Source organism: Aegilops tauschii, chromosome 6, assembly GCF_002575655.3.
Source record: "Aegilops tauschii subsp. strangulata cultivar AL8/78 chromosome 6, Aet v6.0, whole genome shotgun sequence".
NCBI classification, from domain to species: Eukaryota; Viridiplantae; Streptophyta; class Magnoliopsida; order Poales; family Poaceae; genus Aegilops; species Aegilops tauschii.
In genome coordinates, this window is record NC_053040.3 from 11,988,768 (window position 1) to 12,057,867 (window position 69,100).

A 69,100-nucleotide genomic window follows, 5' to 3' on the forward strand; every position below is an offset into this window, starting at 1 on the left:
GCTAAGAGTTTTTTTATTGCAGAAAAAGATTTTTTTCCGGCAAAGGATGGCTAAGAGTTTACATGATATAACGATGGGCACAACATGTCCGCACATGGCAGTGCAGTGGGCATGTAAATTTGCGAAACAATATGAAACTCATAAATCATAGTAAAGCATGGGCTCTCTTGAGAAGAACTTGGCTAATTAGAAAAAAAAATGGGAGAACACATATTCAAAGACTAACAAAATTACAAGCGGCTAGCTTGATAAGCCACCAACAAAAAATAGCAAAATAAAACAGAGGAAATTTAAAATGGCAAATATGAAACTAAAATAACACTACTTATGTTCCAAATAAATTGAAATTCTAGATTGGACTTTTTTAAGTTTGAATTTTTGTTATAAAAAGACTCAACATTTATAACATCAAATTAGTTTCATTTCATTAGATCCTCTATATAAAGTGTATTTTTGCACTTTTATAAAATGCCCCGTTTTAGATTAATTGTAGTGAATCATGAAGGCTAGGTGCCAAATGAACTAAGAGAAAGTAGTGGCTGAACCGGTGAACCCCACCTCAGTGCACCCATGCTAGACCCACACAAGAAAACATAGCAAAACATTTCGAAAAAAATCTTAAACTTTGTAAGAGTGATTATGAAAAAGTGTTATAGATGATTGCAACGTTTGGTGATCAAGTGACATCCGAGGAGCTTTTTATAAAAGAAAAATTTATAGACTCTCTGATTTTATTTATTTTGGAGAATTTATATTTAACCATCCATCCAAATGGTGTGCCATTGGTGTATGGTTTATTAGGAGATCTATATATTTATATCTTCAACACTTTGTTATTTCTTCAGACGCAAAATAGGTGATCACCGACATCAAACATGGTAGCAAAGGCAGCTATGGAGCAGTCATTAGTGAAATTAGAAACCGAGCAGATTTACTTCAATGTAATTTTGTCTTTGAACATCGTGCATCCAATCTGAAAGCACATAGTTTAGCCAAGTATTCCTTTTTTTTTTGGGCTGGGGCGTCATGCCTGGTATGGCCAACTCCATGACCCTAGATGTATCCCACAACACGTGGTTTTTGATGAATAAAAACTGGGTTTACCCTAAAAGAAGCAGGTCTATATAATTTAGACGCATATCAGTCTCCGATCAACAAGCGTCAAACTCGCGGAAGAGGCAAGTGCGTCCCCTGCCCGCTCTCCGCCGCACGCAGCCGCGGAAACAGAGGAGGCCGGTGCTCAGCTGAGCAGAGCTCGATCCTCGAACAAAGTCCTGTCTGCTCGAATCTCCTTCCGTTCAGCTGAGCCCGAGCTCCATCCCGGCGACCTTAAATTGTACTTCCTCCGTCCCAAAATTCTTGTCTTACATTTGTCTACATACGAATGTATCTATTCATATTTTAGATACATCCGTATTTAGATAAATCTAAGACAAGAATTTTAAGACAGAGGGAGTAATACTTTATGGTGAGATTCGAAGAGCACGTAACGGTCCCATTAGGAACTCATTTTGCAGCGTGCATGCATGCATGCAAGTGTTTACTGTTTATAGCTTGGAAACAGAGTCATATGGTGAGGCCGAGTGCATGGGACAAACAGCATGCAGCTAGGGGCAGAGCGTACAGTTTTGGTCTTGATTCCCTAAAAAAATACTAGTTATTATCGATCACCTGATAAAATAGCAAAACCGTTCTGATATTTGAGACGAGTATTTGGGCTACAACAAATGAAACCATGCGTGCTCTTCAGGTGTGCATTCTTTGGCAAAAATGAAATAATGACCATATATCGTGGAACCACTCAATAGCATACAAATTGCTCATAAGCTTAATCAATTCGTGTATATCTAGGAGCAGAGAACAATTGATGGCATGACCACGGAGACTTCTCGTCAGCCTGGACGCATAGCGTACATGTAGTTTATGTAGACCGAGTCCTCTCCTCGAGCTAGCGGTGCGGTGCTCCGCCGTCGGTGCATGCCAGCTAGCTGGCTGGCCGGAGACGGACGTCGCGGTCGCGGGGTCACGGCCAGGGGAACGAACGATCGAGTGGCGGTCAGTCGTGGAGTTGCTGCGGGGGGACACGAACGCGGCGAGGTCTGGCCATGGCCGCTCATCTTACGACCGGACCGATTATTACCGACTAGGCACGTAGTTTCTCGCAAACGTACGTACGTACGTACCATAGACCATGTGTACAACTAATGCGCGCGCCCTCGTCAGACTTTTCTTAGTGAATCCATTTAAGAAAATTACAACAATTGTACCCCATTTAACATACTCGTTGACACTTGACACAATGTATCCCATAAAAAAGCTAGTTCTTTATATATAGAGAAAAAAACAACAAGTTGAATCGGCTAGTTCATAGTTCCTCTCCTCACTGACATTCGATCCAAAGCACGTAGAGAAGACTGGCCAGGCACCGGTACGTCCGATGCTTGAGGTCATTCGAAATCGAAACAAGCGGTGTGCGTGTCGGCATGAGTGGTAAGCTATATCAAAGCAAAAGTAGGACGGGTATACTACACGAGACCCCCGGCGACGGGTCATCTGACGAGGAAGGCATGCACACGGTTGGTTTAATTCCAGACGGCGATGGACGGGGCAAGGGAACATCCTTGCAAGCGGACAGAACCGTACCTGTTGGGCTGAGCTCGCTCCATCGATACACCTCCGGGGGCACGTCCAAAACAGTCGTAAGATTCTCTTGGGGTTTATCGAATCCTTGCAAGCGGACAGAACCCGTCCGGAGGTTGCTGTTTGTTGCACTCGACGCGGCTTTTACCAGGAAGATATGATTTCACCGTCGTACGTCGCCTTCGATCGGCCCGTCGCAAGCTACCGCTTACGGGCGCGGATCCCGTGCCGTCCTCTGCCGTTCATCCGTTCGCCGTTCAAGCCAGCTAGCCTTCCTTGCTGGTGGCCGATGCCTGGGCGGAGGAGGACTGACGTCGCTGGCCAAGTGCAGCCCAGGCCCTAGGTGCTCTTCGGGGGTACTGGTGGACACGCGGCGAGGTCAATAGAAAACTAACCAAGAAAATCAATATATCTACACGCATGCACGGGCTGGCCGTCTGACTTGCGGCATCTCCAACGCTGACTCGTAAATTTTCTTCCGCATTGCTACATGGAGAGGGAACCGGTACGCGGACACGGTTGCAGAAGCCGGTCATTCAACGCTATCCGCATATAATTCAAACAAGATTTGAACAAATCGAACAAAGTTCATGGAAACCGGCTAGTTTTCATGTAAACCAGACGAAATTCATTACATTCGGACATATTTTAGCTAACCCGGCTCTACACCTAATCTAAATGATCGCTGACGTCCGTCCAAAAATGTGAGTACCGTGAAATGAAGCTCCAGCTCCGCCTTCGCAGTCTCCAGCTCTCCCTTTGCAGTCTCCAGCTCCGCCTCGACAGTCTCCAGCTCTGCCTCCGCAGCCTGAGCGGCTAGTCGGCCGATGATGAATAGGCTGCCAAGCATAGCTTCAGCAAGAGGGAAGAAGTGATGGCCTTCTTGGGACTAGAGCGGTGGCGGCCTACCATGCACTACTCTTCCTCGCTACTGGCGGCCCCCGCGGATGTGGTAGCGAGGCGCGGCCGTGGCGGAGCTGGCGATATCCTCCTCGCCGTCGCTCTTGCCAAACACCTTATCCGCCGTCTCGTCCATCTCCTTGTAGGCGGCTTGTAAATCCGACTGATACTAGATATACCACCTGCGGTCGCGGCAGATTTCGCGGGAATGTCGACCGGCTAGAGTAGAGATTAGAGATGAGTCGAGACGACGCAATGTCGAATTGTGTGGAAGCGAATAAGAAAGAAGTGTGCAAGTTCGAGAAGGATTTGAGAAAATCAACAATGTTCAAAATGAAGATGTAGAAAAAAAATATTAATTCAACTGGTGGGTGCAGTTATGAAAGTTGGATTCTATTAAAATGTCTAATTGTGGTTCTAGTTTTTTGTTTTATTTTTTTAGCGAAGAATTGGTGAATTATGTACTTTGATGTATCAAGAAATGTCGTGGAGTGCATTTCGGTTAAAAAAAATGAATTTCGCCAAAAATAAATTACTCCACTAAATTTAGGAGATCGACTAGGTCTACTCAAAATTTAGTGAAGTTAAAATAATCCACTAAGCTTTACTCGGCCGGATACTTTATTTTTAGAATCCGCTAGAGATGCTCTTAGTAGACAATGATCCTCCAATAAAAAGAAAAGCAAAAAAGAGGGGATGTCCTAAAGAAGTGTCATCCTAATCGGCTCCTACTGTGCAGGTTAGGGGATCTGGTACCCATGCGCAAGCAAAAATGGGCCGGCCCAGCAGACGGGCGAGCGATGGCTCGTGAGGGCGCATCTGCTTCGCTCAGCCAATGGTTGACCAGTCCATAGTTGACCAGCTCACTGGTCAACAATTGGTTCTTCAGAAAAAATCAATAAGTCCAACAAACCGCAAAAAATGGAAAAAGTTTGCCAATTCAGAAAATTTACGAATTTGAAAAAGTTTGCGATTATGGAAAAATGTTCATGAATTTTTTTTAAAAAGTTCGCGTACTGGGAAAAAGGTTCAAATATTTTAAATAGTTCAATGGTTTTCAAAAAAAGTTCATGAATTTGGAAAAACTCACGAATTTTAAAAATATTAATCACGGATTTGTAAAAACTTCATTGATTTGACAAAACAGTTCACTGATTTGAAAGTTTGAGGATTTGTTTAAAATGTTAGATTATTGAAAAAAGTTCACCAATTTTGAAACAAAGTTCATGAATCTAAAAAAGTTCATGTGGTTTTAAAAAAAGCTCAAAAATTAAAGAAACTTCTTGATTTTGAAAAAAAAACCATACTTATAGAAAACATAAAAAAAAATGAAAAGACAGAAAATGAAAAAAAGGCAGAAGAAAACACACCAGAATTCTTAAATGGGTTGGCCCTCTCGGTCGAAGGGGGTGTGCACCCGTTAGTGAAATACAATAAAACTGGGCCAACTCCTGTTTGGCGCCTTCTGCGCCCTGAGAAAACAAGCAGTTCGGAAAAGCAAGTCAGGAATACGGTGGCGATGCAGCAACGATACGCTGCTTTGTTGGCACAGGGAAAGGTAGAACGACCTTCCGCCATGTCAACCGCTCACTAGGCTTCTTGCTTGCGGTATAGGAACCCTTCCCGTATAGGAACTACTGCCGAGGCGTACCGTTGTTTCCGTAGAGGAAGCCGCATCCCCGAAGTGCACCATTCCTTCGATCAATAGAATAGGTTATTTTCTGGTTGCCGTCGATTCAACCTCTGATCAAAAAGATAGACCTTGGTTCTATTTCATCTCTTCAACAAGTTTAGTAATAAGCATAACGGCCCTATTGTTCCGATGGAGAGAAGAACCTATAATTAGCTTTTCACGAAATTTCCAAACGAACAATTTCAACGAAATCTTTCAATTTCTCATGGGTGGGGTATCTTGAACTACTGGAGCAGCTCCCCCTTGTGGCTGGGGTAGACTCTCAGCAGCTTGCTAAGATGAGCAAGTGTGAGTTTTGACTTTCAAAGGCGGAATATTAGGGGTAAAATGGAAAATAAGGTGGCAGATGCATTTAAGAGGCAGCAGTTGCGGGCTCAGGTGCGGCTAAATCGCAATCAATATTCCCGTCTGGGGGCCCGGATCCCCGGGCGGATCATTCCCTCTAACAAGCTAAACAAGAGTCCAGGAGCGAGAGAGGAAAATCCAAAGTGCATTAGTTACGTTAGCGTAGGTAGGCGGTTCTCATGCCAAAGGGGAAGATCTCGCTCAGCCAAGTGCACAACCTGAGTAAGTACACTTATCGAGGAGTGATAGGGCAGCAGAGTTTGAGGCAAAAAAAAGATTTGGGTGGCTATGGGTGATATGGGGAATCTAACAATTAATTGACAATGATTTCACCGTGATGTGCATTGGTGTTCAGACCCCGATAGTGCTTCTCGTTGTGACTGAAGGAAGGTTCATTCTGTGCAAGATATATGCTAGTTTACAAGCATGAGACCCTCCTTTCGGGCCGGTAGACAGAGGCCTCAGTTCCAACGTCCCGCTACTGACACTTGAAAAAGCTGCTTTCAAGGTCTCGTCGCTTCGGTGAATCACTTGAGCCCTGAGACATTTTCGGTGCCATGGAGCCTTTGGCAAACTCCTTGCAAATCTGTTTTTGCCGGGCACAATAGACATATCTGCTCAGTCACAACATAAGGAACCCCCAATGTTCCTCAAAGCCTACCCGGCCTGACAGCTTTAGTTGAATGATCTGATCCCGAAGCAAGCTTTCTACTTAAATTGCTCTTGGTCCATGATGGCCTTTTTATTGATTTTGACGATTGGATCTCTCTATGAATGGAAAAGGGGTGCTTCGGATCGGGAGTAACCACTTTTGAAAGTCTTCTTAATTCAGACTTGTTTGCGCACACAACCTTCCTATAACTTTCTGACCTGGATCCAACCAAAGAAGGAAGATGTATGGCGGCGTGTAGGTTGCTACAATATCCAGAGACGCTTAACAATTGCTGTTTGAATCGATCCTTTCTTGTATCGGATCTGTGAAGTTCATTTTGGTCATGCCAGAAACCTATTCTCTATATGCCAATTCGTTTCGCAGAAATTCAGCGCGAGGATCTTAATAGTCGGTCGCGACTGTTGTCATAGTCAACGACGGTTTGTACTGACTCGCTTACCCCCGAGAACACCTAAGACATGGGGGTTATTTACGCGAGTAAGCCTAGCAAGGACCAAGATCTCGATCTAGCCTCGTTGGGGCTTTAGAGTCACATGACACAGTACCAAGAACGGGAGAACCAGTAACAATTGATACGGATTTCCAACCAACGGATCTTCTTACCTTTGGACCGGAACCTAGCCTTTTTGGGTTGTATCCGAAGACATGGAAAGGGATGTTTTTATGTCAGCAGACGAAGCCAAAGCTTATGGACTTGTCGATATTGTAGGGGATGAAATGATTGACAAGCACTGCGATACTGATCCAGTGTGGTTTCCAGGACTGTTTCGGTATTATCCCCCAGGTTTATCAGTTGCAGGTGAATCCTGTGAAACATCTCTCTCGAGGCTAGTAACAACACTTGGAAATGAAAAATGAGCTTAGCGGCTGTACCGGGTCAGGACCATAAACACCACGAGCCGGTTAAGCAACAGAAGCTGTGGGCGAAAGCACACTCGTCATTCTCAGACCTACGGTCGATCGCTCAGCAATGATACCGCACCGGACGAAGTACCTATCCCCGGGGACCACGCTTTTTTACTTGTTTCCTTTTTTTTTTCTATACGAAATTCAGACGATTTCGTTTGTGTTCATGTTGGCGATTTCAGATGTGAATGGGTCCACTAGACCTTAGCTACTTAATTTCATGGTATTTAGCACGGACGATAGAAGATTGGAATGATGGTATCAATGTGCCGCATTGAAATGAGAGTGGCTATATCGCTATCAATCAAGGTGGGACAGATCAGCCATCTCCACAGATTGCTAGTTTGCTGAAAACAATCCAGCTTTTGCCAAAAGAAAGCCAAACTCTCATCCAGATGCATCTCGATTGCGAAACGAATTTACATATTTATTGCGAGGGGCTTTGAAAAGAGAAAGCCTCGGAGCGAAGGGATGAACGAATTCTCGAGGTCTGGTTCATTGAGGTCAGCATCACATGAAACCTTTAGCACTTCCGTTCGATATTGGATGGAGTATGGCTGGAAGGTCAGCCTAGCTAGTCTTGTCAATCGGCCCTGACTTGTTTACGAATAATGGGGCATCTGCCTAACCCTATCAAACCTCTCTGCAACTACTTCTCTCTGTTCTCAGCAGCCCGAAGGATTTTTCTAGTCTCAGGATTGGTCGTTGTGTGTCACCACCTCCCACCTATCCTACACATTCGATCAAGGTTGTCACTGCGAAGCTATAGTCAAGGTGCACGGGGGCTTTGTTAACCGGACCGGAAAAGGGGGCATTTTCTGGGTAGGTTTCCCTATTAAGTCAGCACCGGATCAAGATTGGAGACCCACCACAAGCAGAGAACAAAAAGCCTAAGAGCTTGATTTCATGTTGAGCCGACTCCAGTCCGACGTCAATCCCCGGGCGCTGAAGGAGCTCCTGAACAGACTCCAAAACGGATCCTGCTCGTAAAGACTCAGATAGAAGTTTAGCCCTGCTAAATGAGCTAGAGCCTGGGGGTCTTCCAGTCGGATAAAAAGAAAGGAATAGGGATCCATACCTTTTTCTCATGACCTGAGGGCTTCTTGTTGTTGGTTGCATTCCACTAGCTTGCTTTCCGTCTTGCCTTTGGTCTTCCACTCTGTTCACTGGAGGAAAGACAAGAAAGTAAACAATTCTTCAAAGGCAGGATCAGTCACCTGGGCAAACCAAAACCCTCCTCCAAGAAGAATTGTGCTATGCCCCCCCCCCCGACGTGAAGCCGGACCTCTATGAGTGCTCTACATGGCCGGATCAAAGCTCCAAATCGTAATGTCGCGGCATACATAATCAGAAAATAGGATTCGTGAGAGCGTCCCTACGGTCCATTGTAGGATGATTTTCCTAAGGCCTTGAATTCGTTGGCAAGGTGATCAGGGTCCTCTCCCTGGTCCTATCGAACCAGCGCCTGGGTCAAAATTCCGCTTACCAAACAAGATGTCGAGAGGCGAACCCTGTAATTCCCCTCCTGCAAAAGTGATAGCGGCTGTAGCATCCGTGTGGAAGAGGGTAAGCTTTCGGCAACACCTTTTGCAGATTGGAAAGGATGAATACTTGTGTTGGGTCCTGCAGGCCCTTTTCTTTTTCAAAACTAAGAAGGAGATGTGCATAGCGTTGTAAAGATCGGCAGAAGAGGAAGGGTGCAGTTAAGTTACAACATCTTCTGTTTCCAAGTCGATAGGCTTCTTTTGATAAAGGAAACTATTCCTCTGCTCGCTATACTCAAACCCTTGCCATGTGTTATCCGCAAACTGGCGCACACCCCATTCGCGCCGAGCCAGACCATCTTTATCTTTTCTATTAACCTTCAAAAAGAGGTGTGTCTGACGAGATTCCTCACATTCTCAAAAAAGTAAACAAGGACATCTCACATGTTGTGAGTAGTTACTTATTTTTTTTCTTATTTCTTCTTCCTTCTGTTCGCGAAAGCTCCCGGTTTTGGAAATCTTTCCAAACTGTTTTCCCAGTACGCAAAATTGAAGACTATTTTTAAAAAATGATGATCTTTTTTTTTCAAATTCGTGGATATTTTTCCAAAATCGATGAACTTGTGCAAATTCGTGAACTTTTGCAAGGTCTATGAACGTTTTTCGAATTCTGTGAACTTTTTTCCTTACTCGTGAACTTTTTATTGCAAATCTCTGAACTTTTTTTCAAATCCATGTTTTTCATTTTGTTTTCTGAAATATTCAGATTTATTTTTCACAAAGGTAAAACAGTTTTCTGGTCAACAACTGACCGGTTAACGGCTGCCGATCAACCATCGACCTGAGTGATCGAATAAATAAGCTACCAAGTGATTGAAGACAAGCTATTCAAGCAACGCGAGGGACCATTCACCTTTGTTGGGCTAGGCATAGGCGAGCATCATGTGAGGGCTAGGTTTCCTACCTGGCACTAAAGGCACTTAAAAGGAGGTCTGTAAAACTGGCGCTTAAGGTATGGAATTGGATCGGGGCTAAAGGTCTGCGGGTGGTATGTCTTGTCCATTGCGAGATGTAGCACCATCGAGCCCCTGGCTAGCGCAATACTGGTTTTCCATGGACGGGCAAAGACTGTCTTCATGGATATGGATATAGATTTGATATTGTTCAACCCGATTCAAACCCGACCCATTGCCATCCTTACCACCGACCGTCCTTCATATTTCATGGTATCATTCACCCCCATGCTGTCCAAAATAATAATAACTTGTAGTTTGACCCGCACATTTGTGCGGATAGATTTCATACATATTTATATATGTTTTTTAGAAGATATATAGACAACTACTATTTCAGATAGAGCGAGCATATATGCTTTGTGGTAAGATTATTTAGCTTTGGTTGACACATATCTTTCCACTGATTTTACTGTGTTGATGGTAAAGAACATCCACCGATATGATTGGGATCTTTGGCTCACTATGTAGCCCATGGATTTTTTTGGTTTATGTTGGGCTTTTCCTCTTCCACTGTTCCTTGCCATTTAGTGTCTATCTTGCCACCAACAAGATTTAGACATTCGATTTTTTGAAAAGTTCACAAAATTTGGAAAGCTCACAATTTTTTGAAAAGTTCACAATATTTTGAAAAGTTCACAAAATTTGAAAAGTTTATAAATTTGACAAAGTTCATAAAATTTGGAAAAAAGTTTATGGATTTAAAAAATCACAAATGGAAAAAGTTCATGAATTTGAAAAAACGTCACAAAATTTGAAAAGAAGTTCTTGTATTTTACAAAGTTCATGAAATTTGGGAAAAGTTACCAAATTTTTGAAAAGTTTTCTAAGTTCGAAAAAGTTTTTAATTTTGAACTTTCTTCATGCATTTGATAAAAAGAAAAGTAAAATCAAATAACAAGATAAAAAATCAAATTAAAAGAAAAAATAAGAAGAAAAATGAGAAAAACAAGAAAAATCATGCATGCAAAACCAAAAGAAACGTCGCCCAGAAAAATATGTGGAACCTTCATGGAAAGGTTCCTAAACTTCTGGGCTGCTCTTTTCGCTTCGTTTTCAACCAAAACTTCTGAGCTGCTCTTTTCTGTAGATTCTTATTCTAAGAAGTACTCCCTCTACTATGGTACTACCAAGCAATTGGTTTTACATGGTACTTTCTGAGTCGTTCTGCCTTTGTCGAAAATGTTTTACCTTTTTCAGTCGAAACCACCACTTATTCATTCATTGGTACCTGAACATTGATGTGGCCATTCAAATTTATTTGAATTGTCATGGTTGTTCCATAACTTACTACCAGTCCTTCCAAGCAGGGTTACTTATTTTTTGCAGTAACATTTATATTTTGGAACTTATCCATAAATAGCCTATCATACCCATCCATGGTTGCAACCATTCCTTTCCACCCTTAGTCATTTCACTCACGCAGTCCACCTCTGCAAGCCAGTCCACTCCATCACACTTAAGACATATAGGAAGATAAATCCAAGGTGAGAAAAGAAGAAAAGAAGTTCTGGGTGGTTCCATGTTCACTTCTTCGATTCTTCCAAGGCCAAAAACTCCCCTTACTTGCATACCTACATCTCTAGTTCATCTCTTTCATGAAATTCCTATTCTTGTGAGAGTGACCCCTTTGATTCTTGAGAGAATTTTTGATTGAAGATCATTCTGGGAGTTCTTATCAAGTGACTTTTCATTGCTTGTTACTCTTGCTGGTGAGCGCATCCTAGATGGTTAGGGGTCACTTGAGATCCTATTGTTGGGGAACGTAGCAGAAATTCAAAATTTTCTACACATCACCAAGATCAATCTATGGAGTAATCTAGCAACGAGGGGAAGGGGAGTGCATCTACATACCATTGTAGATCGCGATGCAGAAGCGTTGCAAGAACGCGGATGAGGGAGTCGTACTCGTAGCGATTCAGATCGCGGTTGATTCCGATCTAAGCACCGAAGAACGGTGCCTCCGCGTTCAACACACGTGCAACCCGGTGACGTCTCCCACGCCTTGATCCAGCAAGGAGAGAGGGAGAGGTTGGGGAAGACTCCGTCCAGCAGCAGCACGATGGCGTGGTGGTGATGGAGGAGCGTGGCAATCCTGCAGGGCTTCGCCAAGCACCGCGGGAGAGGGGTAGGGCTGCGCTATGAGGGAGGTATTCTCATGTGTATGGCAGCCCCAAAACCTCAAATATATATAGGGGAGGGGGAGGGGCTGCGCCCCCATCTAGGGTTCCCTCCCCAGGGGTGGCGGCAGCCCCCAAAACCCATCTAGGGTGCGGCCAAGTGGAAAGAGAGGGGGGGCGCCACTAGGGTGGGCCTTAAGGCCCATCTGGACCTAGGGTTTGCTCCCTCCCACTCTCCCTGCGCCTTGGGCCTTGGTGGGGGTGGGGGGGCACCAGCCCACCTGGAGCTGGTCCCCTCCCACACTTGGCCCACGCAGCCTTATGGGGCTGGTGGCCCCACCTGGTGGACCCCCGGGACCCTCCCGGTGGTCCCGGTACATTACCGATAGCACCCGAAACTTTTCCGGTGACCAAAACAGGACTTCCCATATATAAATCTTTACCTTCGGACCATTCCGGAACTCCTCGTGACATCCGGGATCTCATCCGGGACTCCGAACAACATTCGGTAACCACGTATATCTATTCCCTATAACCCTAGCGTCATCAAACCTTAAGTGTGTAGACCCTACGGGTTCGGGAACCATGCAGACATGACCGAGACGTTCTCCGGCCAATAACCAACAGCGGGATATGGATACCCATGTTGGCTCCCACATGTTCCACGATGATCTCATCGGATGAACCACGATGTCGGGGATTCAATCAATCCCATATACAATTCCCTTTGTCTATCGGTATGTTACTTGCCCGAGATTCGATCGTCGGTATCCCGATACCTTGTTCAATCTCGTTACCGGCAAGTCCCTTTACTCGTTCCGCAACACATCATCCCGTGATCAACTCCTTGGTCACATTGTGCACATTATGATGATGTCCTACCGAGTGGGCCCAGAGATACCTCTCCGTTTACACGGAGTGACAAATCCCAGTCTCGATTCGTGCCAACCCAACAGACACTTTCGGAGATACCTGTAGTGCACCTTTATAGCCACCCAGTTACGTTGTGACGTTTGGTACACCCAAAGTATTCCTACGGTATCCGGGAGTTGCACCATCTCATGGTCTAAGGAAATGATACTTGACATTAGAAAAGCTCTGAGCAAACGAACTACACGATCTTGTGCTAGGCTTAGGATTGGGTCTTGTCCATCACATCATTCTCCTAATGATGTGATCCCGTTATCAACGACATCCAATGTCCATGGTCAGGAAACCGTAACCATCTATTGATCAACGAGCTAGTCAACTAGAGGCTTACTAGGGACATGGTGTTGTCTATGTATCCACACATGTATCTGAGTTTCCTATCAATACAATTCTAGCATGGATAATAAACGATTATCATGAACAAGGAAATATAATAATAACCAATTTATTATTGCCTCTAGGGCATATTTCCAACAGTCTCCCACTTGCACTAGAGTCAATAATCTAGTCCATATCACCATGTGATTAACACTCACAGGTCACATCACCATGTGACCAACATCCAAAGAGTTTACTAGAGTCAACAATCTAGTTCACATCTCTATGTGATTAACACTCAATGAGTTCTGGTTTGATCATGTTATGCTTGTGAGAGAGGTTATTTAGTCAACGGGTCTGAACCTTTCAGATCCGTGTGTGCTCTATGTCATCTTGTGGATGCTACCACACGCTACTTGGAGCCATTTCAAGTATCTGCTCTACTATACGAATCCGGTTTACTACTCAGAGTCATCCGGATTAGTGTCAAAGTTCGCATCGACGTAACCCTTTACGACGAACTCCTTTTCACCTCCATAATCGAGAAAATCCTTAGTCCACTAGATACTAAGGATAAGTTCGACCGCTGTCATGTGATCCGTTCCCGGATCACTATTGTACCCCTTGACCAACTCATGGCAAGGCACACTTCATGTGCGGTACACAGCGTAGCATACTGTAGAGCCTACGTTTGAAGCATAGGGGACGACCTTCGTCCTTTCTCTCTCTTCTGTTGTGGTCAGGTCTTGAGTCTTACTCAATACTCACACCTTGTAACACAGCCAAGAACTCCTTCTTTGCTGATCTATTTTGAACTCTTTCAAAATCATGTCAAAGTGTGCGTTCTTTTTGAAAGTATCATCAGGCGTCTTGATCTATCTCTATAGATCTTGATGCCCAATATGTAAGCAGCTTTATCCAGGTCTTCCTTTGAAAAACTCCTTTCAAACAACCCTTTATGCTTTCCAGAAATTTTACATCATTTCGGATCAACAATATGTCATTCACATATACTTATCAGAAATGTTGTAGCGCTCCCACTCACTTTATTGTAAATACAAGTTTCTAACAAACTTCGTATAAACCCAAAAACTTTGATCACTCCATCAAAGCGTATATTCTGACTCCGAGATGCTTGCTCTAGTCCATGGAAGGATCGCTGGAGCTAGCATACCTTTTAGCATCCTTAGGATCGACAAAACCTTTCTGATTGTATCACATACAACCTTTCCTTACGAAAACTGGTAAGGAAACTTGTTTTGACATCCATCTGCCAGATTTCATAAATGCAGCAAATGCTAACATGATTCCGACAGACTTAAGCATCGCTACGGATGAGAAAAATCTCATCGTAGTCAACTCCTTGAACTTGTGGAAATACTCTTAGCCACAAGTCGAGCTTCATAGAAGGTAACATTCCCGTCCACGTCCGTCTTCTTCTTAAAGATCCATTTATCTCGGATTTCATGGCTTCTAACCATTTGTCGGAATATGGGCCCACCATCGCTTCTCCATAGCTCGTAGGTTCAGTATTGTCCAACAACATGATATCTCAGACAGGATCACGTACCACTCTGAAGTAGCACGCATCCTCGTCGTCCTACGAGGTTTGGTAGTAACTTGATCCGAAGTTTCATGATCACTATCATAAGCTTCCACTTCAATTGGTGTAGGTGCCACAGGAACAACTTCCAGTGCCCTGCTACACACTAGTTGAAGTGACGGTTCAATAACCCTATCAAGTCTCCACCATCCTCCCACTCAATTCTTTGAGAGAAACTTTTCCTCGAGAAAGGACTCGTTTCTAGAAGCAATTACTTTTGCGTCCAGATCTGAAATAGGAGGTATACCCAACTGTTTTGGGTATTCTTATGAAGATGCATTTATCCGCTTTGGGTTCGAGCTTATCAGCCTGAAACTTTTTCACATAAGCATCGCAGCCCCAAACTTTTAAGAAACGACAACTTAGGTTTCTCTAAACGGTGTCGTCTCAACGGAATTGCGTGGTGCCCCTTTTAAAGTGAATGCGGTTATCTCTAATGCCTAACCCATAAACAATAGTGGTAATTCGATAAGAGACATCATGGTATGCACCATATCCAATAGGGTGCAGTTATGCTGTTCGGACACACCATCACACTATGGTGTTCCAGGCGGTATTAATTGTGAAACACTTTCCACAATGTCTTAATTGTGTGCCAAACTCGTAACTCAGATACTCATCTCTATGATCATATCACAGACATTTTATCCTCTTGTCACGACGATCTTCAACTTCACTCTGAAATTACTTGAACCTTTCAATAATTCAGACTTGTGTTTTATCAAGTAAATACACTCAGCATCTACTCAAATCATCTGTGAAGTAAGAACATAATGATATCCACTGCATGCCTCAGCACTCATTGGACTGCATACATCAAAATGTATTACTTCCAATAAGTTGCTCTCTTGTGCCATCTTACTGAAAACGAGGCCTTTCAGTCATCTTGCCCATGTGGTATGATTTGCACGTCTCAAGTGATTCAAAATCAAGTGAGTCCAAACGATCCATCTGCATGGAGTTTCTTCATGCATATATACCAATAGACATGGTTCGCATGTCTCAATCCTTTTCAAAAACGACTGAGTCCAAAGATCCATCTACATGGAGCTTCTTCATGCGTTCTATACCAATATGACTCAAATGGCAGTGCCACAAGTATGTGGAACTATCATTTCTATTTTATATCTTTTTTGGCACGAACATGTGTATCACTACGATCGAGATTCATTTTAGGTGCAAGACCATTGAAGGTATTATTCAAATAAACAGAGCAACCATTATTCTCCTTAAATGAATAACCGTATTGCGATAAACATAATCCAATCATGCTCAACGCAAACACCAAATCTCGATGGTACAGGGAGCATGCGATGCTTGATCACATCAACCTTGGAAACACTTCCAACACATATCGTCATCTCACCTTTAGCTAGTCTCCGTTCATTCCGCAGCTTTTATTTCGAGTTACTAACACTTAGCAACCGAACCGGTATCTAATACCCTGGTGCTGCTAGGAGTACTAGTAAAGTACACATTCGTATAATGTATATCCAATATACTTCTGTCGACCTTGCCTGCCTTCTCATCTACCAAGTATCTAGGGTAGTACTGCTTCAGTGACCGTTCCCCTCATTACAGAAGCACATAGTCTCGGGTTTGGGTTCAACCTTGGGATTTTTCACTAGAGCAGCAAATGACTTGTTGTTTCATGAAGTATCCCTTTTGCCCTTGCCCTTCTTAAACTAGTGGTTTTACTAACCGTCAACAATTGATGCTCCTTCTTGATTTCTACTTTTGCGGTGTCAAACATCGCGAATAGCTCAAGAATCATCATAACTATCCCTGATATGTTATAGTTCATCACGAAGCTCTACTAGCTTGGTGGCAGTGACTATGGAGAACCATCACTATCTCATCTGGGAGATTAACTCCCACTCGATTCAAGCGATTGTGGTACCCAGACAATCTGAGCACATGCTCAACGATTGAGCTTTTCTCCCTTAGTTTGCAGGCTTAAGAAACTTGTCAGAGGTCTCATACCTCTTGACGTGGGCACTAGTCTGAAATCCCAATTTCAGTCTTCGGAACATCTCATATGTTCTGCGACGTTTCAAAAAAACGTCTTTGGTGCCACAATTCTAAACCGTTAGCATTACGCACTGAACTATCACGTAGTCATCAAAACGTGTATGTCAGATGTTTCGTAACATCTACAGACGACGCTGAGGTTCAGCACACCGAGCGGTGCATTAAGGACATAAGCCTTCTGTGCAGCAATGAGGACAATCCTCAGTTTACGGACCCAGTCCGCATAATTGCTACTACCAACTTTCAACTAAATTTTCTCTAGGAACATATCTTAAACAGTAGAACTAAAGCATATGACATAATTTGCAAAGACCTTTTGACTATGTTCATGATAATTAAGTTCATCTGATTAATGAACTCCCACTCAGATAGACATCCCTCTAGTCATCTAAGTGATACATGATCCGAGTCAAACTAGGCCGTGTCCGATCATCACGTGAGACGGACTAGTCATCATCGGTGAACATCTCCATGTTGATCGTATCTGCTATACGACTCATGTTCGACCTTTCGGTCTCTTGTGTTCCGAGGCCATGTCTGTACATGCTAGGCTCGTCAAGTCAACCTAAGTGTTTCGCATGTGTTCCGAGGCCATGTCTGTACATGCTAGGCTCGTCAACACCCGTTGTATTCGAACGTTAGAATCTATCACACCCGATCATCACGTGGTGCTTCGAAACAACGAACCTTCGCAACGGTGCACAGTTAGGGGGAACACTTCTCTTGAAATTTTAGTGAGGGATCATCTTATTTATGCTACCGTCGTTCTAAGCAAATAAGATGCATAACATGATAAACATCACATGCAATCAAATAGTGACATGATATGGCCAATATCATTTTGCTCCTTTGATCTCCATCTTCGGGGCACCATGATCATCTTCGTCACCGGCATGACACCATGATCTCCATCATCATGATCTCCATCATTGTGTCTTCATGAAGTTGTCACGCCAACGATTACTTCTACTTCTAAGGCTAACGCGTTTAGCAATAAAGTAAAGTAATTTACATGGCGTTATACAATGACACGCAGGTCATACAAAAAATAAAGACAACTCCTATGGCTCCTGCCGGTTGTCATACTCATCGACATGCAAGTCGTGATCCCTATTACAAGAATATGATCAATCTCATACATCACATATATCATTCATCATATCTTCTGGACATATCACATCACATAGCACATGCCGCAAAAACAAGTTAGACGTCCTCTAATTGTTGTTGCAAGTTTTTACGTGGCTTGTATAGGTTTCTAGCAAGAACGTTTCTTACCTACGTAAAACCACAACGTGATATGCCAATTTCTATTTACCCTTCATAAGGACCCTTTTCATCGAATCCGTTCCGACTAAAGTGGGAGAGACAGACACCCGCTAGCCACCTTATGCAACTAGTGCATGTCAGTCGGTGGAACCTGTCTCACGTAAGCGTACGTGTAAGGTCGGTCCGGGCCGCTTCATCCCACAATGCCGCCGAAACAAGATAAGACTAGTAGCGGCAAGAAGAATTGGCAACATCTACGCCCACAACTACTTTGTGTTCTACTCGTGCATAGAAACTACGCATAGACCTAGCTCATGATGCCACTATTGGGGAACGTAGCAGAAATTCAAAATTTTCTACGCATCACCAAGATCAATCTATGGAGTAATCTAGCAACGAGGGGAAGGGGAGTGCATCTACATACCATTGTAGATCGCGATGCGGAAGCGTTGCAAGAACGCGGATGAGGGAGTCGTACTCGTAGCGATTTAGATCGCGGTTGATTCCGATCTAAGCACCGAAGAACGGTGCCTCCGCGTTCAACACACGTGCAACCCGGTGACGTCTCCCACGCCTTGATCCAGCAAGGAGAGAGGGAGAGGTTGGGGAAGACTCCGTCCAGCAGCAGCACGACGGCGTGGTGGTGATGGAGGAGCGTGGCAATCCTACAGGGCTTCGCCAAGCACCGCGGGAGAGGAGGAGACAGAGGGGTAGGGCTGCGCTATGAGGGAGGTATTCTCATGTGTATGGCAGCCCCAAAACCTCAAATATATATAGGGGAGGGGGAGGGGCTGCGCCCCCATCTAGGGTTCCCTCCCCAGGGGTGGTGGCAGCCCCCAAAACCCATCTAGGGTGCGGCCAAGTGGAAAGAGAGGGGGAGCGCCACTAGGGTGGGCCTTAAGGCCCATCTGGACCTAGGGTTTGCCCCCTCCCACTCTCCCTGCGCCTTGGGCCTTGGTGGGGGGGGGGGGCGCACCAGCCCACCTGGAGCTGGTCCCCTCCCACACTTGGCCCACGCAGCCTTCTGGGGCTAGTGGCCCCACCTGGTGGACCCGGGACCCTCCCGGTGGTCCCGGTACATTACCGATAGCACCCGAAACTTTTCCGGTGACCAAAACAGGACTTCCCATATATAAATCTTTACCTCCGGACCATTCCGGAACTCCTTGTGACATCCGGGATCTCATCCGGGACTCCGAAAAACATTCGGTAACCACGTATATCTATTCCCTATAACCCTAGCTGTAGGGTAACGCGACAGAAAACAAAAATTTTCTGACCTACGCACCAGCCCAGGACCACTATGGAGACTGCATACATGGTTTGATCTTTTTCGTTACCGACTCGTAGCGCAGCGGGAAGTAGAATCGATGACGATTGGCGGTGCAGATCCCCGCAGCTAGGATTTACAACCTCCCAACCGCGAGGATGTATACCCTCATCTGCTCCTCAGACAGCCCTCCGGGAGGCGGTCGAACAGCCCCCCCGGACGGTGTCGCGGACAGCCCTTCGGGAGGACCTTCGAAACTCGAACGGTCACTCGGACAGCCCTTCGGGAGGACCTTCGAAACTCGGACGGTCACACGGACAGCCCTTCGGGAGGCACTCACGAACTAAGACCGAAACTACGATCTCTCTACAGAGTTGCACACATACGGTGTCATCTATCCGGCAGGGCTTCGCCGTCCAGAACTAGTTCCTGCCGGAACCCAGACAACCTTACGGCTCTACGAAACTCTTTTCGTGGGAGGGAGAGAAGAAGCCAGATAATGCATGGCATGTGTATGAGAGCAAGGGATGAGTGTGGAGGGCTGCCCCTCCACCTCTATTTATAGGAAATCCCAAGGGGGTAGGGTAGTTTCACAAAAAACCCAAAATGCACATGAATGAAGTCCTTCCACAAGGACCTAGGAGTGAAACCAAGGAACAAGAGGGTCCCCAAGGGGGGATACCCCATGTGGCCGGCCACACCCCCATGAGGGGCCCAAAAAATGGCTCCTATCCATCCATGTCATCCCCAAGATCTTTTGGAGCAAAGCCCCAAAAGGTGGCTTTCCATAAAGTAACCATAAAGCTGATTTTCACTATTCACGACGACATTTTTCAGCGTCTGATCGAACTGAAAATATTTATGTGGGCTAAGAACATTTCCAGTACCCACTAAAATGATTTTCAACGCGTTCCGAAAAAATTCCGGTTTTAGTGATTTTCATCTGCGAAACGCATCTGAAGTGGCTCCGGCAGCTCCGGAACATTTCCGGTTTTTATCTTAGAAAATTCCAAAAAGCTTCCAGAATGATTCTGGCATCCTCCAAGAATTATCAGGCATGTGCCGAAACTAATTTGACTTAATGGTGTATCCCAAAACAACTTTTCGGTATCATCGAAACTTATCCGATGACCTCTCTCTGCGGTACGATTCCGCTGTCCGAAACTTTTCGGTGTCCGAAACTTTTTCGGTGATTTTCTCTCAGACTCCCTGTCTAGTATTCAGCAGATAGATGACCCTTAAGCGTGTGACCCTATAGGTTCGGTGAAGTATAGACATGACCCGGAACCCCTTCCGATCAATGATCAACATCGGAGCCGTGGACACCCATATTGACCCCTATACCCACACGAATAAATATTCGAGTGAACCTCCAGTTGCCGTGTGCTATTCCTGTTGCTTCGCGATATGTTACAAATACCCGAGGTGAGACATGTTGGCATTCCCGTGGATCAACAACTTGTCCACTATGCTAGTTACCTCGTTACCGGTATTGTTCTCTTTTCTCGTTATCGTGTTCCGGCATCCCCGTGATCAAATCACAAAGTGTCTGGCCAGACGATGATGGATACCGTAACACCGAGAGGGCCCAGAGATATCTCTCCATCGTCGGAGGAGCAAATCCCAATCTTGAGCTATCAAGTTACTTGACACACTTTTCCATGAACCCGTAAGCCGCCGTAATAGCCACCCATTTACGGATGACGTTTAACAAACCCCAAAGTTCATGAAGCAAGCATGAAGAAACTTGATACTCTCATGGTCTAAGGAATCATGCAAACGTTAACCATCTCTGTGTTATGTACCAATAAACTTGTGACGAATGAATCTCATAGCATAACATCAATCCGGGTCGATTCAACACAAATGTTCTCTTAACATTGTGCCCTCAAGGTTGCTGACATAGACATGCCCATGATCAGGAAAACATAACCATCATGCAACACTTGAGCTAGTCTTAGAGGCCAGAATAGGAATACATTTTACCGTTTATTATTCCACACGTGCATATGAGTCTTCCTCCGAGCCTCGTGGTTATTGCAGACTCGAGAACCATAGCAGTTATAGCATGGAACATAAACATAATTATGAACTCGGAGATAAATAATATCATTTATTATTGCCTCTAGGGCATATCTCCTACAGACTCCCACTTGCACTAGAGTCAATAATCTAGCTTATGCTAATGCACTTCACACCTGTGGCACACCGGTGTAACTATGCTTCGCTTGTGGTATAGCCTGATGTCCAATGGATCTGATGACTTCAGTTCCGTGTGTATCTTTGCATGTCCTTTCGTTTTCACGTTTTCACAAAATTCATATTTTGTGTGGACTTGGCTTTGTATGTATGTGAATCACAGGTCGAACCTGGATTCCTCAGACTGAGTTATGGAGCAACTACCTGCAGTAGTGTCCCATTGTCAAAAGCCATCTTGGAACTATACTAAGTTCATGAATGAACTATATGATTCAACATCTTCTTTGTCGCTTCTAAAGCGTCAACATACTTAGCCCTTGTTATAGAATTCGCCACAGTAACTAGTTTGAACAAATTCCAACTAACTGTGCCACACATTGTGTGTTACACAAAACCCTTAATTTAAATTGAAAATCGCATGGAGAAAAGATGAAGACTGTATCGATGTAACATTTTACAACGAACTCTTCATGATCTCTGCTTGCGAGAAAACCATGTCATCAGTACTTACGCTAGTACTCTGTGACATCTTTCACTGTTGTCCCATGATCAGTAATTTGATCACTTTGGTATCCATACTCGCAACACCTTGGGAGTATCGGACATATCTGGTTGTTTTACATACCATGGAATACATGATTAATCCAAACACAAAAGTGTGTGGAATCTACATCATGTATTTTACTCATCAGTGTTTTGGGACACTGAGTCTTGCAAAAACTCTTTCCATGTGACTTTGGCAAGAATCACTCCTTGGCATTTTAAATGCTAAAAGGTTTTAGCATCTTGTCAATATGTATTCATTGCTTAGCCCCATAAGGTAAATCTATCTCCATAGATCATCATGCCTAATATTGAGGCTATTTAGCCTAAGCACTTCATCGAAAAACTATTTTCAAATGAAGTCCTAATTCGTGTCAAGAAATTTATTTCCAATTACCAATGTGCCAAGCACATAAGGTTTTTAGAAATATTATTACGCTCCCACTTACTTTCTTGAATTACAAGCATCTTCGTTACCCATTGATGAAGTCAAAACCCCTTTGACCATTTCATCAAAACACGAAGATTCCAACTCCATTTTGCTCTCTTCTGTCCATTGCTGGAACTCTGAAGTTTGCATACCTACTAGCATCCTCTGGATCGACAAATTACTTTGGACTGTATCATATACAAGTCCTAGCTTTCATTTCCATCAGATGGAAATCCTTTTATCATCCATGTTTCATATCTCATGATTGAAATATGTATTAATTGCTAGTTCAACCCGAACCGACTTTAAGCATCGCTACGATGAAAACAACCTCATCGTAGTCAACTCTTGAACTTGTTATTTCAACAGGTCGAGCTTTATGGATAAAACATTTTATCCATATCAGTTTTAAGTTCCATAAATATTCTTTAGACTCTAAGTCTTCCGAAAGGTGTATCAAGGTTTTAATCTTGAATCACTTATATGGAAACTAACTCGGGTTGTATTGGCATTTAGCCAATTCCGGAGTCAGGGCCCATCAACGCTTCCTTGTGTATCGTAGGTATAATGTTGTCTAACAACAATATCTCGTTTGCGCACCTGAGAGGTTTGCACGAGCCTTGCCTACGTGGTTCAGCTGCAAGTTCGACCTAAGTTCATACATTTTATTGTAGAGACTTCCGTATCAGTCGCGGTAGGAAACTCTGGAATTACTTCCAAGGTCTCTTTCCTTTGATCTGATGACGTAGATACTGTTTATCTCGTCGAGTTGCACTATTCTCCCACTCACCTTTTTGAAAGAACCATTCTCTTTAAAAGCACACCGTTTCGCGGCAAAACTATTTGCCTCGGTATAGTGAGGGAGGAATACCCAACATTTTGGTATAACCTACAAAGTAGCACTTGTCTGATTTGGAATAGGTTTGTAACCTTTTACACAAGCCCCATATTCCAAATGTTTAAGAAAAGATATAACATGGTTGGGCGTACCATACCATGGCTTCATTTCAACAGACCCGATGTAGCTCTTTTCAGTGTAAAAGCCGCAATCTCTAAAGCATCACTTTAAAAGGGATAATGGCAAATTTATTTATGTCATCTTTGACCTTACCATGTCATAAATGGTTTGATTACATCTCCACGGACTTTTCACTTGCAGTGGTGTTCCGGGAGGTGCAAGTTTATGAAACCCCTTTCACAACTCATCAGACATTCGCTAAACATGTAACTCAAATATTCCTTTGTGCAATCAAATTGCAGAAACATAATTTTCTTGTTACAATAACTTCTACTTCATTTTTGAGAACCTTTCGAATGATTTCAAAAGATCCAGACTTACGTCTCATCAAGTAAATATCCATATATCTACTTGAGTCATTTCTGAAGATAAATAAATCCACCACTAACAACACTTATCGGACTACACACATCAAATGTATGATCACTAATAAGTTTGTTGTTCGTTCCTTATGGCCTGTGAACGGTATTTTAGTCACTTCACTTTTCGGACGAAAGTTGCAAGTGTCAGATGATTCAAAATCAAAAAGACTTCAAAATCCATCATAATGGAATTTTCCATGCGGGTTTCTCCAATGTGACCAAATGTAGTGCCACACTTGTGTGGTATTCTTTTAGTCTTGCGACATTTAGCGTCAGTGTTATGGATGTATCATATTACCCTCAATATTCATAACATACGTCCCATCGATGATGGAAGTATGACCCTTATGTTATTCATAATACTTAACAACAATTGTTGTTTTTATGAACAACTCTTTTGCAACAAACATTGTGCAATGGGCTAGAGTGTATGAAACTCTAAAATGAATTATGAAAAGTAAACCCAGAGGTATTGTATTATTATAAATATTCATAACATACATCTCATTCATAATGAAAGTATGGCCCTTGTGTTATTCATAACATCGAACATAAAAAGTTCTCTTATGAACAACCTTCTTGCAAGATGCCTTATGCAATGGGATAGAGTTTGTAAAACTCTAAATGAATTATGAAAATAAATACAGACGGCAATACACCGATGGAAGGTATAGTAACATTTACTATGTTCCATGTGTATACCTTAACCTCATTTCTAGCAAGTCTTTCAGGCCATAGTAGTTCTTACATCGAGTTGCAACAGAATGCAATCGAGCGGGCATTTTTGTAATGAACTCACAATACCCAAGAATTAGTGATTAACATGTTTAACCATAATTCGCAAGAACTATATCTTTGACCAGCCTTCTATACATCAAAAACTTGTATGACATTCATACATGAGCTGGATATTCCAGTCTTCTTTCCTTTTGCCTTTATACTTCTAACAGTTTAACTTTTAGTATTTCTCCTACTCTCAGAAGAAGCACCCAACTTAAGAGTGGCATTAGCCCCGGACTTCCTAGGCGTGTAAGTCATACTAACACCCTTTGGACACTTCCTTTCTCTTTAAGTTGTTGTTTTATTCACCTTTCATTATATGACAGGCGTTCTTCTGGATCCCTTTCCCAACAGTCAAATGCATAGTAAACACTTTTACTAATACTTGCAAACAAACATTGCTTTGTTTGTATCTGAAAATAATTTTCAGTTCCATGAATATCATATAACTATCCCAACTTTCGAAGTTTGGGTTTCATGGAAGCAAACATATTCCACTTGACTGTAACAGAATTCTAGCTTTTGGATCGAAGGACGAGAGTCACATGATCCATAGCATTAGCTGGAGGATACGGAAAGCATGCGATAGGACAAAGTCCTTCTCGGCACTTTTGTGGACAATCCTCATATTACGTTACCAATCGTAAAGTTTTAACCAGATATTTAACAGCTATTCAATTTTAATAGGGAAGGTGGAAATGCGAGCCATTATTCTACAACTATTATGCAAGAAACACTTAGACAGTGTTCATAATTAATTGCACTGAGAATTAAACATGTTAATTCAACAGTGCGCTCCCACAAAAATCAATATCTCTCACAATTAATTTTGAGTGATACAAGATCCAGACTTCAATTCATCGCCATAGAATCATCATCTCATAACGGGAATTTTAATCGGTAGGCCAACTTGCCGATCACATCTCTATGTGACTCTTGCTCATCTTTTGATGCGTGTGTTCCGAGCTCAGGACGATCCTGCCATGAACGTCAAGACAACCAAGTGATCTTGCTGCGAGGTCTGACCTCACCCGCCTCACACTTCTCTAATCGTTCGTACCCATGCATCCATGGCGCACCCCGAAAAGATAGGTGCCGTGACGGTGCTACACTTGGGAGAACACTAACTACTTGATATTTTAAGTGAGAGATCACCCTAATAAAAGCGACTACCGCGCAATCAAGAAGGGTGCATCATAAGGGATAAACATCTCAGGCAATTCATAATAGCATGATATGGTATAGCCCTTTCTGACGGAGAAGTATTTCATTTCTTCGTCTTCGGCATTCGCGTCGGTGTTCACCTTCGCGAAGATTGCCACCACCTTGTCGATGCACCAGATAATATTGCTATCTCTATAGCTAACAAAATAATGCATTACAACAAGGTTGACACGCATGTCATTAAAGTGCAATCATATGGCTCCAGCCATCATGCCGAATCATGACACGCAGGTCATGTTAATCAAATTACATCATATAGTCATCTCATACATAATCGAATTAGTATGAGCACTGCTATACCACATCACATGCACATCCTGCAAAACCAAGTTAGACGCCTCTAATAGGTTTATGCAAAATTTTATTTTACGTGGCTTCTAAGGTTTTGACTTAAACCGCAGCTACCAACGTTTTATCATCAAGTATGATTATTCAAGTTGCTACATTAACATCTCGGGGTGTATGAAACACGAGATAATTAAATCTCGAGCCCCATACTAAACTTCGTCATACGCATGACCCCGTGCAGATAATATCTGCAATGCCCTTTCATCTGTGAATTTCATCTTTCTTTTGACTACGGCAGAACCCAAAGAACTGATAGCACTTCCATGATCAATCAGGATCACGGATTGCCAGAACTTTGTCAAATTCCACCATGCTGTCTCGAGATTAAGCAAACGCAAATTCTAGGGAAGCAACAAGAACGTCGGGTAACAGATTTCATCTGTCACCCGCATAAATAATTTTCAGCAATAGATCTCATCTACTACCTAATTATATTATGCAATACCCATACATCTCCATGTATTCTAGATCGAAACCTGCATCTACGCATAGCACGGCTCTTGATGCCACTGTAGGGTAACGCGACAGAAAACAAAAATTTTCCGACCTACGCACCAGCCCAGGACCACTATGGAGACTGCATACATGGTTTGATCTTTTTCGTTACCGACTCTTAGCGCAGCGGGAAGTAGAGTCGATGACGATCGGCGGTGCAGATCCCCGCAGCTAGGATTTACAACCTCCCAACCGCGAGGATGTATACCCTCATCTGCTCCTCAGACAGCCCTCCGGGAGGCGGTCGAACAGCCCCCCCGGACGGTGTCGCGGACAGCCCTTCGGGAGGACCTTCGAAACTCGAACGGTCACTCGGACAGCCCTTCGGGAGGACCTTCGAAACTCGGACGGTCACACGGACAGCCCTTCGGGAGGCACTCACGAACTAAGACCGAAACTACGATCTCTCTACAGAGTTGCACACATATGGTGTCATCTATCCGGCAGGGCTTCGCCGTCCAGAACTAGTTCCTGCCGGAACCCAGACAGCCTTACGGCTCTACGAAACTCTTTTCGTGGGAGGGAGAGAAGAAGCCAGATAATGCATGGCATGTGTATGAGAGCAAGGGATGAGTGTGGAGGGCTGCCCCTCCACCTCTATTTATAGGAAATCCCAAGGGGGTAGGGTAGTTTCACAAAAAACCCAAAATGCACATGAATGAAGTCCTTCCACAAGGACCTAGGAGTGAAACCAAGGAACAAGAGGGTCCCCAAGGGGGGATACCCCATGTGGCCGGCCACACCCCCATGAGGGGCCCAAAAAATGGCTCCTATCCATCCATGTCATCCCCAAGATCTTTTGGAGCAAAGCCCCAAAAGGTGGCTTTCCATAAAGTAACCATAAAGCTGATTTTCACTATTCACGACGACATTTTTCAGCGTCTGATCGAACTGAAAATATTTATGTGGGCTAAGAACATTTCCAGTACCCACTAAAATGATTTTCAACGCGTTCCGAAACAATTCCGGTTTTAGTGATTTTCATCTGCGAAACGCATCTGAAGTGGCTCCGGCAGCTCCGGAACATTTCCGGTTTTTATCTCAGAAAATTCCAAAAAGCTTTCAGAATGATTCTGGCATCCTCCAAGAATTATCAGGCATGTGCCGAAACCAATTTGACTTAATGGTGTATCCCAAAACAACTTTTCGGTATCATCAAAACTTATCCGATGACCTCTCTCTGCGGTACGATTCCGCTGTCCGAAACTTTTCGGTGTCCGAAACTTTTTCGGTGATTTTCTCTCAGACTCCCTGTCTAGTATTCAGCAGATAGATGACCCTTAAGCGTGTGACCCTATAGGTTCGGTGAAGTATAGACATGACCCGGAACCCCTTCCGATCAATGATCAACATCGGAGCCGTGGACACCCATATTGACCCCTATACCCACACGAATAAATATTCGAGTGAACCTCCAGTTGCCGTGTGCTATTCCTGTTGCTTCGCGATATGTTACAAATACCCGAGGTGAGACATGTTGGCATTCCCGTGGATCAACAACTTGTCCACTATGCTAGTTACCTCGTTACCGGTATTGTTCTCTTTTCTCATTATCGTGTTCCGGCATCCCCGTGATCAAATCACAAAGTGTCTGGCCAGACGATGATGGATACCGTAACACCGAGAGGGCCCAGAGATATCTCTCCATCGTCGGAGGAGCAAATCCCAATCTTGAGCTATCAAGTTACTTGACACACTTTTCCATGAACCCGTAAGCCGTCGTAATAGCCACCCATTTACGGATGACGTTTAACAAACCCCAAAGTTCATGAAGCAAGCATGAAGAAACTTGATACTCTCATGGTCTAAGGAATCATGCAAACGTTAACCATCTCTGTGTTATGTACCAATAAACTTGTGACGAATGAATCTCATAGCATAACATCAATCCGGGTCGATTCAACACAAATGTTCTCTTAACATTGTGCCCTCAAGGTTGCTGACATAGACATGCCCATGATCAGGAAAACATAACCATCATGCAACACTTGAGCTAGTCTTAGAGGCCAGACTAGGAATACATTTTACCGTTTATTATTCCACACGTGCATATGAGTCTTCCTCCGAGCCTCGTGGTTATTGCAGACTCGAGAACCATAGCAGTTATAGCATGGAACATAAACATAATTATGAACTCGGAGATAAATAATATCATTTATTATTGCCTCTAGGGCATATCTCCTACACTAGCGTCATCGAACCTTAAGTGTGTAGACCCTACGGGTTCGGGAACCATGCAGACATGACCGAGACGTTCTCCGGCCAATAACCAACAGCGGGAGCTGGATACCCATGTTGGCTCCCACATGTTCCACGATGATCTCATCGGATGAACCACGATGTCGGGGATTCAATCAATCCCGTATACAATTCTCTTTGTCTATCGGTATGTTACTTGCCCGAGATTCGATCGTCTGTATCCCGATACCTTGTTCAATCTCGTTACCGGCAAGTCTCTTTACTCGTTCCGCAACACATCATCCCGTGATCAACTCCTTGGTCACATTGTGCACATTATGATGATGTCCTACCGAGTGGGCCCATAGATACCTCTCCGTTTACACGGAGTGACAAATCCCAGTCTCGATTCGTGCCAACCCAACAGACACTTTCGGAGATACCTATAGTGCACCTTTATAGCCACCCAGTTACGTTGTGACATTTGGTACACCCAAAGCATTCCTACGGTATCCGGGAGTTGCACAATCTCATGGTCTAAGGAAATGATACTTGACATTAGAAAAGCTCTGAGCAAACGAACTACACGATCTTGTGCTAGGCTTAGGATTGGGTCTTGTCCATCACATCATTCTCCTAATGATGTGATCCCGTTATCAACGACATCCAATGTCCATGGTCAGGAAACCGTAACCATCTATTGATCAACGAGCTAGTCAACTAGAGGCTTACTAGGGACATGGTGTTGTCTATGTATCCACACATGTATCTGAGTTTCCTATCAATACAATTCTAGCATGGATAATAAACGATTATCATGAACAAGGAAATATAATAATAACCAATTTATTATTGCCTCTAGGGCATATTTCCAACACCTATCATGTTCTATAACTAGATGCTTGTTTTGTACTTATGCTTGTGTTGTCCTTGTTGTCTTGTGCTAAAAACTTCCTACCCTAAAATCAGGATATAATTATTTTATAGCTGTATTCGCCCTTTCTAGTCCTTAGACCTTAATCCAAACACCGCCCATGTTAGCTGCAAGTGGTGCAAGAGTTGGCTGCCGTCACAAATGCTAGAGTGAGCTCAAAATCGACAATGCTAAGCCGGTGACCGGGGATTTTCATCCCTCTAGCACACGGAAGACGTCGGTGCGCAAGAAGCACCATCTTGATGTCGTGTTCATGGCTTGTTATAGTAATCACCCTATGAATAAGACATCCGAGGCCTTCTTTCAGATGAGGGTGCCTGCTTCTAAGATCAGGGGGCTTCATGGCACCATCTCTTTTTGACTGAAGACCCTCAAGCATGTGGTCAACCTCTTTCATTCTTTTGGGCAAGGCAGAGGATGGCATGGTGGACGATTGCATTGTCATCGCTATCTTGGAGCGCACCGTCATTTCTCTTTGGTGCACTCATGTGCACCATGAGTTAGAGTGGAAGTATCAAATACATGTCTCCTTAATAACTCGATGACAAGTTGTACCAGGGTTGTGTGTGTGTGCGCGCGCCACTACAGGTATCAGGAAATTTGCCAGTTATACACTACACAGGATGGCTATTTATTTCGATTTCCCAGTTATACACTACACGACAAAAAGACACTACACATGGACATACACATGTATGTATGAGGATTTATTTTTTGGAAAATTTATGAATGTGTCAGCAAGACAAGATAGAGTGAGGGCCTTTAGCATCTCGGCTGCTCCATTGTTGTACTCGCTGTTGAGTTGGCCGATCATGTTATCACTACTACACAAAGAAGTATATACATATCAGATATTCATACATTCTGAAGGAATAATTTATATTGATACTTTTTTGTTTTTTGTGGGGTTATGTATTAAATAAAACGCAGGAATTTTTTTCCTATAGAATCCAATCAATAAATACCATTTGTTCAAAAGTGGGCCTCCTATTTATTTTCATCGCGGTTTTCTTTTCTTTTTTGGAAGGGTGGCTAGCTATGAGTTCAGATTATATCAGGCTGGTCATAGTGGGGAGTAACTTATACTAGTGTCATGCATATGACACTAGTCTAAGTTACTATCTTCATAGTGCAAAGTAACATAGTAGTAGTGTCATAGGTGGTTTCATTTAATAGCTTGTAGACTCATCTTGTCTTGGGAAGCGCTATGTTACAGTAACATATTATGTTACCACTTCTCATTAACTACGTGCCACATAAGCAAAAATTCCTCGAAGTGTGCTATGTTACTACCTAAGTTACTCCCACTATGACTAGCCTAACACATCCGCACATGGCAGTGCAGTCTGCATATAAAATTGCAAAATAATATGGAACTCATAAATCATAGTAAAATAGGGGCTCTCTTGGGAAGAACTCGGCTAATTAGAAAACAAAAGTTGAGAAAACATATTCAAAAACTGAGGAAATTTAAAAGGGAAAATCTTAAACTAAAATAAGACTCCTTATGTTCCAAATCAATTGAAATTCTAGATTTGTGCTAAGACAGCCTTTTAAGTTTGACCAAGTTTACCCTACAAAAAAAAGTTTGACCAAGTTTACGAAAAAATAAATCAACATTTATAACGTTAGCGAAGACAAACAGATAAATGTTAAGGCAAGGGGGAGTGCTTCGTATGGGGCCCGCGGGGGTAATACACGTGTGGAGCAGTCGAGGCATCCGATTACACGATTGGAATCCTCTACCTTTGACATACTACATTAATTTGGAAGGTTACTGCATTATATAGAGTTCTAATACATTATATGGAGCATTAATACATTATATTGAGTTTTAGTGCACTACATTAATTAAGCAACTGTTAATGGTACGATTGGAATAATCTGTCTTTAATATACTCTATTAATTGGAAAGGCTACTAGTATTAATACATTATATATAGTTTTAATGTACCGCATTAATTAAGTTATATATGGCAAATCTTAGTGCATTACTCTACTCTGTTTCGTGAGGAAAAAAGAGGCTTGCGGCTGTATCGTCATGCCTTCTCCACTCTCTTTCTATCACCAGCTGTACCTTCTTTTTTTCTCGAAAAGGGGAAAGACCTTCTGAAGAGCGCAAGGTGCGTGCGTGCTATGGAGAACGGCAACGCCTTACCTTCTGGTGTCAGCAGGGACACTTTGCCCCAGGATTTCCCCGCGGGGATGAGGGTCCTCGTGGTGGAGGACGACCCGAACAACCTCGAGGACTTGACGCAAATCCTCGAGAGGTGCGGCTACAAAGGTACCTTGGCGGCCATCTTAGATCTGCTCGCCTCAGTTTTGCATGTCTCTTCTACCTGTTCTTGTGAGATCTGGATCACCTTCTACATACGTGTTTGTGTCATGCAGTGACGGCGAAAGCGTCGCCAAGAGAAGCGCTGAAAGAGGTGGAGGAGAACGGCGAGGGCTTCCACTTCGACATCATCATGACCGTCGTGCATGGTGGCGAAGGAGATGGATTCGATGGCTTCAACCTCCTCGAGCGCGTTCGGGATCGTTACCCGGTCATCAGTGAGTATTCGATATGTCGCACATATATGCATGCATGGTTACTGTGAGGTTAGTAACAGTACATACTGATGTCTTCCCCTCCGAGATTGGATGTCCCTCCCTGTTCTCTTCTGTTTTGCGTTCCCCAGATCTGCCCGAAAACCGTTTCTTAAATATCCGAAGATCCATAACTCCGATTGCGCTGAGATTTTAACACGATTTTTTTTCCGTATATGAGCTTCCTTGCGCCTGAAGTAGAGATCCAACCGCGACGTACGAGGTGAGCACAACCCACCACCGCTTGCCTGGGCCCTGGGGCGCGCCCTGGTGTATCTTGGGGGCCGCGGGCCCCCGTTTGTGTTGATTCCAACTCCCCACAATCACAAATATTCCAAAATAATTCTTCGTAAATTTTTATCGCGTTTGGACATCATGTGATATGGATAATCTGCGAAACAAAAAACATGCAAAAAACAGGAACTGGCACTGGGTCAATAGGTTAGTCCAATAAATCAGATAAAATGTTGCCAAAAGTATGTAAAAGTTGTATACTATTGGCATGAAACAATAAAAAATTATAGATAAGACGGAGACGTATCAGTGGCCGGGGGTGGAGCGCCGGAGGTGGAGGAGGATTAGAAGGCAGGGTCGTGTGGTTTGTTTTAAATCTCGTATGTACCGGTTCGGTTGACTTATTTCAAGGATTGCGGGTTGAATACTAAAAACTATCAGGACTTTTCTATAAAATGGTGCTTTATGGTTAGGTAAAGATAGAGATATTGAGTTTTAGTGCACTACATTAATTAAGCAACTGTTAATGGTGCGATTGAAATCATTTGTCTTTAATATACTCTATTAATTAAAAAAGGCTACTGGTACTAATATGTTATATATAGTTTTAGTGTACTGCATTAATTGAGTTATATACGGCAAATCTTAGTGCATTACTCCACTCTATTTCGTGTGGAAAGAAGAGGCTTCCGGCTGGCTTTATATATCTGAGCTGTATCTTCAGACCTTCTGCACTCTCTTTCTATCACCAGCAGTACCTTCTGAAGAGCGCTAGGTGCGTGCTTGCTATGGAGAACGGCAACGCCTTCCTTTCTGGCGTCGGCAGGGACACTTTGCCCCAGGATTTCCCCGCCGGGATGAGGGTCCTCGTGGTGGAGGACGACCCGAACGACCTCGAGCACTTGACGCAAATCCTCGAGAGGTGCGGCTACAAAGGTAACTAGGCGGTCATCTTAGATCTGCTCGCCTTAGTTTTGCATGTCTCCTTTACCTGTTCTTGTGAGATCTGGATCACCTTGTACGTACGTGTTTGTGTCATGTAGTGACGGCGAAAGCGTCGCCGAGAGAAGCGCTGAAAGAGGTGGAGGAGAATGGAGAGGGCTTCCACTTCGACATCATCATGACCGTCGTGCACGGTGGCGAAGAAGGAGATGGATTCGATGGCTTCGACCTCCTCGAGCGCGTTCGGGATCGTTACCCGGTCATCAGTGAGTATTCGCACACATATGGATGCATGGTTACTGTGAGGTTAGTAACAGTACATACTGATGTGCAATCCTGCATGTGTTTGTGTAGTTTTCTCCGCCGACTATTCCAAGGAGATGGTGATGAGGACAATCAATGAAGGCGCCTGCGACTTCTTGCCAAAGCCTATGTGCTACCAGGAGGTGCGCAATATATGGTTCCATGTCGACATGCAGAGGGGATTAGAAGTGGACGACCCCGACGAGGGGGTAGAAGGTGCGTCACATATGTTTCTAACGGATGGTCAACCATCTTTACTATCTCCACCATGTTTGGCTGTTTGTGGTGGCTCCATCGTACGTGATCCTTTTCTACTCTGTTAATTAGTTTCTGGGTACTTGTTGAAGATTTCACTTGTAACATGCAAGCATTTCCATGTATATGCAAGCATTTCCATGTATATACAAGATATATATAGGTTTGCGAGTGCCTGTCTTAATGTAACGAGGGAGGCGTCGGCGTGGCGGCAAGCAGGCATGCGTCGGTGGGAGTGCCGCCTCGGCATCGGCATCGTCCTGCACGGGCGAGGCATGGGCGTGGCCGTGCCCGGCGTCCGTCGTCCTCGCTGTGCACATGCTTCTAGCCGTTGGCCAAAAATATGTCTAGCAAGACTATGTGCCCTCAAAATTGACATCTCTCTCTTCAAAAATGAAAGAGCAGTGCTGAAGCTGGCTCGAGGTAGCTTTAGGGCACGCTTGGTTCATTAGCTAGCCTTGATAACGCTTGCGTATGTGTTGAAGTACAATATGCAAGTGTGGGGCTGGGCCGCAGCGTGCGTTTTTGCACTGAGCTGGAATGTGCCGAGCCTAGCTTGGCCCATTCACTTGTCAGGCCTGGCGAAGCTCTGGCCGAGCCCAAAACCTCTGTGACCCAGTCACGCCTTAGTTTGGATGGTCATCAGAAAAGCAATTTTACTATGCACGGGATATTCTTTGCATGGATCCATTGTCCATAGTCTTTTTGAGTTTCATGCTATTTGTCGACTGTTTTCAAATTTTGTCTTTGTTTCAAAGCTTTACATTGGGTATGATTAATATATTTCATTAAAGGAATGATTTCAATCGAGCTTGGCCTAGTAAACTAGCCCCGATCGATGTAGTATAATGAAGGTGCGATTCCAATCAGGCAGCTGATTGCGCGCTTGCGTTGATGCCGCAGTGGGCCTTATGTGAAGTGCCCCCCTTGCCTTATCCCTATCTATTCATCTTCCCCTACTCACCCCCCTCCCTCACCCCTCCTACCTCACGCTATACTCCATCATCACCTACCAAATCTCACTTGCCCCGATCACCTCTTCCATCTCTAGGCTATCATACCACCACCGTCCGCTAATCCACATGACACGTGCTACTTCAAGGGCGGTGTCATGTTGCTGCAACCTAGGGCCACCGCGCCGCAAGGGGCTGCCCATTGCTGCAACCCACTAAACCACCGCTTGCTGAATGGAGGCGGGCTACACATTCCAATTGGTTGTTTTACGAGAAAATTGAGATGGCTAATGTAGTAATGTATTGAATGAGTTTATTTCGCGGAGTAGGACTAATTTTCCTATTCAAGTCTTTGGCTAAAGGTGAAGTATCATTCACGACCCCACGAACAACTTTTCTAGTTTTTGTCCTCTTCAAGTTCTTAACATGTATTTTTCTAGGCGTTTACCGAATCGAAGGTTCACATTGAGTGTAGGACAATCGTACTATGAAATGCGACAAGAGCTAAGTACTTTGTTTTAAAACCAAAGAATAGATTATAACACAAAGTCCTCCAAAGTCGAATATCCAATTATGAGCCTAGGCTCATTTGCACCCGGTGAACAGTAAATTAAAAAAAATACTAGGAAAATTAAAAAAATTCCAATTTTTGCATGAAAGATATTGGAATGAGTGAGGTGCATGCCAAATTTCCATGCATTTGGACACCGAGTAGCTCTCAGCAAAAAAAAAAGATTCGAACAGTGCACAAGCAGTAAACTTTTTCACAGACCCGAAATTTGTCCTTGTTGCTGAGAGCTACTCACATATCCAAATGTTCTGAAATTTGGCACATACATCACGCACCCAGGCATCTTTCTCTACAAAAAATCGGAATTTTTTGAATTAATTTAGTATTTTAAATGATTTTTTGTTCACTCACGGGCTCATCTGAGTCTGAGAGCCAAAACACCTCACTCCTCTAAAATCCACTTCCTAGCCATTCCCCTTGTATGGGTTTCTCTAAGCCCCGGTACATCTGAAGATTTATCTTCCCATACTATGCGCCACTTTGGGCTATTCATACTCAGAGAAAATATCGAGTTTCAATACTTAATAACCGCTATTCATTTTTTTCTGGAACTACCGAGAAATCCACTTTGAAGCATTTTCTGTACTTTGTCACTTTCTACCACAATACTTCTCGTCGGCAATTTCGAGTTGTCATGATTTATTTTTCTGTCGGGCAAAATATATGCCCGGTAATTTCGCTTCATTTCCAACTGAAACTTCCGTGCTGCTCTTTACTGTAGATTCTTATTCTAAGAACTACTCCCTCACTATGGTACTACCAAGCAATTGGTTTTACATGGTATTTTCTGAGTCGTTCTGCCTTTGCCGAAAATGTGTTATCTTTTTCAGCCAAAACTTCTACTTCTTCATTCATTGGTACTTCTGAGTGGTTTACTTAGTGAGAGTGGTTCTTCTACACCCACTCTCGGTGCACCCACAAAAGAAAACATATCAAAACATTTCGAAAAAAAATCTGAAACTTTATGAAAATGATCATCAACAAATGTTAGAGAGGCTTGCAAAATTTGGTGGTCAAATAACATTTGAGGAGCTCTCTACAAAAAAGAAAAATTCACTGTAAACTAGTCAAAATGTAAGTGCACTGTTTGAGCAGATTTTATAATTTTATCTTTTTTGTAGGGAGCTTCTCGAAAGTTATTTGACCACCAAACTTTGCTAGCCCCCGTAACATTTGTTGATGATCATTCCCATAAAGTTTCAGAATTTTTTGAATTTTTTGCTATGTTTTCTTGTGTGGGTGCACCGAAGGTGGGTGCAGCCACTACTTTCCCTTACTTTATTTGGTCCTGAATATTGTTGTGGCCATTCAAATTTATTTGAATTGTATTGGTTGTTCCATAAACTACTACCAGTCCTTCCAAGCATGGTTACTTATTTTTTGCAGGAACATCTATATTTTGGAACTTATCCATAAATAGCCTATCATACCCATCCATGGTTGCAACCATCCCTTTCCACCCTTAGTCATTTCACTCACTCAGTCCACCTCTTCAAGCCACTCCACTCCATCACACGTAAGAAAAGAAGTTTTGGGTGGTTCCATGTTCACTTCTTTGATTCTTCCAAGGCCAAGAACTCCCCTTTCTTTCATACCCACATCTCTAGTTCATCTCTTTCATGAAATTCCTATTCTTGTGAGAGCGACCCCTTTGATTCTTGAGGGAATTTTTGATTGAAGATCATTCTGGGAGTTCTTATCAAGTGACTTTTCTTTGCTTATTACTCTTGGCTGGTGAGCGCATCCTAGATGGTTAGGGGTCACTTGAGATATTATCATGTTCTATAACTAGATGCTTGTTAAGTACTTATGCTTGTGTTGTCCTTGTTGTCTTGTGCTAAAAACTTCCTACCCTAAAATTAGGATATAATTATTTTATAGCACTATTCACCCTTTCTAGTCCTTAGACCTTAATCCAAAGACCGCCCGTGTTAGCTGCAAGTGGTGCAAGAGTTGGCAGCCATCACAAGTGCCAGAGTGAGCTCAAAATCGACAATGCTAAGCACACTAAAGATGTCGGTGCGCAAGAAGCGCCAACTTGATGTCGTGTTCATCGGTTGTTATAGTCATCAACCGATGAGTAAGACATCTGAGCCCTTCTTTCAGATGATGGTGCCTGCTTCTAAGATGAGGGGGCTTCATGGCACCATCTTTTTTTGACTGAAGACCCTCAAGAACGTGGTCAACCTTTTTCATTCTTTTGGGTAAGGCAGAGGATGGCATGGTGGACGATCACATTGTCATCGCTATCTTGGAGCGCACCGTCATTTCTCTTCGGTGCACTCATATGCACCATGAGTTAGAGTGGAAGTATCAAATACATGTCTCCTTAATAACTTGATGACAAGTTGTACCAGGGTTGTGTGTATGTGTCACTACAGGTATCAGGAAATTTGCCGTCTGTGGAGCTCTTTCTATTAGCTTTTTGTCGGGGCTGACGGCAAAATAGAGAAAAAGTGACGGCAAATTTCTAATGTCGGCAAAGAGCTCACTTTGTTGTCTGTTTTTATTTGACAGGCAGCAAAGAGAGACTTTGTCGTATGTTTTTATTTGACCAGCAGCAAAGACAGACTTAGCCGTCTGTTTTTATTTGACTGATAGAAAAGATAGACTTTGCCGTTAGTTGTTTTTGGTTGTCGGCAAGAGAAAGCACATCCCGCGGATCGATCACGTGGCACCACACCACCACCACGCACGCACGTACTTGCCCAACGCCACCCCCACGTGCACCTCTCTCCCTTCTCTCTTTCTCTCCTTCTCCCGGCGCCGCACCACCTCCCACCCCACACCGTTGCACCATCTCCCTCCCCGCGCCGCTGCACCACCTACTGCCCCACGCCACATCGTGGCTGCACCTCCATCTCGATGCATGCCGCCGCACCACCTCTTGCCCCGCCCTGCGTTGCCACACCACCTCCCGCCCCATGTTGCGCCGTCGCATCACCTCCATCCCGGCGTTGCTACACCACCTCTTTCCCAGCCCTCGCACCGCGCCGCCACACGACCTTCCTCCCGGTGCCGCCCGAGGACCTCCTTCTCGTTGCTCTTTCCTGACCCGAGACAGCCGTCTTCTCCTCGCCGGAGGCCGACGCTGGTGACCGAAGCCACCGGAGCACCGCCGCCCATCGCGTGTCTCCATCACCTTCCTCCTCCCTTTCCTTTATTCTCCCGGCTCTTCCTCTCTCCAGTGTTTCTCTCTCTCCCAGATATGTGTCTCTCTCTCTCCTCAAAGGACATGGCTACCACCCGGAAGCTCCCTCCGTCACCTGTGACTCATCGTCATCCTGCCGAAGTTCCCTACACATGGATCCGTCTGACCATGCAGCTTGCAAAACTCCCTGACGACAAGACCCGAGGCTCGCCTTTGCACTTGCACCTTGAATCCGCACCTCCTCCCTGGCACTACCTCAAACCCAGCGCCAACACCCCGCCTCCTTCCCATATCTATGCCGCATGGCGTCTTCCCCATGAGGAGCATGATGCAATGGCCCTATCTCTCTTTAGCCTCGACAGAGCAGGCGAGCAGCGCCCATTTATTTGCCGTCTATGATGTTTGAGGCTAACGGCAAAGATGGAATTTGGCTAATGGCAAAGATTCTTTTCTTTGCCATCTGTTATTATTCGGCTAATGGCACATACGGAGTTTGGCTGATGACAAAGACTTTTCCATCCACCCGAGGAAATACTCATGGCAAAGTAGCTCTTTTCCGACTTTGTTTATCGTCAGCAAGTTGACGACAAAGAATGTTTAAGCAGACAACAAATTTCCTGATTCCGGTAGTGTGTGTTTTCAACTGCTTGGATGCATATTTGTGTTGTCCTAGCAAAACCATTTCTCTTAGGTGCATTTGTGGTGTTCTACCTTGATCATCAGCTCCTTAGCGCTGGTGATGTTTTTTCCAATGAAAGAAATTACAAAGCTCACGATCATGGTGTGGATCATTCGTCATTGGGTTCTCCTTGAAAAATTATGCCAAATGTCTAGCAAGAGTTCTCCTCGCTCGCGACCCCTCCCTCATACGACTTCAGGGGACAAATCTCTTGACATCTCTAGTTCCAATGAACACACTTACGCTAGATGTTTGGAAATACATTGTTTTTCTTTCCACCAAAAACTGAGAGGTGGGATTATCATCTCCTAGAGCCTTCGATCTTTTATGGTGTGCACTCATCTCAATAGATGCACAACATCAGCACCACCTTATGCTCCAACACTCTAGGATGCTCCCATGCCTAACACATCGACCGTTATGTACTTAACTAGGTTGTAGAGCTCACTATTGTATTAATATGTGATGTCTATATATACATGACCCAGAAACGTAAATATAATGATTTCCAGAAAATTTCCTTGCATTAGAGTAGTTCCTTTCTAATCCGTCACAATGAGTGAGAACTCTGTTGCGTCCCCCACTGGCACCAAGTCCATTGTCAAGTCCTCTGATAGCAGCAACCTTCTGATTGTCCATGTCAGTGTAAGAAACCCTTCCTTCTCTCCTCCCTCCATGCATCAGACCAATATCACCATTCAAACTCAACTTGGCTACCAAAAACTACACCAAGTAGAAGCATCTCTTTCAACTCGTGGACACCAAATTCAACAGCCTTAACCTCAAGAATGAGTATGATCTTGCATCTTGAGACATCAAGTGGCGCAAGGAAGATCTCACCATCATCATGTGGCTCTATGCAACGATATCTAGTGAGCTATACGATGTGTACATGTCAACAGAGAACGCGGCCAACACGATGTGGTAGCACCTGCACATGTTCTTTGATGACAAGGTTACTAAATGCACGATCCACATTGGCACCAATTTCTAGGCAACATTTCAAGGTGACTTGATCATCGCCACCTACTACTGGTGCCTCAGGGCGCTCGTCCACTCCCTTGCCAACAATGATAAATTGGTAATCGACAACTCTCTCACATTGGTGATGATTTGCGGCCTCGACCACATATATCAGGTGATGGCCTCCATACTCCACCTACATTTGCTCTTTCCCCCGTTCGTCTAGGCACACTCATCATTGTTTCTTAAGGCAATCACAATGTATCGGCACAAGCACACCGAGGGCACTCCGACACTCACCATCAACAACGACTCTTGCCAAAAAGTGGCAATATAATTCCCAACTTCTACGAGCATGGCAGTAGGTAATGAGACAACGAATGTCCTCCATAAATGACCATTTGAATCACGGTTGTCCCAGTGGAAGCTCCTCGGAGCATAGGCGCATCAGAAGTCATAAACGTGGCTCACCCAACCACATGGGCCATGGACAACATGGACATCCCTAGTTTCCTTGGTCGGTAAAACTCGCTCCATGGTTGGCGACCTTCCCACTAAAGCCAGTGGCTTGGTGCTTGGATGCTGCCCATTTCTGGTGGTTCTATCCTCATCCAAGGACTCCATCCCAAGCCTATGTCGAGGTATTCTTAAATCATACTGGCTTTAAAATAATGTTGCATGCTACATGATGAAAACTGGAATAAGAAATGTCTCACTAGCCCAACTCCACCGACGATTGGTTCATGGACCACGAAGCATCCTCGGACATTGATGAGACAAGTCTTGTTCCCGATTAATGCACACTCCCCTTAATATTATAGTTGGAAATGGTTCGAGGCTCCCCATCATAACTATTGGATCCACTACTCTTGTTATTCCTTTGATCTCAACAAATTTTAGTTTCCTCATCTATTATGAAGAACTTCATTTTATTTAATAATTTTATTGTGATATTTAGTTTTCATTTGAATTTGATCCCTATGGTTTCTCTTTCAAGGACCTAGCAACCATGAGAATCCCCCTGAGATCAAATAGCTCGGGAGACATCTATGACTTCCGCTCGATGAATAAAGGTGGCACCATTGTTTGCTCGGCAACCAGCTCTGGCGACCTCTGGCATTGAAGTCTTAGGCACTCGGGGCAAGCTTCTGCTTCTGTAGTAGCTACAAAATTACTTCCATCATGTAATAAAAAAAATCGGCAAACTCTTGTTTGTGATTCTTGCCAATTTGGACGACAACCCTACCTGCGTATTGATTCTTCCTTTTTTTTACTACTACCCCTCCAAAAAATACATTATGATTTGTGAAATTTTCCCATTGTATTTTCCCTTTTTACGAATTTTATGTCATTATTCTTGATGAGTACTCACAATATTTCCGAACTAGTCCATTACATAACAAGTCTCTCGCCGATATTACCCTCCAACGCTTTTACACCCTTGTGCTTAACCAAGTCCATGTTTCTCTCAAATAAATGGAAAACAATAAAGGTGGTGAAAAATTCATCAACCACAAGCTACAACTATTTTCTCTCCATAGTCTTCTTGTCGAAACAATCTATAGTCGCCAACCTTTATGTTTCTTTGACTGCACAAGTACCCATATGGCCTTAAGAAAGCACTCAGTGCCTGGTCTATCCGGTTCAGCACTCATCTCCTCTCCCTAGGCTTTGTTGTGTCCTAATTTGGCTCCTCGTTATTCACCTTTCACTAAAACAATGCCACCACCCACCTTGCCTTATATGTCGTTGGCATTATTCTCACATGTAACACCTTTTCGCAAGAAACAATACGCTTTACAGACTCGCGCTTGCATCCATGCTTAATGCCAAGCCCATCTCCACCCTCGTTGACACCCAGTCCATACTATTTTCCGCTGATGGCCATCCCTTAGGATCCATCAATTTATAGAAGTCTTGTTGATGCATTGCAGTACCCAACTCACACCCAGCCTCAAGGTGTCCCGAGATTACCATGTTTCCTTGCTGCAAGAAATTCCCTTCTGCACTCTTCTTGTCATCCTGTTGAAGAGATCCACCGCCTTGGGCATCACCGTCATTCGAGTGAAGTCCTCGCTGATCATGAAATTGCTCGTTTCAACTTAAATCACCGGATTTCGCAACCAGATCACCCCTTTCTTCTCTTGGATTTATGAGTCTAATTCGGTCTCCTTCATCTGCATTCCTACGATATTTATAATTACCGCTCCCTTCATTACTGAATCTCCCAGCGCCCCTGTGTTTGCCAAAGTTCTCAACCATATCCTCACATACAAGTCGCCGGCGGCTCACAGGGAAACCCTAACTCGCAAGAGAACTCACTCTCATCCACAACCTACGATAAAGGCTAGCTATTTATAAGTAACCAAAAGTAATGGAAAGGGGATTGCCAAAATATATTTTTAACCCACCAAGACCAGGGCCTTCTGGATCAAAAGAGACAATTATATCTAGCCCAAGAACACACTTGCTATCAACTTGGTTTTCAATTATCTCTATAGATTTCAATTTCCCCCCATTCCCCCCAAGGCAACTGACAACCTCACAATCATTCAAAACTAATCTCCAAATTCAACCATCTCCTCGGACCAAAAATCAGGGACGCCCGAGATCTTTTTGGCATCCAAATGGTTCTTGACTTTTATCCCACAACTAATAAACTTTATAAAATCTCCTTATCTTCAATTTTGCTGAATTCACTTAGAGCAATACCATATCCTGAGACACGTGAAGATGTCTTGCATCATTTTTTGTTTTCTGGATTGCAATTTACCAACTTGTAACATCCCAAAATTCTAAATTTTGTAATGTTATATTAAATAAATAGTTGATTGATTGTTTGATTGTGGAGTGGTTGCTTGTGTGAAATTGAGTGAAATTTGAAACTTTTTGAAATTAAATGAGAGAAAATAAAAGGACTTTCCCAAACTTTCATTTTGCATTTATGATCTCCATGAATCTTTTCAAATACAAAACCCTAGAGAGAAGATGATATGACTTCTTCCATTTAATTAAATGAAAAAGGGGTTTTGGAAAATATTTGAATTTTATTTGGAAATATTCCAAATTCAAAAACTTTGAGCAACTCAATGATTTTCATGAGAGAAGATAAAATGACTTCTTCAAAACATATGAAATATGAATTGGGAGTTTCAAAGAATCAAATTTAACGTCCCTTTGAAATTATTTTCAATTTGGAGATATTTGGTTTTTATTCAAATTATTTTTATCCAAAAATACAATATATGGAAATTAGTGTAAAATGATTCCCTACAGTAGAAAAATGGAGAGAAACAAATTTGAAATTATTTTGGTATTTTTAAAATGATTTTTACTAGGTTTTATTGCAACAGTAGCACTGTTTGCTTTATTTAAATTTTTGTGTATTTTATTTGATGCTAGAAAAATGATCACATTGTAAAAAGTCTTTTTCTAAAAGTTTTGATATATAATATGCCTATGGAAACTTTTTATTTATTCTATTCGTATTTTCTATTTACCCCTTTTCCGTTCTTATATAAAAAACTGTACGAATGACCGACTGCTATCCCTCACCAGCGTGCGCAACATAGCCAGCAGGCCGGGCTATATTATTTTTCCGGTTGTACTTCAATTTATTTATTTTCTATTCAAAAAAACTATAGTTTTCTTTTCTAAAGAAATGGTAAGAAAAAAAACTCTGCGCACACACATGCGCGCACACGCGCAGGCCGGCCGAAGGCCCATGCGGCGGCATTTCTTTTCTTTGTTTTCCTATATCTCTTTCATCTCCTCTATATTTAGTCCCACATTACCTACCCATTGACACCTAAACCCCCTTTTCCCCTATAAATATAGACCCATAAAGCCTCCAAAAAATCATTCGATTCGGGTAAAATCATTATTTTGGTTTGATTAGATTCACTAAAGAAAAATATATTTCTGCTCTCCGGCGAGATTTCTGCAAGTTGTCTCTTTTCTTCGAAGTCGTCTTTTCTCTACCTTATAAACGTATCTTTCTTCATTTTTTTATACTTCCGTAGTTTATTATTTCTAGACTAGTACGGTAAAATAATTAGATTATCAATTAGTCTATGTATTTATACATTAGACCTAGAATTCTTTTAGCCGTAGCTTGGCCCTGATTTTTCAAATAGCTATAACTTTTTACTCGTTCATCCAAATCAGATGAAACCACCACCTATAGTTTCGTCTTGTTTTCACCTATCCAGTGAACCTATCATATCAACTTATTCAAAATTTTAAATTTCGAAATTTGCTCAGATTCATATTCAAACTTCTTTTGATCATAACTTGAGTTTCGTAACTCCGATTTGGTTGATTCTTTTTGCAAATCGAAGCTCTTGACCTAAACTTTCTGATAAGACCAAATCCACCTAATTTTGGTACTGTTAGGAATTGTTTTCTGTTGCAAGAGTTAATTACTTGTTTTCGAAGTTTTCCGAGATCTTTTCTTCGATTCTTTTGCATGAGTGCTTATGTATGCAATTACTTGGTCGCGATAGAGTGACCGGAGTGTGACGAGTAGAACTATCAAGAGTTATGAGTGCGAATCATGTTCATCAACAGTACAAGGCAAGTTCACACTTTGATCATACTTTTCATATCCAGTTTTTATGCATTAGTTTCAACCATCAAAGATTGCATGAGTAGGATTGATAACATGTGGGTATTGTGAAGTAGTTGATGAGGTAGAACATATTGTCTTATATTCAAACCTAGGGAGTTACTACGTTATGCTTACTGCTATGCTATGCTCGTAGACGTGGTTTGGTTTTGAGAGAATTCATGAAAGATGTGAGAGTTATTGTTAACTAAGGTTTAACTTAAGGTGGCTACTTTAATACACATCTGGATGGATTGGTTGGGGCACCCTGGAGCACCCAGTGGTTTTCCCGGGCACCTGGAGAACCCAGTGCTTGCCCAAGGGACTCCCGGAGTACCCGTGTGATCACGCTATGGAATGCCACCCAGGCTCAAAGGGATCATAAGATTATTCATGCTAGAAACTTCCGTGTGCAGCCACAAGCCATTATGGGATCTGGCATAGTTGAATAAGTTGTGGGAAACCTTTCCATGATGGGCTAGCAGATGTAGGGGATTGTAGGTGTACCGGGCTATCTATCGGTTAAGGGGACCTCTTCGGAAAGACTGTGTCTCGATCATCCGTTTCTCAAACATCATGCAGTGCGAGAAATTCAATGGAGGAGATCAAGTCTTGTGGGGAAAAGTGCGCAAACATCTGCAGAGTGTACAAACTAATCATGATTAACCGTGTCCCCGGTTATGGACATCTTGAGTATCTGGTACTTGAATTATTGATTTGATCTCATCACTTTACTTAATTAATTTGTGGGGTTATACTTATTATTTTGGGATTGAGTTGGAGGAACCTTCTCAATAATTTTCAACCAACTTGGTAGTTAAATAAAATATATTCCTTTGTTGTAAGAAAAAATTAGCTTTATGCAAAAATAAACTTAGAGCCTCCACCAGCCAAATATGCATGTAGTGATAGCCATTATTCAGCATTGCTCTACAGTGTGAAATTGCCAGTACATTCAATGTACTGACCTACATGGCTGCAACATCTCATGTTGCGGGAATCTTACGACGAGTAAGTGATACGTTAGGGTTACGATTTCTACACTCAACTTTGCCGTTGGTGTTGATGGGAATCCACAACTTTATTATTACTTCCGCTATTTGGATTGAGGTAATAGTATTTACGTTATTTATACATGTGATTTACCTCCGTTATAAATCCTCGAGTACTGTATGTGTCAGCTTACCGATCCAGGGATGACACTTAAGCACAGAGACTTGACCGTCTGAGGTCGGGTCGCTACACAACTCAACTTCTTCTATGTGCAATTCTCTCTTCACAATTCCGCAAAGGAGAATGCAGATATCTAGAGAAGCAACAAAAAGGGCCTTCATATCCGAACGACCGCACTTCCTCGTTGTCGGAGTCATCCCCACCCAGCAACCAAAAGCCATTGCCGGCATGGGACAACCCTACTCCGTTGCAGTGGAGCAAGCCAAGTTCAGTAGACGGGGGCAACACCGCGGGAAGGGCGGTGACCTCCTTGAGTTTTGTTGCATGGACTCTGGGATCGTGTTCCACAATCAAAACGAGCATCTCCCTTGTCCCTGGCAAAGGGAGCACCATCACCACTCCAACCTTGAACATCGTTGGGCCTGTGGGGGCGTGTCGATGATATTGGAAATTGCGCCACTTCCACTCCTATTTCGGATCCTCTGATTCCGCCTCCTCCAAGGCCCAGATCTGTACTTGCAGAGGGATCTTGCTTAGCCCCTCCAACGACAACCTCTCACCCTCCTCCACCGCCAGCCTCTAGCAGATCAAGCACGCCGTCTCGTACAGATTGTCCTTCGTCACAGACCACGAACAGATCTCCTGCATCCGATTCATCTTCACCTTATCTCCGCTTGCGATATCCAATATCTTCGACTCCATCTTCAACCTCTAATCTGCCACCTCTCATCAAAAGCAGTGGAGAACGCGAACTAGACAGAGATGAGAGATTTTTGCTGCCGCAAGGTGGAATGACAATGGACTTGTGGGGGTATGGCGTAACCGTGCTCTGGAGGGGAGTAATTGCCATCCAGCCCCACCGCACATTCATGGCATCGCCCAACCTCCCACTCCTCACAGCACGCATCGCGCAAGCCACCAAGACCCGCACAATCCAGAGTCGTGCTAATCCGAGCAATGTGACAAAGGGAAATTTACCTCCAAACCTGCGCCGATCTGCTCACCGGCTAGGCAAACCCTTCCATCGCCCCCCTGCCATTCTCGTCAAGCAGTAGGAGGCGCTCCAAGTCTGCCCTGTCAGACCACGGCCCCCAGCAGTACACCAGGAGACCCGCCGCCCTGAGACTGGCAACGTAGAGAGCCGCCCAACGTGTGTCGCACGTTTCTGCCTCGCCCGTGGAACGCGTAGGGAACGACATCCGTCTGTTATTACCCTTCTCGTGGGAGTACATACTCAATTCACGCGGTCCCTTTTTATCGATGGAGTTTACATTCATTTATTATTGGTTGCAACTTTTTTTGGTATCTTACCAAGTGGACTGCTTGGTAATGGAGTTTACATTCGATAATATATAATTGGCTTATATTTAAATTATGGTGGAGATAGATGTTGCTGTTTGCTGCACTTGACACGTCTATTACTTGGAAGCCGGACAGGGATATATATGGTTCACCGTGCGCAAGAATTCACATGGTCAATTCCACTAAACGTTCAACCAACATGCATCCATTCGTGAATATGGGAGATGAGTATTTAGGCTGCAACAAATGAAACCATGTGTGCTCTTTTCCTGAAAAAAAAAAACCATGTGTGCTCTTCAAGTGACGTTTCTTTATTCTATAGCAAAATGAAATAATGGCATATATCGTAGAACCACTGAACGACATATAAGTTGCTCATATACCGAGCTTAACAAATTCGTTTCTACTCCCTCCGTTCAAAAATATAAGATCTTCTAACTTTTTTATGAATCAGATGTATTATAGACACATTTTAATATGTTTGTTCACTTATTTCAGTCTGCATGTAGTTTATACTGAAATATCCAAAACATTTTATATTTGTGAATGGAGGGAATATCTAGGAGTAGAGAATAATTGATCGCTACTTGGTGCACCAGGGACGAGGTCTTGTTTGGGGCTTTGAGCGCAGCATTTTCATCTCCCAAATGTCAAACGCGCTTCACTGTGTGTCCGCTCAAGAATGCGTGCATGCACGCGCGAAAAGCGTAATCCCTCAACCCTGCAACATTCATCCATGTGTGGACATATGTATCCAGTTGGACGACTACGTCAACTAGACCGCTCCATGCTGCTGCTGGCCACTGAGACTTCTTGCGCATTGCTTAGGGCGTGTTTGGTTGCATTGTGAGCCGGGCCTGGTTGAAAAGAGTAGATGTAGAATGAGATAGGCTGAGTAGGGCCTGGCTGAGAAGAGATAGGGTGCTTATAGAAAATCAACCTACAGTATGCTTAACTCCATATAAAATTTTGAATGGTTGTACTATAGAAAATCATCCATGCAAGACAAAACAATAATTAAGCCATTCATTTTTAGTAACCACGAACTCCATCTATCAATAATTAAGAAATCTTGAAAGTTTTAACTCGTCTCCATTCCACCCCAGTGAACTCTTTTCAGATATTGGCAAAACCACTTTGCTAATACATCTAATGCATATTTCTTACTTTGTTCATCGAGCCAAGGAACACATGCATGTCAAGAATTTGGAGGCATATCGCATTGAACTTTTTCCTGATATTATATATCGCATGTTATCAACAGAAAATCAAAATAATATAATTTTTATTCCATTTATAATCTATCATTTGATTTTCTATATAACTATCTCAGATATAACAGTGTTTATAAGGAACCAAATAAGAATATCCTTTCATTTTGAAGCCAATTTACTGCCATCTTTTATCTTTTATCTCAAATTTCATATAGAGAAAATATTAAATGTTTTAAAATCCAATACACATTTTTGGTACAAGCTTGAACACCGATCTAGTTGACTCTGAGTTTCGATCTGGATACATATTGAAAGTGGGAGCAATTAGCTAGAGTAGCTCCATGCAGAGCATTGTAGACATATAAATTTGCAAAATACATACAGATCTGAATGTGACAGACCTATTGACTGAACCTCTCTCACAAGCAAAACATAATCACACCTTAGTACTCTATGGGTGTTAATCACATGTCGATGTGAACTAGATTATTGACTCTAGTAAACTCTTTGGGTGTTGGTCACATGGCGATGTGAACTATGGGTGTTAAATCACATGACGATGTGAACTAAGTTATTGACTCTTGTGCAAGTGGGAGACTGAAAGAAATATGACCTAGAGGCAATAATAAAGTTGTTATTTTATATTTCCTTATTCATGATAAAGGTTTATTATTCATTATAGAATTGTATTGATCGGAAACTTAAATACATGTGTCAATACATAAACAAACACCATCTATATCTATCTAACTATCTATACCTCTATACCTATACTAACTAGTAGAATGCCCGTGCGTTGCTACGGGCTACAATGCATATAAATATTTCTTATTATACCATGGGAAAAGTGCATAAAGCTAGAAATCAAGCAAAAAGAAAAGAGTTCACACTGAAGATTATCAACACAAAAAGCATGTATAACACTTCAGATTTAATTAGTGCTGAATAAGTAGTTCCCTTTTCATTTGTATTAGGTGTTTATCTATAGAGTATTTCATTTTTCTGACTGGAATCTTTCGGACACTATTAGTGAGAATCATCGCACACTTTATCAGCCAGGTATGAAGTTTATGACACAGTGAACCAACATCATCACAGGACTTACAACATGTGCATCCATGTTGTGGAGGATGACCTCCATGTCTAACGAATTGTTGAAGATGGAGCCCTGCGCCTCCAGCTTGTGGCGCAGCGGCGAGTAGTTCACCAGGTTGCCGTTGTGCTCCACGGCGAGCTGCCCGAACCGGTGCCCGGTAAGGAACGGCAACACCTTGCACAGCTGGCGTCGCCACCTAAGGTGGAGTGGCAGATGTGGCCAATGGTGGCCTGGCCAGGGAGGCTATGTAGGTCTTGGATCCCTGAACACGTCGCTGACAAGCCCCAGGCCCGTGATGGATTTGAGCTTGTCAAGAATCAACTCAACTAAAAACTTCATTCAGCTTTATATATACATGATCATATATGGGCAATGCAAAAAAGAATTTGAATAAAGATATATATGGTATAGTTTAGTGTTACAGTCAATACACATTGAATTGCCCATAAAATATTCCTCCATGTCTACCTTCTATACATTGCTCGTGCATGGTCAAAAACCTAATGCTTGCTATAATGTATGTATTCACCGGAAAAAAAAACTATCTTGAATTTCTTCTGCATGTTTGAGGCAAAATTAAAACCATCATTATTATCCAATTCAAGTGCACTGCATGTCTGCATGAAGACAATAGTCATGGTTAAAGCATGCCACTATAAAATTTGCACAATAATAGAATAAATGTATGCAATAGAATAACAGATGAGAACCCAAACGGCAAAAGTCCCAAGCTTCAATGTATCAAATGAAACTTCAAATCACATACTTGTGTCAAGCTAAATTAACAACATAAACTATTATTAAGTGATATAGAAAAAAAATTAAAAGAAAACATGTTTATACTGAATACTATGCAATGCAGCTGCCCTGTAATTAGATAAAGCGATCAATTTATATGTACAGTTTATATATACAATTATTAAGCACGGGAAGCAACCCTTATTCCTCCTCTTTCATGCCATTCAAAGGTAACCATATCGATCAGCGAAGGGCCAATTAGTCAGCCACTAAAACAGAATAAATATTCACCAGGTAATAAAACATATTTGAATTAATGGAAAATGAGAGAGAAGAGGGGGGAAAAGGACTTAAATATATGTCAAAGGAAACGAAAAAAAAAATCACCTTTCACTACCTTCAATGTTGAAGTTTCTTCATAATGCCTAAAGACTGAAATCAAGGTTATTGATTTAACACAACATGCCCATATTAGTGACCATGTAAGCTTCAAGGTTTAAAACCTGTAAGAAACCCCTTAAAGTATAAGTGTGAATGGAAGAGAAAATGTGTGGAACTTTCTTGCCTATGTCAAGTCATCGCAACTTGAGGATGCTAATGTATGATCCGCGTCTTTGAAGGGACAAAGGAAACGTCTGCTGCGCAACGCATCAGCAGCAACACTATACCATCATAATCTTATTCAATTTAACACGCGGAAGAACAGTAGGCTTGTAGATGTTTATACTTATGTCAAAGTATTAAGCAATGGGTGTGCAATACAACATGGAGGCATTTCACAGCTATATTTCGCTTGCCTAAATTATGCGATGTTATTTGCTGCGCCTATTATATGTTCGGAGCTGAGCTGTTGTGGCATGGCAGACATGCCGCTGACTCGCTTGAACACCTCTATTTCCATCCACCGGCATATATCATAGGCAACGATGATCTGCATAGGCACATCAGTTGACAACACCCACACAACCACATCAGTTCGGAGGGAGAGGAAGACGCCAAGACCTACTCTTAGTGTCCATGTTAGTAATTCGCATCTCTGTTTTACCTTCCTCATCGTCAAAATTAATGCTAGTAATTTGCTTCCATCTCTATATACACATGTCGGTGTATATCTAACTTGGGATCATCTAATATTTAAGCATGTGCTCCTACAAATACAAAAGATCTCAAACAATGGTTGATGCCAAGAACATGAATCACTCACTTGAAATCAAACAAGCAATCTGCAGTTTATTTGTCCCTTCAATACTTTGAAGGGTTACCTTTGTTACCTGCACAAAGGAGCTTTACATACCCGAGAGAACATCATGTTAGTCATAGCAAATAAAGGCAAACATTTCTCTTTCTTGCTTGCTGACCACCACTGCTCGCACCATCCCAAAGTCCGTAGTTTCAGTCGTGATCAAGTCTAACTGCTATGGTTACCCTGCTGGACATGTAAATAGAATAAATGAAAAATGCTTAACCGCTAATATATTGGCAGTCTGCTAGTATTTATCAGCTCATAGCATTATATTTTGGATGACAAGTGTATTTGACTGAACATGAAATGTACTGAATAACAGAGTCCAAGTATGTATGCTTAAGCAGAACTATCTAGTCATATTAAATATCTTTTAATCACGAAAGGTACCAAGGCATACATAAAGATTGTAACCGATAAAAACAAGTTTTCCCCTTGGCCTCGGCATCTGACTCATTAGGTATATATTATTTACCGATAAAAGAAAGTCAAAAAGCTTCAAAGGAAGCTGATAACTGAGCCATGGAAACTACCGGCATGCATAGATCAAACGATACCAGATTATCTTAATATGAACCCTGGCATTAGTAAAGTACATCAAATTTCTATTTTTACGTGGCGGCAGAATGTACAATGCATTACTTGAAATCAAACAAGCAAACTATAGGTAATTCTTTATGTCCCTTGAATACTTGAATTGTTACCTTTGTTACCTGCACAAAGAAGCTGTTTAGATACCAAAACAACACATAAGAAATATATATATTGCAAAGAAAGGAAAACATTTCTCTTACTTGCTTTATGACTACCACTCCTCGCACCATCCCAAAGTTCTTGGTTTCAGTCGTGATCCAATCTAACTGCTATAGCTACCCTGCTGGACATGCAAACAGGATAAATGAAAAATTCTTAACCACTAATACATTGGCAGTCTGCCAGTATTTATCAGCTCAGCGCATTGACACTATTGATGTTCAGTACGACGACTGTAGTTGACAGAACAAGAAATGTACCCAATAACAGAGTCCAGATATGTATGCTTAAACAAAACCATCTAACCATACTATATATCTTCTAATCATGAAAGGTACCAGCTCATACATAATTCCCAGATTCAACCACAAGGAAGAAAAGCCGAAGACTGAAATAGCGCATACATAATACCTAGAATCAAGCAAAAGGAGTAAACTTAAGACCAAAGATTATAAAGGCAATAAATATACCGGAAACATCAAAATGAACTACCCAAGGGCTACCTCACCATTGCCTATGGTCGATGTTGTGGTCTCTTAAATCCTGTCACCGGCGAGGAGATCGAGCTCCTTCCTCTGCCCAACAACTGGTACCCACACAGACTCGTGCTCGGGCTGAACCCAAGGCTTGATGACTACACCGTTGTGGCCATTTGCGACCATGGCAATGTCACCAAGGTCACCTACATGACGAGCGGGGACACGGAGTGGACGCTCTACAGAGGGAACATGAAAGATGTATATTAAAGGCAACCAACTATAACTAATTCTGACATGCCCATTTTCTTCTTAATCTCTGATGCTCATATCCTATCGATGTAAACTGCTTTCATTTAAAGCATAGTCAGAGAGCTGCTGACATACGAATAAAGATTACAAAGTTAATGAAAAACTACCATTTCAGCAAATGTCATGCTTATTTAAGGAATGATACCGTCGAAGCGTGTTGCTTTCTAGCTTGCCACTTGGACCATGGTTGCATCAGTTCAATGGGCTTCCTTTTGCTTTCCCTGGAATGTTGGGAAATTAAAAGGTGAGGATAATTGGATTAACAAATGTAAGATGCTACCATAGATACTACTTAGGAAAAAAAGCATCTCGTGTTTAACCTTGTCAAGTTGGAGACTGAATGGACAGAAGGCTCGGTTGATTCCGTCCGTTCTCTTTTAACTCCTCTCGTGGTCGACTGCCCTTGCCTATTTCAACTCAAACACCATCACCATGTTTTTACAACAACAACAACATTGTCCTTCCATATTGAAGATCTCCGGGAGGTCCATATCCTCATCCTGTCCTTCCAATTTGATGATCTCATCCGAAGCGACCTATGAGTCGTTCACGGCGCTAGGTGTAGCGTCGTCCTGCGAATGTATTCTAAAAGTAAAAGAACATGTTTTCCTTGAAGAGAAAAGAGCCAACACACAGTTGAGTTGGATATTCAAGAAAAATAGTACTACCCCTGTTCCTAAATATAAGACATAGTATATTATAACCAAACATCTCTTAAGCAACACTATACAAATGTATTCTCAAAGTTGTATCAATTAATCTTGTACTTGATCAGGGCTACGAGTTGTCAATTCACAATTATAATAGTTGTGTAGTTGCAGAGTTGCTCCATTCAAGTATCTGTAGAATTAGATGTGCAACCAAAAGGGAATCCATACATTAGGCAATTGTAATTCAGAAAACTAAAAAATAGTTCTTGGCTGCACCATGTACAATGCCCCATCCAGCCTAACTTTGCTGAACTCGGTAATCAAATTATTATAATTATAAAAAAGTTAACAAATTAGATATCTCAAAAGACTGGGCGAGGTTTGGCTCATCTCGCCTCCCTCCCTACTGACTACATCCAATTCCACTCATCACAACGTTGCCATCCTTACATTTGGCAAGCCACAGAGTTGTGGTGTAATTCAAGTTTCCTATGTGCATATGGAATAGAAGTACTTGAATCAAAGAGCGGTATAACAATGTAGCTCTTTCACCATTCTACAAGAAAAATATAGTTGTTTCACAAATCCAAGCATATTTTCTTTTTGTGTGCAAGGAAGTTAAAACAATTTACAATTAATAGATGGGTAAATGGTTTGGGATTTTGCAAGAAGAAAAAACTACAATAGTAGAACTTACATAGACAAAACTGCAGATCTTCTCTTACTGTCCTCTTCATATACAACGATAATTCGTAACAAAACACAACACAAGATCTCCTAAAGATAAACAGATGTTCTTCAGTACCAAGCCATACATGTAGGCCGCCGTCGCTTACCTGCTTTCATCTACCTGCTCCTCCTGCCGCCTCCAGCCGTCCGCTGCCACTCGCCGTTGCATTGCAACGTTTTGTTTTGTATTCATTGTCCTGGACACCACTTAAATATGTATGCATTTACAATGCACGCACCTAGTCCTCCTATATCTTTAAAGAAATACAGTAAAAAATCAGTAAAATGAATGCAGTGTGCATCAACATAATAACTCATTAATAAATAGCTCTATGAACTCGAAAAAGGAATGTGGACATTCAATTGTAAGGCTGTGTCTCCTTGAGTTCATTTGATATACGGGCAGAGTATGCTTTACAACTATTTACAGGCTCATTTCGTTGTAGTGGCAACCCAATGCGTGAATTTCTTTTTGTCCTTAGACACTTAAATCATGCTATTTAACCAAAATACAGTTACATCTCTATATTAGTTAATTCACTGCATTAAAAGAAACAAATGTGAAACATATGCAGTGATGAATTACCTGAAGCATACTCCATATATCTTCTTATTTTCTGCTGTACACATCATCCTCTTTTCTGCTCTTTTATTTTTCATCTTAAAGTAACAACTTGAACACCGCAAATTTTATACTCTACTTCCTTCTCGATCTGCATGATAGCATCCAAATCCAAAGGTCCAACCTCCTACGATCTAGAATGAAACATGCAATTTGGCCATGTCAATTGTTCTGTCCGACAAACCAATGGAACATGGAGACATCAGTTATGTTTGGGCGTTGTTCTTCCATTGATATTGTGGCCTGCACAAAAGAGAAAAACGCATGCTGAAAATATGATTAGGCTGCTGGCATGAATGGCGCAAATTTGCAGTGATCTGGTTGCGTCACGAAGATGTGGAAAGCCGGCGTCAAAGTGCAGGGAGGCAGCCCGCGGGCAGTTGGGGAGTCTGATAATGGAGTGCAGAGAGGCGGACGCCTCAGGAGTCGATAAGGAGTCGGCGTCGTCGGGCCGCTGACGTTGAGATGGCATGGCGAGGGTGCCGATGGGGATCCAGAGAGATAGAAGACGAAGCAGCGGCGACGGCCCTCGATGGAAAAGGGGGAAAGCGGAGGTCGGGATTGACGTACATGGGCCTCGAAATACATGTGTTCGTCCTCCAAAAAAGGCAAGGCCGGCACGGTCTCCTCCAATCAGGGCAACACGACCACGCCCTTGGGGATCCGCGACGACGGCGGCGGCGTCCCTGGGGATTCGCGGCGGCGTGCGGCGTCCCTAGGGATTCGCAGCGGCGGCGGCGGTGTGCGGTGACCTAGGATTCGGCGGCGGCTGCCGCACTGGTGGCGGACAAGGGAGGTCGAGGGAGGGGCGGTGGTACGGGGCAAATTGATTTTTTTTTCTTGTGCAATTTTTTTTACATAGATAAAAACCAATGGTATGAGATGGTGGGAGGTGGGACGAAAAAAAACCAGACAAAAAAAAACCAAACGAAAATGATGGGACTATTCAACCAACTCGTCCACTAGGAGTACATAGATAAAAACTAATGGTATGAGATGGTGGGAGGTGGGACGAAAAAAAACCAGACGAAAATGGTGGGACTATTCAACCAACTCGTCCACTAGGAGTAGAGATTACATATTCCCAAGAAATTACCACGTTAATTAGAAATTAGGAGCTGTTTATCTGGTGGGACCAAGTTATAACGGTGTAGATTACATCTAACAAAGAAAAACAATAGATGCCAGAAGAATCGGATTTTAAAGTATTCTGTCGTCCCTCCCTTCTTTTTTCTCTCCCCACGATGGAAAGTATTGCATCTGTCTGTCTCTCTCCCCCGTGGAACCTTCCTCTCCACTATTTCCATCTAATCCCCATGGAACTAATCCATCGTCCTTTCCTCTCTCGAATCCCTCTCCCACATAGTATAGAAACCAAACTAATGTAAACCAAGCAGGGCATGGATCTAAAAAAAACAAGCGGGGCGATGGATCTGGCGTGGTAAGGAGGCTTACTGCCTCAAATTTGTTTTATCGATCTAGATCTGATTCGTTCCTAAAACTATTTTGCATTAATTACATTCTTTGACGTTCTGCCATCCTATTTTTATAATTTCGATTCTGATTAAATTGTTTTGCATCTCTCTTGTGATCTGGTTGTGCTCGAATTCAACCTAATCACGATTTGGATCAAACCCTCAATCTTCTGACGTGCAATTTCAGGTTGTGCTCGAATTCAACCTAATCATGATTTGGATCAAACTCATAATCTTCTGACGTACAATTTCTGGATGCCTCATCGAGATCGGACCGGAGCACACTATGCCCATCAGGTGTACTTATAATTAATATCTCTTGACTATATATGATTCCCTCGGGAGGCACAAGTTTTCTAACGCCCTAGCCCCAGTTTCCCAGGTCACATCTCTCCCAGGTGCATGGGCAGCCGTCGCACAAGAAACTGTTTCAATTGCAGACTACATGCTCAGATCCATGCCATAGCATATAAATCATGTACGCCATGGATGCATGCATAAATATGTACAGTTGTGTAACCTGATCAGCAAGCTAGGACGTCAGACAGGTAAGTATTCATTGGTGCAATCATATCTTTCAACAAATGTATAGATCTTCCACTGCCACGTTTATCTTCTATTCTCCACCACATGGAAGTGGAATATTTGTAAAACTTGTGCTGGGATAAGCTGGTCAATGCAAGTTAGCAAAGCGTCAGAGAAAAATAGACAACTGACGGGTTCTCAAAGATTGATGATACTGTGATTCATATTGAGTGAGTATATCGAAAGGAAGTAAATGAGTACAGATACCATGGTTGCTAATAGTTACAACTCTTCGAATATACAGGGATAGAATATTTAGTTTCTACACTACGGGGTGGGAAGGTCAACAAAATTGATGTGTATTCTTTTTGTCGTGTACTGTCATAGTAACATCAAAAACTGTCCGATATTTTATATTTGTGTATTTCGTATTAAAAGGAAATAAGTAATGCTATATGTGTACATTTATTTTATAAGAAAGTTAATATCAAGTGCATACAAAGTAATCGCTGTCATATATAGGTGCAAACAGAGTTTATGTCGATTTGAATACCATCAGCTAATCGTGTATCTTTCTGTCTCCTGTGAAGATGGGGGTGAAACATAAATTGGTTAGCAAACAGGGGAAAGAGAGATCAAAGTAAAGACTTCACAGCTCCTATGGAGATGAGGCGCCGATTTTCTCTATGAGAAAGCATAATCCGGAGAGATATCAATTGTAGCACTAAATTTTTATATGCACTGAACACCGAGCAGAACTCTCTGATTGAAGAATGAGCATGCATGCTCTTAGCTTATTTCCTTGGAACAATGACGTAAGATGATTCCTTAATTTTGATTTTGATTTGGTGCAAACATACAGATACAATTCAATAAGTTAATAGCAAATCCATATGCCATGATATAAAATATATGTTTGTAGAAGCTCTATGTTAGGAGCTCCTTCCAATTAAAAAGATGTTGAAGTAACTTGCATGTATTTTTTGTTCTAGGTTAAACATAACAATACATCACCAGCCAGAACCTAACAACTCATCAACTTAGTTATGACGCTATCCTAACTGTTAAGAGAAATAACTGAAGAAGATGCAGATTATCATCCGGATGAGCTCTACAAAAAGCTGGTACATGACAATGTCTGTGTGCTGGAACGAGAAACTCACACACTAACAAAGGTACGGTCTCTGATGGTATGGTCTCTGATGTTAGACAAGCTATGATCTGTGATGCTAATCTTGCATGTTCAGATCTGCTAGAATCAAATTTGCTCAAAATATTCTATGGTGTATCAGTAACATGCCCTTCTATTACATGTTCTTCGGTGAGGATTAATAACATGCCCTTCTATTACCATCAAATTAGTCTATGTTGTATTAATAACATGCTATGGTCTCTATGGTGTATTAATCCTCACTCAAGAACACATAATAGAAGTATTGTATTGAATACCTGAAATAAAAATTTATATTTATCAGCAAAATACCTATACTAATTCTAGACTCCTTATAAATTCCCACGTTAATAAGATTTTACGAGCCGTTAATCTAGTGGGACCGAGTTATTACAGTGTAGATCAACCCATACAATTCTCGGTTGAAATTTTGATCAATTGTGCACACAAAAAAAACAATCTGAAGCCCACAATTGTTCGTTTTGTTAAAATAGAATCCAGCTAATACACGTTTCTTACCAATCCATCGATCCTTTCCTCCTCTAATTAAAGTATAATCTCTATCTATTTAAAAAAAGACATCCATATCTTTTCTTTCCTCCAACTCCTTCCTTAATTATAAGAAATCTGTATCTACACCTTTTCTCCAGCTCCTTCCATAAAAACAAGGACGCCGATAACGGCCACACGTGTGGCATATACGACATGCGCCCACACACCATGTGTGGTGTGAGCAGGAGGCAGCCCACACGGGCTGTGTGTGAGCGGATATTAGAATTGCCCACACGTGTGGGCGCGGCTACTTCGTGCCACACGCTTAACAAGTACTACTCATCTCCACCCCGTGCGTGTGGCACGAAGCAAAAATGCCCACACGTCCTGACGCAACTACGTTAGGTACCCCGCGGGATGACGATTTAGTTGCCATCCTGGTTGGCAGATGTAGTTATCTGGGATGGCAAGTGTAGTTGTAAAAGCATGGCAACTCTATCTGTTTTGGTTAACTATAGTTGCCATGTCTAATTTATGGCAGTTGCCGCGTGTAATCAAACCGTAGTTGCCGTGTGTGATTAACTACTTGCCACATATGGTCAAAACAGTAGTTGCCATATGTGTTTACCTAGTTGCCACGTGTGGTCCAACCATAGTTGCCATGTATTGTTAATCACAGTGTCCATATGTGTTTATCTGGTTGCCACGTACGCGCAACTGCAGTTGCCGTGTAGCAAAGAATCACAGTTGCCATGTGTGTACCGAGTTGCCACGTTCGCGTAACTGCAGTTGCCGTGTAGCAAAGAATCACAGTTGCCATGTGTGTGTACCGAGTTGCCACGTTCGCGTAACTGCAGTTGCCATCCACAAGGTAGGAGTGTCGTGTGGGCGAAAAGCAGTTCGCCCACACGCGCATGACCTAGGTGGTGGTTGTGTGGGCGAAAAGCAGTTCGCCCACACAACGCAGCCGGCAAACAGCGTGGTGCGGGCGTGTGGGCAAACTCTCCAACGCCCACACACCAGCCCCGTTCTACATGGCACACCAAATCCACCTTTTCGTGTCAAGATTCGTGCAAAAGACAGTGAACAACGATCCAGGCGTGTGGGCGAGTTGGGTAACGCCCACACATGTGGGCGTTAGTGTTTTCGATTATAGACAATTAATTTATTTACACCTCAACACCAAATCCACACGTATCGGCTACTCCAGAACGCAGTATAGCTTCTGATGGTTCTCAATTAATTTACACCTCAACACGGTGGTTCTGGACAACAAGAAAAGTGTATCATGTTATATTTTCCATAAGAAGATCTCATGCCTTAAACTTAGTAGATTGACAGTGTCGCCGCAGCCAAGTCACGTAGACACGAGAAAGCTCAAGACCCATCTATCCGACAGCAGGCACGTTCAGACTTTGGGCACGTAATTGGAAGTTTTACAAAGGATGAATGTATAAGCGCTATAAGGCGAAGAACTATACTTCACCGGCAAGGGGCCTGTCCGGATGGCTGAGCTGTACATATATTGTGTCTTATTTGGTTCTTACTACTGTAACTCACAAACATACATGCTACTAATATCTGTCTGATGTCTCCTTAATTTCTTTCCAGATCAATAAGTTACATTGCGTCACAATCAAGGACGAATGCATAAGATTGTGACAATCGATGCTTCATGAGCTACCCTGTTTGTAACTAATGTTAGACTGGGAAATTACTAGATAAAAATAACATGTGAATTTCTCTGACTTAAATTGTTCTTTGGAAAATGCATGTCTGCTTATAAGTATCTAGAGTTGTATAAAGCCAGTGGCTAAAAGTTATTAATGACCTTGATGTGCATTCATATGCCGGATGGCTCAAAAGTACGGGAGGATACAAATGGCAGGGTCCTAAAACAAATTGTAGAAGAACAATATACGGAGCACTTATCGTGTTCAGTCAACAAAAATGCAACCTATTGTCACTTGGTCTATACATAAATGGGCAAGACCATTTGTGTCCTAATACAATCACCTATGTAGTACGTCCATACAATCTAAAATCTAAATTTTAATTGAATTTAAATTCGTTATATATAAGGTCGTGCCTATATGTACAGTATAAGCTCTGTAAGTTTTCATGTTCTTTAAATTCCAAATAGAATAAGTTTCTCCTTTGTTTATTCCAACCTATTTTTTGCAACATTATTTTATTCCTAAACTGTTAAATAAGGCGGATTATTTGATTACAAACTGTTTTTCTTACTCGGTTATTTTGAAATACATGAAGTGCCAGCACAGCAGGTATATTCTTATGGATTTTTATAGGATAAGATTACAAGGGTCATAATCTTGGTATCTCTGAATAACTAGCATGCCATAGTTAATACATTTTAGTATTTTTGTACTCAGACTACCACTGCTATCAATGCTAATATTCTAAAATTATTACATGTATAAAAGTCAATACGTATACACATGAATAAACCAAAGGAAGTAAGCAATTGTGTAGCTCCGCATTCTTCTGAAATTGGGTGGAAAAATTAATGCTTAGGGCGACCAATGAAGTAATTAGTTTTGTTTCTTTATTTAATTTTCCTGTCTTGAAAGAAAAGAAAAACTTAAAAAGATGATGCAATATTATCTAAGAACATAGTCCTTCTATCCCATAATATAAGATGTTATTACAATCAATATATGATGAGCAGATTGGTTGTAATTACATCATATATTATAGGATGGAGGGAGTAATATTTTGGTGTCATTTATTATTACAATTTGTATTCTCGGATTCCAAAGTCTCCATTGTATAAAATAATTTCAACTGCAAAAAAAAAACCAAAAAAGCAACCTCAGGAAAACCAATCTCAGGTATACATCTCTCTCTCTCACGTCTCTCTCTGGCGATCTCTCACGACTCCTAAAAAACTGAAAAAATATGTATCAATCTCTCTCTAAAAAAACAATATGTATCCATCTCTCTCACGTCTCTCTCTGCAACGACTCCTTCTTCATGTGTATCCAAAAAACAATTCCATCAAAATCGATCCACTCCCAATCCCCCACTACTTCTACTCTAAAAAACGCTGCCGTGACTCCTCTCCTTCATCTAGGTTTCGAAAACGGTCGTGCTCTCCTCTGCTTATCATAGGCGACGCTCCTCGAGTGCTTTTCTGGGCGCCTCGCTAATGGTGATGAGGGCAGAATCTTTTTTTAAGGAAATCTCAAGACATCGTCTCATCTGCAAGTCCGTCAGATCGTTCTTATTAAGACGTCCAGGCGGTGGCGACGGGCGAGTAACACATGCTACACTGCTACATCGCACGATGCACAGGTGCGCCAGAGCAGATTTTTTTTTGTTCAGTGTGAGTCAACTAGATGTGCAGATGAGTGTTGTTCCACGTCATTGCAAAGCATGACAATCTCACTCCGCCGCCGCCACGCCTCACCTCTCCTTTTGTCTCTCTCGATCCCCTTGCTAGCCACATCGTAGGATTCAAAGCATGGCACCACTCCAATTAATCCAATCTCTGTGTCTTCCAATATTTGTCCGTTTGATACAGCAGGACTTTCAGGTTTGGCCGCCTGCCCCTAGAGCCTCCAGGCAGGATCGTAGGTAAGCAAAGATTAATAGCTATGACTAAGAATTTTGGTCTGCACGGATTGAAGCCGCCTCCTCAATCTTCACAGACCACCCGATCCTAACTTTGAGGTCTCACTATATGTTTAATTTCGATGCGGACAAATCACCACCTGCCGCTGATCTTCAGAATTTTGTGTCAACTATAGCCGCCTCTTAAAGAAAAAAACCATGGCGGCGGCAAGAATGGCTGCCTATCTTCCTCGGAAAAACAAAGCAAGGGCCGGCGACCACATGGCGCCGGCAACGACGGCGGCCTGCTGGGGACTTCTCCCGACTGCGAGGAAGGAAGTGGAAGTGTTGCTTCTAGCTGTGACGAAGAAGGTCTCATCGCGCTGCTGCCTAATTGCTATGGGTGCCCGAACCCATTGGCGTAGCTCTCTATCCGGGCGCCCATGGCCTCATGACGACTGCCCTCTGCATTTCTAGACTACCGACTTGCAGCCTTGACCTTGCTGATGTGTGTCTCGGACGTGTGCCTCCGCCTCTATCAGATATGGCCTACATGAGCATGCACACTAGAAAAGGATTTCCTGATTCATGGGCATGCCACTCAATTTGGAACAACATGCTTGCACTACTAGCACGATAGAGAACACAAATATGATATATTTTATCTATTCAGTCAGAAGAGAGGTGAAATATATATACCATGACGAGCAGCTAGCCTGTTGTGATTTGTGAGGAGTGTTAGTGAAAAATATACTAGAAGATTTTGTATTTCTTTTCTTACAAAAGTGGGCATATATATGTAAGAAGTACATAAACTGATATGGGAAGTTGTATTCGTTTTCTTACAACTGTAGGTATAATAAGTACATAATTTGATATTGAAGAGCTGGATTAGCACCATGTAATGGAAGAAGCAACACATCAGTGATCGGATGGAGTTGCAGAGGCACTGGAGCCTTCGACGTACACGGGGATAACAGAGATGTGTAATAGTATTGCGCCTTTGGGTACAATGGTAGGAAGTAATCAGTACTGGATTTTTTTTGGTCTCACCTAGATATCCTAATTAGGTTTGTTTTGGTTTGTAACACAGTTTATTTTGGTCATATGCGCAAGTGCTTTTTTTGACCACTCGAGAAAGTAATTATTTGGGTAAATTTTATACTTTCTGCATCAATAGCCTCTGAATCTGTAAATAGGCTGTTGATAATATATATACTACATGACAAGGGCCAGCGGTATCGTTCTGTCGCTTGAGATGCCCATGTGTACGACAGGTTGTCACAAGGTGTGATTGGCTGAAGAAATGGTCATTTTCAAATTCTTCTGAAAGTTATTTGTTAAGTATGAGACTAAAATGATGGATGCGCTTAAGGTGAGTGATTTTTTCGAACTATCCTAACCTTCCGTACACCTGTATGACTTTATATGCCTCCTCTATATGAATGCAGGGTACCTTCCAGATACAGAAGTCCGAAAAGATTTGACAAGTAAGCTACTTTGTTTTCCATTATATAATTTATTAGTAGTCAAAAGCTGAAAATTATTTACGGGACTTATAATTTGTTGCCCTCTCTACAAAAATCTCATGATGTCCTCTCTGTGCATTCAATAAGTGGTCGACCATCCTAGCAAATATATATATAGATGAAGGCGGAGAATTGGGTGCGCACCTATATCAAGCTACTACTAGACATGGTATTTTAATAAGTTACATTGGCGGGAGCTAAATCATGTGTGTAGATATGGCTACACTTCATTGGATATGCACACAAGTTTTTTTGCACGATTTCTTCCTAAACATTTCCTCCTTGGTGCTTATGCCGAAACATGGTACAATGATTCCTAGCATCTTCTTGGGCCTCAAGGGGTGAGGAATAATGTTGGTTTTGTTGGCTAATATTATGCATTGATGAAAAACATTTTCAGATGAAATATGGGCAAGCCATTTCAGATGGTCTTACTTTAGATTATCAACTGTTACGTGCAATTAGCTATGGAGAGCCATCCTTCAAACCACAATGAGAAGTCAATGTTTTTCTATAAATGTATTCCAAAAATAGTAGCATCGTTTCATGATTTTGACAACGGAGTTAGTTTAGGGGAAATCAAGGGGAAATGTCAAAACTATTGTTGACTGATTGGTTCTCATCTCCCTAGACTTTTTTCTATATCCAAAAGCGCATCCTTGAAATATGGCAGATATCTCATAGGATTTATCGATGATCTACTCTGTTTTTAGTGTAATATATAGTTTGTTATATTAGTTTCTAATGCAGACAGTGGGCTAACTATACTTGACTACACAGTTTTGTTATTGTAAAATGGAAATCCCGTCACATTTTCATGTGAGGTGACGAACTGTTTTTACTCCCTATTGTACTGTTGTACAACCAATTGATCATTTAATTCACATTATCATCTATAAGTTTAGTTTGCAAAAGTGAACATATTTCTTTGAGACACCTAAATGCATTATTGAACTCCGTAACACAAGAGCTATACACATATTCAAAATATTTAACTAGATTTTTAGGAAACTTCAGGTATAGATTTTTGTGTAGTAAGTTCTAAATGTTTAGATATTAATCCCTTTAGGGTTTCAAATATATAATTGTAATCTTTCGAAGCTTTGTTCAGACTTGTGTCAGTTACTCTTTGTAAATAGCAATCACTCATATAGGATGCACTTCGTGCCTATACAAAAACGCACTTAACGGTTACAAGTGATGGAAAAACAATACTTCGCTTTCAGTTATGTCTCTGAAGTGTTGTGCTACTACAAAAATTACTGTTTTATAATACCATTGAATATAATATAATTTTGTGTTTAAATAAACTATGAGTAGTAACTACAAAAATGATATATTTGATAGTTCGAGAATACATGATTAATAACATTTTTTCTTAATAAAACTACTAGGTTGACATGTAGTTGGCATTCTGTATTAACTATAAGTAAGTGGTTTTCTATTAATACATACAGTTTACTGGCTAGCCCGTGCGAATGCACATGTTGACGACTAGTGTCCCTAGTGAGCCTCTAATTGACTAGCTCATTGATCAAAGATGGTTAAGGTTTCCTAACCATTGACATCAGTTGTCATTTGATAACGGGATCACATCATTAGGAGAATGATGTGATGGACAAGACCCATCCGTTAGCTTAGCATAATGATCGTTCAGTTTTATTGCTATTGCTTTCTTCATGTCAAATACATATTCCTTTGACTATGAGATTATGCAACTCCCGGATACCGGAGGAATGCCTTGTGTGCTATCAAACGTCACAGCATAACTGGGTGATTATAAAGATGCTCTACAGGTATCTTCAAAGGTGTATGTTGAGTTGGCATAGATCGAGATTAGGATTTGTCACTCCGAGTATCGGAGGGGTATCTCTGGGCCCTCTCGGTAATACACATCATAAGCTTGCAAGCAAACGACTAAGGAGTTAGTCATGAGGTGATGTATTACGGAACGAGGAAAGAGACTTGCCGGTAACGAGATTGAACTAGGTATGAAGATACCGAAGATCGAATCTCGGGCAAGTAACATACCGATGGACAAAGGGAATTACATATGTTGTCATAACGGTTCGACTGATAAAGATCTTCATAGAATATGTAGGAGCTAATATGGGCATCCAGGTTCCGCTATTGGTTATTGACTGGAGAGGTGTCTCAGTCATGCCCCCCACCATCGTTTACTACCCCGGTCATATTTTCGTAGTGCTTAGGCGAAGCCCTGCGGAGATCACTTCACCATCGCTGTCACCACGCCGTCGTGCTGACGGAACTCATCTACTACCTCGACGTCTTGCTGGATCAAGAAGGCGAGGGACGTCACCGAGTTGAACATGTGCAGAACGCGGAGGTGCCGTGCGTTCGGTACTTGATCAGTTGACGTGAGAAGAAGTTCGACTACATCAACCCCGTTGTGAAACGCTTCCACTTATGGTCTACGAGGGTACGTAAACACACTCTCCCCCTCATTGCTATGCATCTCCATGGATAGATCATGGCGTGTGCATAGAATTTTTTTGTTTTCCATGCAACGATTCCCAACAGTGGCATCATGAGCAAGGTCTATGCATAGATGATATGCACGAGTAGAACACAAAGAGTTGTGGGCGGTCATAGTCATACTGCTTATCACCAACGTCTTATTTTGATTCGGCGGTATTCTGGGATGAAGCGGCCCGGACCAACCTTACATGTCCACGCACATGAGACCGGTTCCACCGACTGACATGCAACTAGTTTGGCATAAAGGTGGCAGGCGGGTGTCTGTTTCTCCTACTTTAGTTGAATCGAATTTGACTGCGGCCGGTCCTTGAAGAAGGTTAAAATAGCAAACTTGATGAAACACCGTTGTGGTTTGATGCATAGGTAAGAACGGTTCTTGCTAGAAACCCGTAGCAGCCACGTAAAACTTGCAACAACAAAGTAGAGGACGTCTAACTTGTTTTTGCAGGGTATGTTGTGATGCGATATGGTCAAGACAAGATGTGATATACGTTATTGTATGAGATGATCATGTTTTGTAAGATATTAGCCAATCATTGCTTTACTTTTTATTGTTGTCTTTTTATGGTTGTATTATGGTTGTCTTTTTATTGTATGAAATGCAAACGCCATGTCATTGCTTTACTTTCTCACTATGCTTTAGCGATAGTTGTAGAAGCATTAGTTGGCGAGACAACCACGACGCTACGATGGAGATCAAGGTGTCGAGCCGGTGACGATGGAGATCATGACGATGCTTTGGAGATGGAGATGAAAAGCACAAGATGATGATGGCCATATCATGTCACATATTTTGATTGCATGTGATGTTTATTTTTTCTGCATCTTATTTTGCTTAGTACGGCGGTAGCATTATAAGATGATCCCTTCACTAAATTTCAAGGTAAAAGCGTTCTCCCTGATTATGCACCATTGCTACAGTTCGTCATGTTGAGACACCACATGATGATCGGGTGTGATAGACTCTACGTTCACATACAACAGATGCAAGACAGTTTTGCACATGTGAAATACTTGGGTTAAACTTAACAAGCCTAGCATGTACAGACATGGCCTCCGAACACTGGAGACCGAAAGGTCGAACGTGAATCATATAGTAGATATGATCAACATAGAGATGTTCACCATTAATGACTACCCCATCTCACGTGATGATCGGACACGGGTTAGTTGATTTGGATCACATATCACTTAGGTGACTTGAGGGATGTCTACTTAAGTGTGAGTTCTTAATTAATTTGATTAATTGAACTTAATTTATCATGAACTTAGTCTTGATAGTTTTGCATATCTATGTTGTAGATCAATAGCACGCGATATAGCTCCTATATATATTTTTTGATATGTTCCTAGAGAAAACTAAGTTGGAAGATGATAGTAGCAATGATGCGGACTGGGTCCGTGATATGAGGATTATCCTCATTGCTGCACAGAAGAATTATGTCCTTGATGCACCTCTAGGTGCCAAACCTGTTGCAGGAGCAGATGCAGACGTTATGAATGTTTTGCAAGCTCGATATGATGACTAGTTGATAGTTTAGCGTGCCATGCTTTATGGCTTAGAACCGGGACTTCAAAAATGTTTTGAACGCCACGGAGCATATGAGATGTTCCAAGAGCTGAAAATTGGTATTTCAGATTCATGCCCATGTCAAAAGGTATGAGACCTCTGACAAGTACTCTGCCTACAAGATGGAGGAGAATAGCTCAGCCAGTGAGCATGTACTCAGAATGTCTGGGTACTACAATCACTTGAATCAAGTGGGAGTTAATCTTCCAGATAAGATAGTGATTGACAAAGTTCTCTAGTCACTATCACCAAGTTACTAGAACTTTGTGATGAACTATAATATGCAAGGGATGACAAAAACAATTCCCAAGCTCTTTGCGATGCTGAAATCGGTGAAGGTAGAAATCAAGAAAGAGCATCAAGTGCTGATGGTTAACAAGAGCACTAGTTTCAAGAAAAAGGGCAAGGGAAAGAAAAGGAACTTCAAGAAGAATGGCAAGCAAGTTGCCACTCCCGGGAAGAAGCCCAAAGCTGGACCCAATCCTGAAACTGAGTGCTTCTACTGCAAAGGGAATGGTCACTGGAAGCGGAACTGCCCCAAATACTTGGCGGATAAGAAGGATGGGAAAGTGAAGAAAGGTATATTTGATATACATGTTATTGATGTGTACCTTACTAGTATTCGTAGTAGCCCCTGGGTATTTGATACTAGTTCAGTTGCTAAGATTAGTAACTCGAAACAGGAGTTGAAGAATAAACAGAGACTAGTTAAGGGCGAGGTGACGATGTGTGTTGGAAATGATTCCAAGGCTGATATGATCACCATCACATACTCCCTCTACCTTCGGGATTAGTGCTGAACCTAAATAAATGTTATTTGGTGTTTGCGTTGAGCATGAATATGATTAGATCATGTTTATTGCAATACATTTATTCATTTAAGTCAGAGAATAATTGTTGTTCTGTTTACATGAATAAAACCTTCTATGCTCATACACCCAATGTGAATGGTTTATTGAATCTCGATCGTACTGATACACATATTCATAACATTAATGCCAAAAGA

General features: G+C 42.4%; 2 protein-coding genes and 1 long non-coding RNA gene across 9 annotated transcripts; 2 read left to right on the top strand and 1 right to left on the bottom strand.

Annotated features, from left to right (window-relative positions):
- The first annotated feature begins 31,821 nt into the window (after positions 1-31,821).
- Positions 31,822-41,687, top strand: LOC109762870 (two-component response regulator ORR27-like). Of its 3 annotated transcripts, XM_040391634.3 has the most exons (5): positions 31,828-31,990; positions 32,098-33,465; positions 33,573-33,737; positions 33,826-33,990; positions 41,344-41,687. In XM_040391634.3, the coding sequence occupies exons 2-5, from the start codon at positions 33,318-33,320 to the stop codon at positions 41,379-41,381; spliced, it is 516 nt and encodes a 171-aa protein (XP_040247568.1). In that variant the 5' UTR covers positions 31,828-31,990; positions 32,098-33,317; the 3' UTR covers positions 41,382-41,687. The 3 variants fall into 3 exon arrangements, with proteins under 3 accessions (XP_073356915.1, XP_040247567.1, XP_040247568.1); XM_073500814.1 differs by lacking the exon at positions 41,344-41,687 and having other exon boundaries at positions 31,822-31,990; positions 33,826-34,200; XM_040391633.3 differs by lacking the exon at positions 41,344-41,687 and having other exon boundaries at positions 31,822-33,465; positions 33,826-34,200.
- On the top strand, positions 31,843-33,028 carry LOC141025686 (two-component response regulator ORR27-like). Its single transcript, XM_073501597.1, has 3 exons — positions 31,843-31,990; positions 32,098-32,259; positions 33,003-33,028. Exons 1-3 carry the CDS (start codon positions 31,843-31,845, stop codon positions 33,026-33,028), a joined length of 336 nt encoding a protein of 111 aa, XP_073357698.1.
- An 8,309-nt stretch (positions 41,688-49,996) lies between the features above and the next one.
- Positions 49,997-56,067, bottom strand: LOC120967289 (uncharacterized). 5 transcript variants are annotated; one of them, XR_012186981.1, is made up of 6 exons: positions 55,831-56,067; positions 55,225-55,503; positions 54,746-54,892; positions 53,580-53,831; positions 52,980-53,480; positions 49,997-52,592 (listed from the first exon to the last, which is right to left on the bottom strand). It is a non-coding gene; the product is annotated as an uncharacterized lncRNA (long non-coding RNA). The 5 variants fall into 5 exon arrangements; XR_012186980.1 differs by having other exon boundaries at positions 52,980-53,186; positions 53,405-53,480; positions 55,225-56,067; XR_012186979.1 differs by having other exon boundaries at positions 52,980-53,186; positions 53,367-53,480; positions 55,225-56,067.
- Between the last annotated feature and the right edge of the window lie 13,033 nt (positions 56,068-69,100).

Bases quoted from the DNA above. Each gene is read 5' to 3' on its own strand.
- LOC141025686 (XM_073501597.1), top strand. From the start codon at position 31,843: ATGGAGAACGGCAACGCCTTACCTTCTGGTGTCAGCAGGGACACTTTG. The intron at 31,991-32,097 runs GTACCTTGGCGG...TGTGTCATGCAG, and splicing joins CGAGAGGTGCGGCTACAAAG to TGACGGCGAAAGCGTCGCCA. The intron at 32,260-33,002 runs GTGAGTATTCGA...CTTTATGGTTAG, and splicing joins GGATCGTTACCCGGTCATCA to GTAAAGATAGAGATATTGAG.
- LOC109762870 (XM_040391633.3), top strand. From the start codon at position 33,318: ATGGAGAACGGCAACGCCTTCCTTTCTGGCGTCGGCAGGGACACTTTG. The intron at 33,466-33,572 runs GTAACTAGGCGG...TGTGTCATGTAG, and splicing joins CGAGAGGTGCGGCTACAAAG to TGACGGCGAAAGCGTCGCCG. The intron at 33,738-33,825 runs GTGAGTATTCGC...GTGTTTGTGTAG, and splicing joins GGATCGTTACCCGGTCATCA to TTTTCTCCGCCGACTATTCC.